Genomic DNA, 60,948 nt, shown 5'->3' on the forward strand with positions numbered 1-60,948 from the left:
ATTTGAGAAACCCCGCAAGCCTGTAATTGCTGGGGAAAAGGCCGGACAAGCTGCCAAGCCAAACACTTGAGAGGGAATTGGAAATATTGTAAACAGTAGAGTAACCCACTCACTGTCGAGACGGGAGGAGGAGGAGGAGGAGATGTGGGGGTGTTGAAGGGCTGGAGGTTGCAGATGAAACATAAAGTGTGTGAAAAAGAAATGCTTACTAATGATGAGCGTTTCTTTGAAGCTCCACCAGATGAGGTTCCTCTTTCAGGCAGATGAGGAATTCTTCTTCTACAAACTCGAGATGAAGATATTTGAGGATGCCATCGTCTCCAAAGCTGCCACAACTTCAAAAACTTTTTACCCCTTCGAACAGTAGTTTATGTCCAGTAACCTATTTTATGTGTCGACACAGTATTTTTCTTGTGCTGTCAAATAAAAGCAGAGATTATTTTTCTTGCACGACCCCATTTTCCTGTCTTAATGACCCGAGCGTTGCTCTCCTGGAGTAGCAGCCATTAAAAAAACCCAGTTTGGGTTCAGTGCAACTCTGCATTTCTGTGGGCTGATTTTCCCCCTCTCTGCTTCCCTCACTCCACCTTCCCCTTTTAAAAACCAAAATCCCCCGACACCAATTAGAAGGCAAAAACGGAAATCTTCGACCAAACATGACATTTACAGGCAAGAACTCAAGACTTTTAACAGCTTCCCCCCACCCCTCTCGTGCGCTCAGACACAAACACTTGGGATTTATTATAATAGTTGATCAAAATGCTGAATCACTGCATTTCCACGAGTTATAACCTCACGTTGCGCCTTCTTGTTTGATGTTGAGGAAGATGTTGGTGACCTACAAGTAGAGTTTGAACCCTAATGAACCCAACGTAACACCTCGTGTTTCATTTCTCCACAGCTCTGCACATTAATTCTTCCTCATGTCAGACTGCCACCCTTCGCGTCGATGTGTGTCAGTCTCCACAAAATTACACCTACATTTGTGTGTATGCCTGCGCTTTAACTAGACTGGACCACAGCATTAAATAAGATGGAAACACATCATTAACTCAGACCCCCCCCTCTTCTCTGATCTCCTCCCCAAACCAGGCCTACAGAGCGTACACAAAAACAGTCGGGTAATTACTGATAATTAAATCAATTACAGGCAGTCTGTGCCGTGCCAGCTCTGCATGGCGGCAGCCGTGTCAGGGCGCTCCAAATATTTGAACAGCACAATCCAAATACTCTCTGTGAGCTGTTTTCACTCCGGAGCAAATCATCCGTCGGCCTCGCTCTGACAGCAGCAGTCAGCGCGGCCGCGTGGGCAGTGCCAGCAGGCGGCAGAGGCCCCCATGTGAGCTCCTGCATTAATGACGAGGCGATTAGTCAGCTTTTCCTTCCTGCGGAAGAGGCTCTGCAATTTCATCCCAATCATAGTTCGCTTTGAAAGGTTTTTGGATGACTGTAAAAAAAAATTGCAGGGGCAATTAAATTGTTTTTACTCTTTTTTCTTTAACCTCCCAGATTACTATCTGGTGCTCTTGCAGTCATGGTTGACAGAAAAGAGATAAAACGGACCATTTAGTGGCTCCTTTGGGGGTCGAGCTCAGGCAGGGAGAGGCCTGGCTGCAGGCCGGGAGAACAGGATGCTGCTTCTTCTTTTCAGAGCTGTGAGGGTCAAAATGTAACCTTTGACATTGTTTTGAGTATAAGGATTTTTCTCTTGCATTTTTATCTGCAATCAAAGAATGCCAGTTGGAGAGAAACTATAGGATAAAGCACAAACTGTCTCAGAGGTACCAGGAATGATGGCACCACCTTTCCAAGGTGTTGCCTTTAATTGCTTTTCAGATTAATAAAGCACAACGACACACTGATTTATGTTCATGACATGAGTTGCAACAAGTCATAAAATGTCAAATCATTTTCTGCGGTGCAGGTGTCAGCAGCATTTACTCTCCTACCAGGATTTGTGTGGCGTTATTAGCTGCGTCTGATGTGGTGCGGCAGGGTAAGGAGGGAGTTTATCAGATGCAGATTTGGTGGGTAATCGCTGCCACAGTGGGGAGTGGCCACCAATGTCTCTGTGTGGTTTTGATAAAGATAGAGATTTATGCTCTCCCAACGTTTATGGGTCTGGGCCTTTGTGGCGATGCCGACTCAGACCTGCCGCCACCTCCGTCTCGACAAGCTGGGAGGGAGGCGGATATTGTAAACGGCTCCCTTTCCTCATACCCCACCTCTTCACCCCCAGCATGCCGACTGAGTGATGGACTGTAGGCTCAGTGGCTGGTCACATGCATACAGTGAGCTGACTGATAAAGCATTAACATGAATAGGTGACGGCTGCAGAGAGGATTTCCCCGGGGAGCCTCTGTCAGACGACTGTTTTAGGTCAGATTAAACACAAACGTTAATATCAGAGTTTATCCTGAAGGCCTCATTCACAGTCAGAGGTCAGTGGGAGGGTTGAATGGGAAAATGAAACCTCACAATCTTGCTGAGCTCATCTTTTTAGTTTAAAGACACAATGTCAGATGAATAAACCTGTTTTTCCTGCACATGATTTCCAGAATCATAAGAAATTAAATTATTGAAATTTGTACACACATGACTGCACAGGGATACCAACAAAATGTTACCAGAAAATCAGAATAAAGCATTTCTGTGAAGCGGATCTTTCCTCCTCCACAGGCTGACATTTGTTGCAGATAGCCCTCAGAGGCTTCAGTCGGAAGAGCGAGGGCGCAGAGGGCAGGAGGGGGAAGCAGTGCGCCGCTGCGCCTGTCCCCCCTGGCTTATTGAATTACCTAAATGAGCAGAGGAGACCAGGCTGGGGCTCTCAGTCGTTTGAAGTTTACAAATCATCCTGACTGCTCTGGGGCTCTGGGGGGACGTCGCGAGGGAGGGAGCGGGTGGGGGGTGTCTTTTGATGCCTTAAATAAAAACATGAGGGAAACAAACAAACAAGGCAGAGAAAGGGGGATATAGAAGAAGACGGTGAAGAAATGGTAAGGAAACGCCATGATACCCATGGCAGCATGGGAATGGTGACGGTTGAGAAACCACTTCCTGTGTATGATGGGAAAAGTTTGCTGTTTGTTGTCTGGACAGACTGAGGAGGACTGTGAGTGAAAATACCAGGGTAAATTAGTACACGATGAAGATGGGTTTGTCTTAAAGGAAAAGTTAGACAATGTGGGAATCATGTGTTTTTTATTTTAAATGAGAAGATTGACACCACGCTCATGTGTGTACACTGAAGCTATATCCATTAGCCAGGAGAGCATAAAGAATGGAAATCGTTGTTTCTATTATTAGTTCTCTCTTCTACAAACCGCTGACCCAAACAGCTGTTGTGATACCGTGCGCTGCATGTGTAGGTGTACAGGGCCTTTGTGCGGAGTGAGACACAGTGCCGAGGGGAAGGGCTGTCTGGCGTCAATGTGAAGCGATGACAAAAAAAATAATATAGAGCGCACACTTAAACTGAAATGTTTGTTTATATGTAGGACTCTTTAAAGTATGTGTTTCTTTTGACCCCGTCTGCAGCGGTGCTTAGCTTAGCTTCTGTGCAGGAACTCCGTCCAGCTTCTACTGACTGTTAAAGTAGTACACTTACTTACTGTAAGTACCTCATACAACCCCACTCAGAATACCCAAACTATCCCTTTAAGACCGCTGTCTAACTAGTCTGCTCAGTCCTAACCAAAACTTTAAGTGAAAAAAAGCACAACATGGCGTTTCAATGAAATATGTTCAGTAGGCGCAACTCATCTTTTGTGTTTCCATGTGTTACAGAAAACGTCACAGCGACGACACTGACATGTTGGCATATTTAACCAGGCTAGCTGTTTTCCCATGATATCTGTCTTTCTTTATGCTAGGCTAAGCTAATTAGCTGCTGGCAGTAGCTTCATATTTACAGTACTCACATGACAGGCATCAATCTGATCATGTCAACTCTGTGAGAATGTTTTTATTTTGACCTAGAGTCTAGGAAACAGGAATAGATTAAGTGGGGTTTGGTTGTTATTGTTTTTTCTCTGAATAAACGTTAGTCCACCGTTAAGAATATGTTTTTTCTGAGTATTATTAGCCTGTTGCAGCGACCTTTGCTCTGAAATATATTTAGCTATTTGTATAAAACAGATGGGAATAAACTTTGTGCTTCATTCGACTCTGTTTGGATCCAGTCAGAAAAGGCACTGTAAAAAAGAACAGCAAAATCAGCTCACGTCAGTTTTTTGCTCAAAATTAAATTGAAAAAACATGTTTAAAATAATTTGTCTTTCAAATAACAGATTAAACATTTTCAAATAAAACTGTAAGCTAACTCTGAGGGGGATTTTTGTCTTCCTAACGACTCAGACCACTGTGTTCTTCTGCAAAGACCAATCGATGATTGATTGTGCCTGGACATGATGAAGAAAGGACAGCATGTTGTTAGTACAATCAGGGGCCTTTTCCAAACTATTAAGTGGAACTAATTAATTATGGCATGAAAATGCGTTAAAATGTCTCTCTCCCTCTGAAGACAACATCCATTTTCAGAATGGAAAAGCCTGAAATGTAATTAGTTACATAATCATGGAAAAATAAGGTTGACGTGATTCAAACCATATTGTTCACATTGCATGTCCCCATTTCTCATTTCCATTCCTCAAAGCAGCCGTAACACAGTATTCTGTTTTCAAAAGATATTTACCGATCTCTCTGTCTTTCCCATTTGCAGCTGATTTTTTGGGATTCATGAGGCCGACTCATTTATGTAAAACACATGCAGACACGCTCAAGACCAAAGAATGACAAAGGGAAAGAGTGATTTCAGCATGCAGATTACCAGGAACTCAATCAACAGCTGTCTGGGGACGTCAGGAATCCATTTCAACTTTGTGACCTGTTGGCTCTGCGTCTCAGTAACCACGCGACTCGGCTCTAATGAGACTACACAAAGTCTGCGAGGTCTGAGGCAGGACAGAACTCACGGCAAATTACCGCTCACTTCCTGCTCAATCTGAGCGGGCACTGCAGCCGTCGAGGGAGCTGTTGGACTTTGAAAAGTGTTTGCTTAGCTTGGCATCTCCGGTAACCGTGACCCTGTTGTAGCGAAGAATCATTTACAATTTTGGAAAGTTCGTTTTTTTGTGCATGCCTTATTTACAACAGCAACACACAAACTGTGCATGGAAAAGCTCCAGTAATGACAGCGGGGAACTGAACTGGCACCTATGAGATTTATCTTCAAATGATTTTGTTGCTTCAGCAGAAATTAATGTCTAATGTTCTCCATTAACATCAAAGATGTACTAGAGTTTGCAGTTTTGTAAGCACAATTAAGAATATTTTTTTATTATACATTTTCATTTATTTATTTGTCTTGAAACAAGGACACAACAGATCATCTATGAGGAAAATTACACAGCTTGAAACAACCAAACAGATATACACATGTGTGACTACTAATCTTATGTGTGTGTATATTGTTCACTTCTATCTTAGATGTGTAAAAGTGTATACCTACCATATGCTTCTCCGTTTAGGTAAAGCATGTGTGTAAGTGTCTTTTACTGTAAAATTATATATTGGAACAAAGGTTACAATAGAGAGTCTTTTATTGTGAAATAATACAAAGGTGCAAAGGTACAATAGAGTATCTTTTTTTTTAAGTTTCGGCAGTTTGCCTTCATTAGATACGACCATGAAGATGGACAGGAAATGTGGGGAGGAGAGAGAGGGGTTAGACGGGCATCAAAGGGTCACGAGTCAGAGTCGAACCCGCGACCAATGAGGCGAGAACTCTGCCTCCGTACACGAGTTGTCTGCTCTATCAACCGAGCAAAACCAGCGCCCCGCAATATAGTGTCTTTCAGTCTTTTATTGTGAATTGACACATAGTTACAAAGCTTACAATATAGAGTAGGTGCATACAGTAGGTTACAATACAGTGTGTTTAATTGTGAAATGATACATAGTTACAAAGGTTATGGTCGTGTCTTTTATTGTGAATTTTATTGTGAATAATATTAAGGTACAGAGCAAACGATACAGTGACTTTTATTATGAAATGATACATAGGTACAAAGGTGATACAGTCTCTTTTATTGTGAAATGACACATAGGTACCAAGGTTTCAATACAGTGTGTTTTATTGTGAAAGGATCCAAAGGTACTAAAGTTATGGAACAGTGACTTTTATTGTGAAATGATACATAGGTACAAAGCTTATGGTACAGTGTCTTTTATTGTGAAATGATAGATAGGTGCTGCGGTTACAATTCACTGTGTTTTACTTTGAAAGGATACATTGTTACAAAAATTACATACAGTGTATTTTATTGTGAAATAACACATTGATACAGAGGTTTATGATTTTATTGTGAAATAATACAAAGGTGCAAAGGTTAAGACACAGTGTCTTTTATTGTGAAATGATACACTGGTACATAGGTAATAAACACGTGTAAAATGTGCAAATCTCAGTCTTATTTTTTCGCTGTGTGTCCGTGTCACCGCGTCGGCTCCAGCAGGCTGCGTGTCTCCGCGCTGCGGCTGCCTGGTGAAAGCAGCGACCAGTGGAGGAGGATTGGTACTGACATCTGGCAGTTTGATAAAGTGGATTTGGTTTCTTAGGGGCAATTCCCGGCTGCTCTCCCCGGGCGCCAGGCCTACTCTGGTTAGTATATGACTTACATGTGTAGGCTGCTGAGCGAGATGTGTGTTTGTGTGTGTGTGAGCGAGAGGGAGTGTCTGTATGTACAGTATATGTAGGCAGGTAGTGTGTGTATGCATGTGTGTGTGTATGTGTGGTTTGGTTGTATCAAGCAGAGGGGAAGCGGTTTGTTCAAATGGAAACCAGCAGTCACTCCACCACGTACATTAATGCAAGCCTTTCATCACCAGCTCCCCTAAAGCACGGCCTCTCCCCTTCTAATTTACTTTAAACACACACATTAGTCTCATCACTAAACGCTAATGGCTCTTTATGAAGCAGAGGTCTTTTTCTAATGATGGCCCTATTTCCCCGCAGAGCCTCCGAGTTCGCTCTAGTCCATCCCTGAGATGGCTGATCCGTCGCTCCATAACTTCCTCCGCCACCACCGCAAAGTGAAGACAACAAACAACACGTAGGTCTGTCTAAACACGGAGGCCGGCGCTCGCTAACATGTAGCCGTTACTCCCTCAGAGCACATGGTACGTATCGACATTGACTTTAGATTTCCTCTCCAGGCAAGATCCTCTGACATAACATTGGAAGTTTTTTTTGCTTTTTTTTAATGGACTTTTAAAGACTTCATTCAATATTTTCCATAACGTTCCCATCGCACTAAACTTCTGCTTTTAATATGAAACATAAACAAACGTCTGAAGTACATTTATACCTGCTGACATGAGGCTGATTTGTGACTGCATTTGTCTAAATGAGCTTTTGTAACAGAGCCAAAGAGCGAGACAGATACCTCGGAAGATGAAAGCCCTTTTTAAAATGATATTTCAATGCAGAATTCAATATAACATTATTTACAGAGAGGACTCTGCAGACTCCGAGAGTACTGGCCTTAATATAGCAGTTCATAGAACAACTGATTTAAATTGCAAAACATCCCCAGAAACGTCTTTTTTATGCCATGTTTTCTTCTTTATGTGGCTTCAGAACTGGCTGATTACCCATGCATCTGTCCCAAGCCACTGATTTATGAACATGTTGCGGGTTCGGGGTTTGCTTTAGGATCGACCACATGAAAGCCGAGGTGAAGGTCAACAGCCCGGGACTGCCGCGGCTATGAAAACACAGGGGTGTTTTCCCGCCGGCGCTCACACGAACACGCCGTGCTCAAGGACAGTTCATACATTCTGTATTTCCACCATCAAAAGGAGTGTTTTTATAACCGGGCCGTTTCACATGCACCTGAGAGCAGGAGTCCTCGATCTGACTGTGTGCTGAAGAGTTCAGCTCAGAGCTGCTGATGTGTCGGACCATCTTAAAGCATCTATTGGTTCTTTACCTGAAAGTTCAACAGTATTCATAAACTATTACATTTCAGGAAAAGATATAAAGTTTTACTTTAGTAAAATTACAAAACAGCAAATGTGCTTAAGAGAAAAAGAACGTATCGTCAACCTAATTTTGCAACTGTATAATAATAATGACACTTTTTTTGTCATGGAGCATTTTTAAATTGAAGTTGTCAAGTAAGTAATTTTACCAGTAGCGATACAAATTTAAATCTGCAAAGTAAAAAGTAACTTTAGCCGTTAGATAAATAAAAGACAGTCCAGAAATAATTCAATCATTCATAGTTATGGCAGCAATTCAGGCCTGAATTTGAACTCTTACTTAAAGTATTGTCAGCTACTTTAGTAAAAGTACTCAATGCAAAAAATGTCCCCTTTGAGTAACAAATAATTGTTATATAAAAACTGAATGATTACTGATGCATTGTTGTTCAACAGCTATTTACTGGTGTAACTGGTTGGAGCTGAAAAGCCCTGCTGGGTAGTTTCATGTATCGCATCATTAGAAGCAAAGTAACAGCTGTTACATGTACATATTTCCACTGAAATGTATTACAGCAGAAGTATGAAGAAGCACCTAACAATTATTCTTAAATACTGTAAATTAAGTTACTGTTGTAATACATATGTGTATGTAATGGAACATAGATTTTATCATGAATCTTTCTCATCTTACATGGCAGAGGATCAATAGTCAGTCTGTGAACGCATAACGTATTATTAGTATGACAACATGGTTACTTCAATATCTTTCAGGAAATTAATCCCAGCTGAAATGTTTCGACTACTTTAGGTAAAAATAATCAAGGAGCTTAGAGTCTGTTTCTTTCCTCCCCATTTTCATTGTCTGATCTTATCTCAGGAAGCCCTGAGATATTAAACTGACCGGCGATACATCTCGTCCATCAAACGCCTTCTCAAAATGTCCTTACATAACACAAATCCTTTGTGAAAAGACTATGCAGAAGTGAAAAAAAAATAAGAAAGTTAAAACACTTTAAAAGATATCTCTTGTCTATACCCGTCTCTCTCTCCATCTCTCTGTCTGAGCGCTCCGGAGGAAAGGGATCTCCAGTCGGGCCTTACCTCACCCGTGGCATTGCAGGGGGAATTACAGGGCTTAGTTCTCTCAACTTGACCCCGCTCCTAATTACTTGTCGGCTAAGTCTTTTGGCTCCTAGCGGAGTGTTGTCCTAACCTCCGCTTGTCTGCTGTGTGTCCAAACATGGAGAAAGGAAAACACGTTCCAGTGGAGCAGGGGGCTTAGCCTCCACGCCGCGTTCTCACAGAGTCAAACGGCCCACCGCAGGCTTCATGGGACCCTGCACAGGTTAGGCCGAGGACTCCTGCTCACCTCTGTTTCTCTGAGGATGAATGAGCGGTGGGAACGCTGTGTCCCGGGACTTTTATTTTGAAATGCGTTCATGTCGCTTAATGTAAGAAACTCCCTTTTAATTCACCAAAAAAACTAGTCCCTCTTTGAAGTAGAATGAAGCTGTGACAGATAAGCTATGAAATGCTCGCTGGAAGCATCTGGACGGCCTGTCTTATTTTGAAGCTTTGTTTTTCATGACAGGCGCTCGTGAGTGGAGGCAACCTGCAGCAGATTTGTCTTCGTCAGACCATATTGTCTCAGACGTTTCAAAACCTTTTTCTGGCAACCTCCCCTGTAATTATGGCCCCTTCAAAGACGATGATCAGTGCAACAACTTAGTGTGTAATAGACGCTAATGATGGATAATAACACCGGTGTACACAGAGGGGGAGAGGACTCGTCATAATCGGCCCTTTTTTCTGATGTGACTTCACACTCTGCAGGAATGCGTTGTGCTTTTGTTCGCTCTTTAAAGGAGATTAATACCAGTGATGGTCGACTTCCTTCTCACACACACATCAACTTGAATGAGCACACGAACATGCCGCAATCCTGATTAAATAAAGCCGATAAGAGGAATTTTTACCAAGAGAGAAAATTAAAACTTTAAAGTCCGTCATACTTTTCTTTAGTGATCGTATCTCCAAACTCTTCCCTCCCCCTCCTGCTCTTACCCTGGGAAAGAGCTTACCACACTTCAAATCATAACTCCAAACAGGGATTAGCAGGCTCAGAGATTAGCTTTCTAAATGAGACCTTTAGAGGTATGTCATCAATTCTGTTGAAAAATACCGAGCGATAAGGAACCTCAGTGGGAAAGGACAATCCTCAGGGGACTGGATAAGTTAAAGGAGGCGAGTTTATTCCATTATTGTCTAATAGCTTCCACAACCATCACCCTTTACCCCCAATAAAGACTCATTGGCCCGAGGATTGAGTCTGGATTACATGGTAGCTCTGCTAATAATGTCAAACACATGAAGAGACCTGACCCCGAAACTCAGCCGCCACCACAGCGAGCAGAAGGTTACCTTTTAACCGGGGTGTAACACACTAACGTAAAAGGAACGTAACCTGCATAAAGATGGAGTTTAAAAGTAATGTGCGTCCTAAATGTTGTGAACAGCATGTGAAGCATGTTTTTACAGCTTCTACATCACTGTGTAATGAAAGGATCAGTGCTGAAACAGACAAGTATAAAGAGGGAACAACCTGTAAAGCCACAGCCTTTGCTTGTACTCGTGTGTGTGTGTGTGTGTGTGTGTGCATACCTCAGTGTGTAGGCAGCAGCACTGTACGGCTCCCCCCCGGGGCTGCTCTGAGAGGCTGGTGCCAGAGAGTCTCACCTTGTCAGGTTAGCCTGGGAACAAACTCATGCTACAGGCATTTCTTCCACTCACACACACACACACACACACACACACACACACACACACACACACACACACGCATGCTGACACAATGCTTCCCACATCATAAGTTAATGAGCCATTATATTGTCATTAGTGTTTTATTTGCACCACCCTGTCTCTCAGTGATCTGTCACACCGCTCACATGGAGGTAACTCACAAACTAAACACTTGGATTTGAGCGTGCACACACTTTTGCTTCTCTGCAGGTCTGCGTCCTGCACGTGCATTCCCCTACTTCTGTCTTCATGCATGCTCTTTACATGTAATCCATTTCCATTTGTCAAAAACAAACACACAGTGAATCCATCACGGCCTCCGCTCCTGATGATGTTTCCCGCAGGGCCTCAGAAACTTTACATGATTTAAGCAGACTTGAAATTTGTTTGGGGAACGTCTACTGTATGTGAAGCATGTGTTTATGTACATTGCACGTCATTATCTCCGCATCTTGATTAGATTTTCCAACGTATCTCATGTTTGTGCACCTAAAGAAGAGAATAAGTTGGCAGGACCACCCAAACAGAGCAATCACACGTGTAAAATAAGGAAAGGGATGCTCGTTATGCCGCAGACTGTTTGGCGCTCTTTCTTTGCGTGGTCTCTGTATGTTTAGAAGGAGAATTTATAACTGTAAATACATTAAAGATTGAAGGGGAACGTTTTGCAATAACTTCAGGCATCACGTTTGTCTCATAAGGTGTGTTAAGTGATTCATCTTTCACCGACAAGAGTTCACAATGAGGCGACAGATTTCTGTCAACATCACCTCCTGAAGGCTGCACTAATTTCTCATGATGCCGCCCGTGTTTGTTTCCAGCTGATCCCGCAATTTTTAAGGTGCCACTTAGTAAGTTAATAATCTTGTCAAAACAAACAGATGAAACCGCAGCATTGAGCAATCACTCTTTCTGGCTCCTGCAGGGGGAGGAGGGAGGGCTGCAGGGAGCCGAGCTCACGCCGAGCGGACGGGCTCTCCCCTGTGTTCACTCTCAGGAATGCAGCCTTCCTGCACGCTGTTTAAAATATCACTCGGTGTAACCTCTTTGCACGTCAAAACACGCATGCACACACTTGCAGTGGAGTGCTAATAGCTGTTGAAACTGATCTGATCGGCGCAAACCTTTTAGGTGTTTAATCTGCTTCCTCGTGTGATGAGAGCAGCCGCACCGACGTGCAGTGATGGTTTATAAAGAGCTGGTAATAACTTGCAGAAGAGGTTGCTCAACATTGTGGAGCACGCCTCATCAAAACTGCAGCAAGTGTGAGTTCCCATCACCTTTGGCACGGAAACCTTAAAGGCTTTTCTCTTTCGGCTCGGATCACATTTCAACATTCACGCTCAGCTGCATTTAGCACAAAGAAAAACCTCAAAATAGATCTTTTTTTTGTGCATTTTAAACTGCTTTTTATGATTACTCCAATAAACATTTGTTGGCGATAACTTTCGCAAGCTCTGAGACACATCCTGCAGTGATTCTCATACATATGACTAATCATCCCAAGTTGTCAGGGAGTGACTCAGCATGAAGCAACAAGGTAATGATGCTCCTTTCGTGCCAACAACCCACTTTCTCTGCTCAGTTTTTCCCAACCCTTTGTCCTGCCCTCTGCCAGCGAGGCCGATTTCCCCCCGTTTAGTCAGACTCCACATAAGATATCGCTCAGTGCTTCTTTTGTGACAATACTAAAGCAATAATTATGAGACCAACACAGCATTTTCATCATTAAAGTGCAGCTGTGATGGATGCGGCTGTTTCGGAGTTTGACTTTAGCCTTTAATTACCTTTGAGTGATTGCTCTCCTCCAACAAAGCACAATGAGGAGGGGTGTCATTAAATAGCAATTCTAATCACGAAAAAGTTGCACACGTGATTCTGCCGTGCCCTCTTTGAAAGGTTCAGCGGGTAGAGTCAGCTTGTCTAACAAATCCCAGGAAGCTTTTATGAATATAGTATATATTTAGCTCCATTCACAGCCGGCTCCCTGTGAGTTTACCTGAAGAAAACTTGGCACGGCGACGCGGCGAGCGATGGAAAATTAAAAAGCCCATTTATTGCCTTTGGGTGAGAAACAATTATGGGTTTGTGTTCATTACAATGGTGCACAAAGGGAATGAAAATTCCTAAGCTAAGGGTTTTACCATCAAAATACCAGGAGTTAAATGAATGTAATTAAGCCCACAAATACCTCCGGCTTTTCTAACAAAGCTGTTTTACTGCCTTTAGCAGCATGTGAGCACTCTGCTGAACACTAAGTGGTCGATACGAGAGCTTCGGCCGGGACTCGCCCATGCATAACACAACATGTCATTGTATCATGTTGCATGTTTGTTTACCAGCGCAGAGATGTTGCCAATTTAGATACCATAATGAATTTCAGGCTTTATAAACAGCAGATCTGTCCTCACGCCGTCTTTCTCTCTTTAAGCAGCTTATTACAACAAAACGTTATTATTAGGCTAAGTGTTGTAATGAAGGTTAATACCCTTCATTTATTTCCCTTTATAAATTAAAAACAAAAACATAAAAGCAAAGATGCAGAAAATAAGTGAATCAGTGAGGTAGAAAAGGGGATTTTGAAGTGATTAAAAGCTTAAACGCGGTTCACTCTGCATCACATCTACAACATCAGTACAACTTCATCTACGAAAACACAGCACAGACTGGGCCTGCAATCAGTTGTGTCAGGGTCGAAGCACATTTACTTTTAAAGTATACAGGGGAGAATAAATGTGAGTTAATATAAGTATGAAGAGAAGTTATTTTATTATAAGAGCAGAATAATCTTTGTTTGTGAATAAGTAAAAGTAGTAATTATACAAAAGGCCCCGAATAATCTATGAATGAAAAAGATAGTAATTATAAAATGATATACAAGCTGAGCGACTGCAATAACAGATCACTGATTTACCGTCACTTCATTCAGTAAATTTCCCTACACTGAATTTTTTTTAAATGATGGAAGATGCAAAAAAAAAAACATAGAGATTTTCCAGTCGACTGAAGAATGAACGTCATCAACTGACCTAAAAGAGGACAATGATTAGAGTTCATCAAACTTGATGGAGCAGATGTTTTAATTCCATGCATTCTTCTTCCCTGGCAAAACCCTGTGCCAACATTACCCACAATGCAACTTGAACTCTGACTATTCAGTGGAGATTCAGATATTTTTTCCTAGTTGGAGCAAAGTTAGCTTGAAGCATATTTGAACCAGAAGTCTGGTAGGCTTACTTTCCTTTCTTACGCCGCATGTGTTTTTATCTTCAAATTTGTTGTCTCGTCTCCAGACGAAAGTGACTCAAGTGACATCACTTGAGGCAAATTATCACCGATAGAAGAAGAAAAATCAACACTTTCTAAATATGTACTGGTGGATAAATACCCTAAATATTAACCCTAAAAAACTCAAAGCAAAAAAAAAAGGAAAAAAGGAAACATATCAGGAATCATAGATACTGGTTGTTGTAGTACAAACACCATGTTTTTTTTACTGAGCATGTAACACACAGTTTGTTGTGCCTGCTAAATATCAGAGGGTTATACTAAATATAAAGTGCTAGTGTATTCATATCAGCCTCAGGATATTTGGACACAGTTTAGACTTTCCTGTTTAGGCCTCGGCACTCGTGTGAAAACAGTTACTCAGCTGAATTTATAAAACAATGAATGAAAAGGTCAAGTAGGTGCGTGCGTGGTGGGGTGTTTAGGCGTGTGCTTTCATGTGAAAATGAGTATCTCTCTGAGAATAAATAATCAGATGTCAGAGCGGCTTTAACTGTGAATAAAACAATTAGTGAGTTTAAGAAGAACAGAGATCTCTAAAGGCTCCGAGCCTGTAAGACTCAGCATGTTTGATGTCATGTGGCCCTTGTTATTCTTTAAACCCTACACTCCAGCGTGCTCTCATATCTGAGCTCTACATTTCCCCCAATGGAAAACATCTTCAGTGAGATACATAAACACATTAAAACTCCTATTTCGCTCTGCATTTGTGTCCTGCCTGAGATCTGATTTCCCTTTTCTTTGATGTTAACATTCATATTCTTCCTCATCCCCGCCAACATATGTCCCTCGTTACATCACGTCATGCCAACGAACAATCAGTTTGTCAAAACACATCCCCGGGCTCCCAGAGACGGGACGACATCGCCACGTGAGGGGGCAGCGTGGCTGGAGACAGAAGGGACTGTCAGGAGTATTATTAAAGCAGTAACAGATAGCTGCTCTCAGCATCGCACGGCCGGCGGCTCCAGGGCCTCGCCTGTAGCACCTTCGCCTTGATGTTAGCACCGGGGCCGCTCTGGGACCGGATCATTGAGTGACAGCTTCAATAAGGCTAATTACAGTGGGCTGCAGGGCTCAGTTATGTTGTCTGGCGACTCCACCCACTGTGGAGCCAGAGCGACTGTGCTAACTACGGTGTTAGAGCAAGGTAAGCATCAGTCAGCCACCGCCGGACCTCACAGCAGTAAACACACACACACACACACGTTCAAGCACAGAGGGGTACACACCGGGTTGTTCATCAGCACACTCACAAGATGAACACACACTTTTATTAAATGGGACAAGAGATGACCTTTAGATGACCTTTAGGAACATTTCAATCATTCTATAAAATGTGCAATAAATAAACAAAAATTACACTTATAATGCGTCAGGAAAAAACATTGTAATGATACAGTGTATTATGGTAGAACACATTTTTATGCACCATGAGTACTTTTGACATTTCCAATCCAGGACTTTAACTTGAAATTTAGTATTTTCATATTACAGAATTGCTATTTTTACTTTAGTTAAGGATCAAAATATTTCCTCCTCAGGAAATTGTTTTGCAGAGCCAGAGAGATTGTGATGCATTTTATCTCGACTTATCTTGTTGTGCAGATCTGCACTTCTTCTCTTTCCCTCATAATATGAAGGTTGTATCTCTCAGAGATCTGGTTGAGGTGTAGTTTTTTCTCTGCAATCAAACAATAAAGTCCTGGATTCAGTTCAGCATTGCACTGCAGCACTGAGGAAGAGTCAAACAGTTGGAGCTTGATGCTGGGTGTAGCAGTCATATTGTATCATCTCTGTGTGCGTGTGTATGTTAGGCATGCCAAACTACAGACTAAAGAGTATCACAGTGTTTAGACACAGTATCTGAATGTCTCTGGTTTGGCATGTTTACAGGAAGATGATGCTGCATGCTCATCTCTGCTCCCCTCAAACAGATCCCGTTGCTACAGTCTTAACGTTTTCTCAAATACGCTGTGACATTTTAAATTACGACCTTTTAAAGAGACATAAAACCTCTGTTTGCTCTCCCAGTCATAAAGCCAGAAGCCAAACTGCTTTGCTTCCCATTAATCTTAAATCAGGTGCAGTCTTCCCTGTTTATACACAAACTTGAAATTATGCTTAATTAGGTTTCAGCTTAATGTCTGTCATTAAGTCATATTGTAATTCATTACGGTAATTATCGGTTGCTCATCACAAAACCACACGGGCATGTTGTTTCATTCATCATTACAGAAAGTTATAGTTGAATCAAGAAGCTGATGTTTTCCTGGTGCCGCGGTCGGACCACCTGAGCTTCTCTCTCGCTGTAAATATGACTTTAAACTAAAGACATCACTGTTTTGACTTCCCCAATTCATTCATCACGCTGACCTCGGATGCTACATGATCATAAGTGGTCAGAAGAAGAAGAAGAAGAAGAAGAAGAAGAAGGGTGGTGATGTTTGTGGAGCGGGCACTCCAGTGTGGGAGGCCCCATTCCTCAGTGGAGCCAGGCCTGTTTAGAGGCCTGTTGTGTCTGGAGCCTCTCGGGTCACTTTAATATCAGCCCAAGGCCTGAAGTCGGCCCTCATGTCGCTCCGGCGATTACAGGACGATCCCCCTCGTGCTTCTTCCTCCTCCGCTCTCTCCCTCTGCTGCTCTTCCTCGCCCTGTTGCTGCCGCCGGCCACTTTGTTGTGTCTAAACTGCTTTTCTTTTTGTTTCACTTTTTTAATCAAACATATGACATAATATTCTGCTCAAATCCTCCAAACTTTGCGATCCAAGAGGAGATTTAAGTGACAACTGTTACCCCGAGTCCATCATCAACCTTTTCAACCATCCCTCTTTAACTCTGTTTATTCTATCATTGATCTCCCAGTAAACCCAGTTCCTGTGTGTGTATTTGTGTTTAAGTGAACACAAGCCATCCCCGTGAGCTTGCGTGTATACAATAATGCTTTTAGGGGATTGGGCCCTGTGTTGGGCCTTTTAACTTCAGTCAGCGCTGCATCCTGATATCCCGGTGTGACTGGTTTGAGGGGGTAATTCACTCCACCAGAAACATAGGCTTTTAGAGGTTCCACATGTGCCTTGGCACCAGACGGAGGAGAGGCCGGTAGGTTTCATTAATTGTGGCAACATTCCTGTAGCGTTGTCAGGCACTTTTATTAGTATTAGCTTTGCCTGCAGGCTGTCATTATGCCTCATTTGGAGCCCCAACCCTTCCCAGGGCTGTCGGGTCGTAACTGTTTGAGATTATTGTAAACCACTAACAACTTAATCATCGAATCAATAAAGTAAGTTTAATATTAGGAACTAATTGATCCAATCAGGTGAACTTAAAACAAACCACTGAATATGTTAGAGTGAAAACATTTTAGTCTGTAGCCTATACCTATCTTTCTTTTATTTTCCAATACAGGAAAGAATTTGAAATCATCTCACGGCCTCAGCAATTTTCTTTACGTAAAAACGTACCACAAAAATGCGTAGCTAATGTGCTCTTTCACAGAGATGGAGTTTCAAAACCGTTTGCAGGCTTCTCGTGTCAAACATCCCAGAAGAAACGTCAAACGCTCCTTTAATCCCGGCAGCTCACTGGGCAGATTCATAGCAGCAATCATCCTAATAACAGTAAATCCTCAATAATTGACGTGTCAAAATTACCTGCAAAAATTGACTTTTTTTTTTTTTTTCTTGACAGAGACCTTTAAAGAGGCCGAGAGGATCCAGCAGGTAGAAAATGAAAAGCAGGCTGATTGCTGCAGCAGGCATTAACCCCACCTCTGGTTTGATCTCTTCGGGTCAGGCCCGACTACCGAAAAAACAGCCACCGACTGATTTGATCTGAGCCTGCTGACAGGGTCAGCTGTAACCGGCTGTGAGGTTGTCATGACTGACTGCAAAGCGTTCCTGACTCATCTGTGCGATCATTTGTCAGCATGTCAAGTTGCTCAAATGTGAAGTTTAGCTGAAAAAAGGCCAAAAAAGATCGAAAATGTTATTGGATAGTATTTTTGTTGGCAGACTTTCATGGCATTTTAATAATCCTCAACAAATTGGTTTTAACATGTTGAAAATTCTCCCATTTTTAAGCATTTTAATGTGTTTAATTTTAACAAAAATACTTTATTACAACTATTTATTTACTTTTTATTTTCTCATTTCTTGTATGGACTTCTAACCAACACCATGTGACTTATTCAAGCAGAGAAATGTGGCTAGTTAGCGGTGCTTATTGTGCTCGTCTGGACATGATTTGTTTGCACCAATAAAAGCGAGAAGAATTGTTTGTTTTTAATGACCATGTTATCCACCGTGGAAGCATGAAATTTTATGTCTTTTTTCCGCTGAGACTTCCAAAATCACCCCAGGATGAGATAATGAAACTAAATTACACTTTATTAGAAATATATTCAGTTGTTTCAGTGTACGAGTAAATATTTGACTTTGATCAAGAGTGTTTATTTGCTTATTGCATGCGAGCACATGCGTGAACTGTTTGTTTGTGGAACTTTTCAGATTTTATTTCAGAGGAAAGAAATCCTGACATCATTGTGACTGGGTCAGAGGCCGATTACAGAAAAACTGAATGTACAAAATGTGCAGTAAGTGGCTGCTAATTCACATTTTACCACTGTGTGTGCTTGTGTGTGTTAGGCCGGGCTCCCTGCTCTCTCCGGTGGTTTGCTGTCTCTCTGCGTGGTTTTAAAGATGTGAGGAGTGAACGAGGAGCACTGCTGCCATCCCACTGCAGATCAAATACACATCGGGCGGCAGGAGGACGACAAACAGTCAAAACAGAACCTGATCTCCAGGGCAATTACCCGTGTTTGCTTAATCTTTGGAACGTGCTGTCGAAAACCAGGGTCAATGACGCTGTCTGACTCTCCCTTTTTAGGTGGGGCGAGAATGGGGATTATTACTCATTAGGACTTCACAGTTTGGTGTTTGGAGATGTGGGGGCACAGGGGGAGTTTTTGTGAAGAGGGCCCCATCAAACACACCAGAAAATAGGGTGGGTTTACTGGGCGCTGTGTGTGTGTGTGAAGAGAAAAAAGAGAAAGGAAAAGAGGATTTAAAATGACACTATAACATACTGTAAACATTAAATCCTAAATTTGTCCATTTAAATCACATACTAAAGTTTTTATTTTTCCTAGGTTTCCTTATTTTTGTGAACTAAGTCCTGACACTGACACTCTCTCACCAGTTTCCATCGTTAACCCGCTGGCACTTCTCCCTCAACGATTCTGTTACCTGTTTGTTACCTCAGCATCAATTAAAGCTATTTGAAACCTCAACCACCCACAGGCTCCTGCAGCATACAATTAAGGTGGCGTGAGACCTGGGTTTGCTTCACACTAATTCCACACTACACTTAAATGACAGCACTGAGGCCCCTTTAGGGTTGTGTGAATGGCTTTATTGGAAAGCTAAGGATTTATTATTACCTGGAAAAGTAATTGCAACTAATTCCACCCTGCCCTCAGGACATTAGAGGTGTATTTAGCTGAGCGCTGAGGTGTTCAGTCTCTAATTGCCTGTAGTTTTGTATATGGGAAAGTTTCAATATGTCCTTGAATTTAAGTTTAAAATATTGACAAAGTTGTGTGAATGTGACCCCATGTGAACCCATTAGCTGCTGTTAAAAAACAGCTAACACTAGCATTAAACCACTTCCTATCGCTAACGTTACCATTAGCCAGAACTTCCTTTTGTAACATGTGACACTAACAAGCAGTTATAAGCCTTTGCTATGGATGCAGTTCCAATCATATACAGGCCATATTTTTTTTAACGTTTAACATCCTATTTTTATACCCTCTAGGTACCAACAGCAAAGCCACAACAGCTAAGTTAGCATTCAACAAATCCCACATTACTAATAGCTAGCTAACATTACTGTTAACTAGCTAACAGTTAACAGTTACTACTAGCTAGAATTTACACCATTCTTTAGCATCATGAATAACTATCAAGCTGTAATGTTAGCTAGTAAGTGCCTGAATGCTAACATTAGATGTTTAGCTTTCTAACGGTAGCTAATAGGTAATCAAATAGGCTCTTTTAACGTGAAATACGTCCTGTTTTCCTTCTGTATTTTAACTGTCCGTTGTCCTCTCGCGGTGTGAATATGGTGAATTGAATCTGTTGTTTCTAATAGCCTATGTTTGAATGTGCCTTGCTAAGGATACTCTTAGCGCTCTTGGACTTTCCCTTCTGTTTAGCTAGTAAAGTATAACATATGTTGGCCTGACTTCAGATCGGTTTTTTTCATCTTATTTTACATTGTTACAACAATGTACAACATATGGAGTGAACCACACTTGTAGTGTGGTTCACTCCATACTGATGAGAAGGTTTCTGTTTGTAGTGATTTGCAATACAAATTTAAATTAGATTTTGAATGAGGTTTTCTTATTTACAACAGATCACAGTCCGGTTTTAACTTCAGCTTTCTATAAACCAGAAACATTTTATACCTGATTTACTAAATTGAGGAAATGTGTAAGCTTTTCCTTCCCCCCCTTTCAGTCCTCCACTCTCACACACACACACATGCACACACAAACATCTTGTGGTCATGTAGTGACTAACCCGAGGGATGAGAAGAGGTTTCATGCTGACAGGATGTCACTGCTCAGTGGGAGACGGCTAACTAGTGGGAGCATCAAAGAGCGGCTAAATCAGCTCCCTTCCACCGCGGCACAGTCGCCGCATTCCTCCAAGGTGCAGATATGAAAGTGTGTGCTTTGGAGTCCCTGCATAAAGAAAAACAGTATTATCTAAGATCAGAACTGAGTGTCTTAAACAGAACAAGGCTACATCCTGAAAGTTTCTCCTCAAACTTCTAATTCTGGGCCCTCAATATATTTTGCACCACGTATCTCTACGTTACACTGCTGCCCCTAACACTCCAGCTGCCTCCACTTTGTAGTTTATTGTTGGCTCTTTACATTACTCTAACAGCAATAACACAGTAACCACCATCCTTAAGAAAATCTCATATACCACTCAGCACACACACTCGGGGGCCCTGTGTGTGCGTGTGTACTTCCTGCAGCGTGGAGCGGTAAAAGTTGTTGCAGAGAGGAAAGGGAATATAATGAGACATTTACTTGGTGACAGCTTCACTCCCAGTTTCACACTCGTATAAAGGGATGCTATAAACGCGGCATGGACAGTGCTGTAGTTATAGAGGAAATAACTCAGATGGAGCTCTCTGTGGGGTGCATATATTAAAGTAAATGGATAAATGACTTATTCATGTTTGTTTGCATAAGTTCATTCATAAACATAGTGGCCATTTTTACAACCCTCCCTCCCTTTTTTGACACAGACGAACTGTAGGAGAGTAAACATTGACTCTATTCCATCCAAAGTGGGTTTTTCCCCTCTGCGCTTCATAGCCTCACTATTGTGTTCAGTCTATTCTCATTCATCCCCTCCTCGACCCCAAACTCTCCCCCGCCAAGCGTCACACAGCCACACAGGACCTGCTTTGACTGCCACTTAATTACACACCGTTTTACTCCACAGTTTACCAGTCAAAAGGAGGGGCCGGCTGGGGGTATGTGGACGGGTGAAGTAGGGGGGGGGTGGTACCCGGGCCCCCAGTGTCCGCTCCATCAATGTCGGCGGCCTCCACAAAGGACCTCATGACTGAGGATGAGTAGTTATAATGCTGTGGCAGGGCCTGCCGCTCAAAGTCACCCCATTCCTAATTGCTCTCAGAGATGGCAGATAATGGAGGGGCTTTGAAGTGAAAATGGCCCCTAATGAGCGAGAGAGAGGGAGAGAGAGAGAGCGAGGAAGAAAAGAATAGAAGGGAGGGGAAAGCAAGGGTGCGAGGAGTGCATGATAACCTGTTTATTTAAAGAAAGTGAAGAAACGTAAGAAAGAGAGAGGTGATGTACTCCTCCGTCTCTCCCACTGTGCTCACAGGAGCGCAGAGGAGTCCGAGACGAGAGTCTGAGACGGACGCTCAGCAGGGGTCTCCTCCATCCATCTTCCCGGCTCGCCTCCTCCTCCTCCTCACCCCTCTGTCTCCAGCGTAGCCTCCAGGCACCTGTCTCCCCCCCCCCCCAATGGTTCGCTCCTCTCTCCATCTTTTCTCCTCTTACATCATTCTCTCCTCCCTTTCATCCTTTTTTAAACCTCTGTCTGTCTGCCCATCCCTCCTTTTGTTCCCATCCCTCCCTCTCTTCTCTCTGTGTTTCTGACGGACAAATTGACAAAGGCACCGCCGCTCGGTCTGGCGTCAGGGCCTTCTCATTCCAGCGACATGCCTGGGATTCTTTGCACTGTCCTGCATACTTTCACATGACGCCAAGGAAACTCTGATGATTTACATACAAAGCATTTTTCTCTTAACTGCATGCTGCTTTTGTTATGCTCTTTGCTGCTACTGTCTCTTTATTACCTTTCTTTGTTATTGAGATGAAACCCTCTTATCCTTCACCTCTGACTTTGTCGGCCAGGTTTAAAGTAATGTAACACCCCTTTCCCACTTAAAGCGCGTTGACTCAGGTTTTTCAGACCTGGGAAGACCCACTTATAAATGCAGATTGTCTCCGTTCCCATTGTCAGTGAAGTATCCTGCTTTTGGTCTCTTTCTGCTGCGTCACCATCTGACGACACAAACGCTCCGGAAACAGGGTTAGTAAACAGTGAAGATGTTACGTGGTCAGGTCTTTATTGTGTCTATTACTCATCCAGTCTGTTTATCAAACTCGGCACGTACAAATTTGGAACAATGTTCGAGCGCTGCTCGGACGGAGATGGGCGGAATTGTAGCTGAGATGACAAGGAGTCACAGAAGTTACCAATGGAGCATAGCATGGCACTGGAAAGGGGGCGGAGATTAACGTGTCGACAAGGGTTTTGTGTTCCCATCAATGCCGATCGGAGCCGAGGCGATAATTACTCGGGTCTGAATGCCAATTGTAACCTTTCCCAGAAAGGCTGTTAGCGGGTTTTTCCACCAGTGGGAAAATGGCTTAAGACACAGTACATTTAATATAGATATAAAATAGTGCTGTCTGAGTATTGGTTAGCACCAGTTTGTGCCTCTCATGTACCGTTACATACTGTATAGTTACACAGCTATGCATCAGATTTTGGGGAAGATTAGAGGTTGTTTAACAATTTTTCTGAAGGTATTTGCAGCTTCTTCAATGACTCTTCTAATCACTTTGGATTAATATAATATATTTTAATATATATAGATACATGCATCGTGCATCTTTTTCCCATTCCTAACATGATCAGAATTAGTAGTCAGAAAGGGCAAAGCGACTTCCTCAGCTTCTACAATCTGAATCAAACTTTCTGTCTATTATATGAGGTTTATGTTCCTCTCCGATGTTGACATTTTCATGCAGATAAATTGTTGATATTTTACTTATATTTTGCACAACAAGGAGACAATTTCAGAATACCATACGTGGATCGGAAATACAGCTATTGAGAAACAGTTTTCTTCCTGCTCAAATTGTTTGTAATACATCCGAGGCAACTTTTCTCACTGTTTTAATCATGTCACTCTCTTTGTTCTTGCTGCCTTCTTGAATCACCATTAGCTCTGTTGTTTACTTTCTATTGTTGCTCTAATTTAGATCCTGTTGCTACTCGTCAAAGCAGAAAAACAACTTTCCCCACTTTGAAGTCTTCAGCTGTTGCACCTTAACTAAATTCATGTAAACCTGAACTGATTTTGATGAATATCTTCTCAGTATTTGCAATTAAAAGAGCCTCCTTAAAAGTCAGAACAGCAGTCTTTGCAACCTTTGCAACGACCCGTCCTTGTTGAACAATAAAACAAACCCCCCCCTCCGCCGATGAAACGGCCAGTTAACTCTGATCTGCCTTTATCAGGCCCCATCAGCCATTGTGATACTCCCTTTCGCCTTTGTCTCCCTCTCAAACAACCAGTGTTTTCGGTCTGGCCTGCCATTTCAAAGGAGACCCTCAGCTCCTGACAAAGAGCAGAGCCAGCAGGGCCCTCATGAATGACAGTCGGTCCATGTCAGTTGGTATTTACTGCTGAAGAGGTGGAGTGCATTAAGCCAAGAGACTGATTGTTGTTGTGTTTGCCTTTACTAATTGGCTGGAAGGCAGTAAGCTGCTGATAGGAAAACAGTGATCAGAGGAGGAGGAGGAGGAGGAGGAGGAGGAGTGGAAACTGCAGATTAAAAAAATGCACGCTCGGTTGACTTTCTGAGGGCTGATCAGAGCATTTAGATTATAAGGACATGCCAGACATGCGGTCAAATCTTGTTTATTCAAAACTAAATTATACCGTGTGTATTCCCACATGCTGAACGAGGTCATGACCCACTTTATCTCCAACTTTGTGTACAATTATATTGTCGACATAACACATATTAATCAGCGGAGTAGTGACTGATTAAACGCAGGTTTATTTTGGGAGCATCCACAATTCAACGGGGTCCCTCGTCCTTCACGGAAACCTCAGAGACCGTCACTCCGACATATGAAGTAGGGAAACGAGGCCCAGAGAGAGCTGGTTCGGTCTAACCATGGGTACTTGTCTACTTAGTAATCAGGACAAGCTGTGGGGAGACTTGGCCTAAACGCTCGACCACAATTTCTTCCTCCGCGGTGGAAGAAGACGAGGGGGAATAACAGAGGGGGGAAAACGGTGAGTGAACGATTTTGCTGGAGGAGCAGAAAAGTCGCCATCCCTGTGATGTGTCGGAGGCAAGCCGCAGGCCTTAAAGGGATGTACTGTATGTACAGTATGTGTGTGTGTGTGTGTGTGTGTGTCACAAATGGACCAAAGGCATGCATCAGTTCACTTTTTGCTGACAAGAGCTGCCCTGAAAACAGAGACGCTACTCATCAACTTTTAGGTCAGAGGGAGCCCAAATTGAGTGTGTGACATACAGCCGAGAGCGAGACAGGAGGAGGGAGGAGGAGGGAGGGGGGTGAAAATCAATGGGAAAGCCAAAAAGTTGTGCTCTCGAATGGTCATGCTTGAAACCAGTATTCACAGTGAATTTCCGGCCGCAGTGCCATGCCTAAGTCCCCGTGATTATTTTCTGGTTCAGGGGGTTGCCGCATTTCAAAGGCCGCTCTCTGCCCACGTCTGTGATTCGGTCTTGTTAAGAGGCCTATATTTCAGCAGACGAAACACACACAACCTTCAGCTAAATTAAAAGTGACGATCAATCACACAGAGTTCTCAGTCTTACGTTCCGGGTGCGGACCTGGACGTTGCGGCAGTGTAACCGTGCGACACTGAGTGGGCTGATGTTTGAGTGTTTTTTTGGAATAAGAGGTTAAATTTACAGAGTGACAGGGAAATGTTAAACTCCTTTAATGTAGTGAAGCTTGGGAAGTCGGGTGCTTCAGCTGTGTGTAGGTCTTTGTGCTCTGTAAAGATGCTTCAGTGAGAGTGCACAATCATCCTCTGTTGGATGAAAATCATACAAATCAAATGAACATGATGTGAGTCAGAGCTTTTACATGGAAGAAGATGCTTTGTGATTTAAATCCAGATTCACTATGCAACAGGCGAACTTTGCATTCAGTCTGAAATGTTTTTTTTAATTGTATACACTAGAAGGTGTTTTCTTTTATTAATCCATGCAAAGTTTTCAGAAAGTCATCCATCCAGGATCTCATGTATGAACACTGCCATTGTTAGCATGCACAAAACATTTGGGATTTTCTTTTAGATTTCAAAGGGACGACCTCAACCTCCAATTTTGCACGACAGATTCCGTTAACTCATGACTATTAGACAGACGGTGTAAATAATATCTTATCTGTCTCTTGAAGGAGCTTTTGTCTAAACACCTTGCAGCCGATAATGACGTCATCAGGGTTATCTCGGCTTGGCATGAGACTTCCAGCAGAATTTTTTAACAGGAAGCTTGCTTTATAAAGTCAGGGTGTGTGGTGATAAAGAAGACCTCGAAGGCAGAGAGTCAAATGAAAAGTGACAAGAGTTGTTTTATGAGAGGATGTAGCATCCAGATTCAAACTCGTAATGCTACCTCAGCCTTAGACTCTGCTGCTGCTTATTTTAATTCTGTCATTTGTCCCCTGACAAAATCAAAGTGCAATACTAAAACGCTGAAATGCCCCTTTAAATTAGCATCAAACCCTTTTTAGGCCTGAAACTATTACTTATTTTGTTGTTGTTCCCTAAAGCTATATAAAAGCGATAATAGCCATTATTACACGGCTGTGTTAAATATTTCACTCTGATTGGTGAATCACGGCATTTCGAAGTCTGTTATTTCTCAATAACACACTGTTGTTATGAAGAACTGACCGTTACTAGGGATGCGGCTCTAATCACACAATAAGGACGGCTAACTGTAATCATATCAATCTGCCAAAAAACGTCTGCACATGAAGTAAACACTAAACTGAAGACAGCATAGGATATTGCTTTGTTTAAAGACGTGAATGGAAAAGAAAATGTCAACAGACTCTGACAGTGACGAGACAGAAAACCTCTATCAGGTGCTGCGCTGATTCCTGCGGTCCCGTTCATCGTGTCTTACTTCACCATCAGACGAAATGTTTCCATTTAATGTTAGTAACAACAGCTACATTAGCTCATTTTAAGAAGGCTATACAGAGTTAACCGTTGCTATGGACGCAGCTCTCACTGTGAGGTTAACAGATCATTTTTAAACAAAAAACAGAAATATAATCATTTTTAATTGAATAAAATCATTTCTAATCAATAATTTGTGTTTAATTATTGATTTCGTAAGTAAATAGCCGCATAATAAGCATAATATTGTATGGTGAGCAGGTTGTTATCCCGAAAGAACCTCTTCAGGGAGATACAAGACCCCTTTGCTTCATGTCTGAGTCCTCCTCACTCTGTCGGGGTTCCATTCCACGATAACAACCTGCTCACTATACCTTATCCCTTACATGTAACAGCTCAGAATCACTTGTTTTGTCCAACCAACAGTCAAAAACTTAAATATATCTTAATTACAAAGATATAAACAACAAAAAGCAACAAATGCTCACAAATGAAAAGTTGGACATTACAAATATTTGGCATTTTTGCTTGATAAATAACAGAACCAATGAATCCCCGAACTGTTTTCACACTAATCTCTGAGCACTGAATAGTATCCATTGAAAATATTTGGTACTCAGCCTTCTGTGGTCTGTATGTTTGTAGTAGATAAAGGTCATGACAGGAAAGTGGCACTTAATTTACATGAAGAATGACCTATACAATATTGAGAAAATAATTGTCTGTGGGCTAAACTCCTGCAGGACATAAAAGGAAAAATGAAGCATTCAGATGAGGTTCACATGGTCCCTGTCGCTCTTCACAACACTCCCCCCTCCTCCTACCCCTCCTTCTCTCCATCATAAGACATGAAAGGGCAAAGCCTCATAATAAAATGGAATAAACCATCCTCCAAGGCTGAATTATTGTAATTACGTGTAATTGAGTGTTTGGCGGCAAAACCATTTCCTCCTCAGATCCTGCGTGTACTTTTTGAAAATCACGATGACTTTGTTCTTGGCCCCAGCCACCGATTGACCTTCTCCGATTGCAGACTTTCCTGAACGCCTGTGACATGAGACAGAGAGGGACTTTAGGGGGGCGGTTAGGTAGGGAGGGCTGCGTGCTATGTTGTCACAGGATGAGTTACTCTCCACCAGTTCCATATGGTTTCAGTCATCTGTTCTTTTCTCTGCCTATTTATAAATATGTGAGGCTGCTTTTTCATGGCCTCGTCCAGAGCCCCGGGGTTACGAGTGGGAGAAACCACCGAGACACAAATTAGTTCATGTTTCGTTTCACAGTCTCTGAGGAGGTTGGTTTCTTCTGGGGCAGAAGTGCGGGCCTGTACAGTAGACATGTCTGAGGATGCATAAGAGAGACCATTGTTTTAGTGTTTAGCCAGCCAACAGTCTCTCAGCAGAGGAGCGCAAGTTTAATTGACCTCAACTGGCCAATCATCAGCGTCAAAGAGATTTCTCAACAAATATTATAAAAAAGTTGCAGACTGTAACAGAGGAGAAAATTTAGGCAAACTGTTTGTAACCTTCACTACCAAAGAAAAATGTTCTCACTATATATGTGTTTTTTCACTGAACCTCCTGACTTCAGCTAACGCCCATAATTCATTTCAGACTCAACATCCCATTTGCAACATGACAGCTGTCCAGTGAGGATGAGGCAACGGGGCGACCGCTGACCTTCTCCCTAAAAGCATCCATGCGGCTTTATACCGCTCAAAGACCATCATGTCAGTGTGAGTGTACACGTCTGTGTCACTCCTGTCATGTTGTCATCGAGTGACTGAGTAGAAGTTGCACGAAACTATTAAGTGAATCCCCAACAAATGTGTTCAGATGTAGCTCATCGGGCGATGCACTGTAACTGTCCATTACAAAGGTTGACAAAGCAACGTGATCAAACCGGACAGGCTGACTTAATAATTCACCAAGCAAACATATTATATTTCTACAGTAACAGGATGTGACTTTTTTTAGTCCAGACAGTGTATTTTTATTGGTGTACAGGATAAAAAATCAAAAGTTTTTGGTTTACAAAGAGTTCCAATTGGAATTTATTGAAAAATATGTTTGCATTAATTATAAACGGGTTAAGCTCTCTGCCGGTGATGCTGCCGTTACATACCGTGAACTGTGTGCCCAACTGTTCAAGAAAGGATCCAAACACTTTGGTTGTTAATTGTTAAACATAATGTTAAAACTGGCTGTTCACATCACAGCCTTACTCAGGGTTATCACTTTTACCAATATTAAGGGGTCATAACTTTGACTTCTGGGTACAGAAAAAAGCCACAGGAAAATGAAATATATCATGAGTTACAATATAGAAGTTGTAATTCTAGTACTCACAGTCGATTTGTCAGTGGGTCTCTGCTCCCCCTTGATTACATGGACTCCAGCTCAAACCTAAGTTGCTATTGGGAATGTCAGGTTGCCATTTTCATATGATTGGCTGATGAAAGGTATAATTTGGGACTGCCAAGACAGCAACTTCAAAAGCTTCCAGTGCCATATTAGGCAGGAATGTGAAAGCTGTCCAGGCAAGAAATGATCCAATTTTCTACTGGCTTTAATTACAAAGAGGATCCCCTTTCATTGGTGGGGCAATTGCTGTCCATTTCTGAGGACCATTGTGGAAAATGATCAAGTCAAGCATAGCCAGGACGCTTAAATCTGGACTGTCATAGTGTGGCAGTGGTATGGGTGTATTATATTTGAAACTCGCATATCCACATGTCTCTGAAAAATGAGCTCCAAACTGATGTCACCAAAGAACCAAGAGACTTTGCTGTGCCAATCAAGACACAATGATAACATTGATGGCCATCATCCAATCACTCAATGTCCAAAAAGTAGTTTCTTTAAAAACCGTTGTTTGTGTTGTGGTGACGGTGAGACAAAATAAAATAAGTGGATAAAGGGTAATAAGCCCTGTGCCTGCTTGGAAAGTTTCCTTTCCTTGGCTTCCACCTCGCCAACAAAATAAAAGCATAAATTGTGTTTAATCCCTGGAGCAGAGTCATTGTGCCTGAAGCCTGCTGGTAATGGGCTATGCCCTTTCTAATCTAAATAAAGCTAAGCGTTTGTAACAGCAACTGAATTATGGAAAATCCAATTTGTGATTGCAACATGTGTACTTACCCATGGGTAGCTCTTTGTCGGTCCAAGCAGCTAAGCTGCATGTCTTTTCCATCATTACCTTTCCAGGAAACTTACATGCACATGACCCTGCATGCAATTATAATGAATCATATGCAAAAACTGTCTCTTGGTTATTATGGGGGAAAAAAGGAATTAGCATTAAGATATTTTCAGACATGCAAACTCATGCATGCATGCATACAGAGCCCAGAAATACTGTATAACACAGAGGCACACGTGCAAACAGTCATACATATACAAAGTATACAATACAGTGACTACATTAAATTCCCAATGATAAAGAAAGATGTTATCGTCCGTATTTGACTCTTCATGACCTTTAAACACAAGCCAGGCCATAAGCAACCAGATTGACTCGATATATATTCAACATACTCTTAAACCCTGTCACTATTGTTGCTCAAGCAGCTGATATGCCTATTTTGTTTATTTGTTGACATACTGTGCCAGACATGGTTGTGTACATCGCAGGTCAAGGTGAACATTCCTGTAAACCACCGGATTTAAACCTAACATATGCATGTTGGTATTGATATGTGCCCTTTTGCTGTTTGTTTATTATCAAGACATAACAACACAGGGAAATGTTGATATCTTTAGCTTTTCTTAACAGAAGAGGAAGAAGAAGAAGAAAGCACAGATTATTGGGATTCAAGTCAGAATTCTGTTCAGGCACCAACTCCAAATACATTTTCTTCTGGCCTCTGAAAAGACTTTTGACTCTGAAAAGCCAACTAGACTAGATGAGTAATTCACCATTTGGGCCAACGCCTCCGACTGCACCCCCACCTGTCAAATCCTGTCAGAGCATCTGTCAGGTGGAGAAGGACACGAAGAAAAGGGACCATTCTCACACGTTTGGGACGTGTCCAGAGGCTCATTTGTTAGCCTGCAGGGTGTGGCAGGTAAACCTCCACCTCAAAGGCAGCAGCCCCCTCCCATGTAATTGGCTCCATCAGATCAAGCTGCATGCCATTCCTTCAGACTGTTTTAAGTGACGACTGCCAAGAGACAGAGCTAACTGCCATCAAAGAGGGGGGGCTATCTCCATCCGATCAGTGGTGGCTGATGGGATATCATTGTGTCATTAGCTCAGGTTTCAGGCTACGCCCCGCTAATAAACTATGCTAACAGTAACAGCAGAATGAAGGACTCAAACCAGTGAAATACAACAGGAAAACGTAAGGCTTATAGGCCACAACATGCATAAAAAAGCCCTTACACAGAGCAGGGAGTTACTCACCCCAATAAGATCCTCTTATCAAAGCTGGGGCTGCTCTAGCGAGTCGAAGGAAGGATGCATCCTCAGGCAAAGCAGAGATAAGGGCCTTTGATAGAATTAAGCCAACGTCAAACAGCCAGTAGATGAGTTCTGTGAAGATAAAGCAGCCAGGACTGACAGGTCTGATAATGGTCCAAACAAAGAGAAAGTGGAGATTAAGGGGTTCCTTTTCAGGCAGTTAAGTGGACTGCCCAGAGGACACTCCAAAACATGGCTCATCTGTCACGGACAGGAGGAATGGATACCATCACCGACGCTTCATCCAGGGGACAGATAGGATCTAGGAATGCATGTAAAGAATGCTTAGTCTGCTGTAGCGTACTGAAGTCTTTAAGAAATCACCAGAGGTCTACTTTATCAGAATGTTTTCTTTTTACATAATTTAACATTTAATTTATATTACATTTAATAGTTTAACATATAACTAATATTCTCATACCTCCACCTTTGTGTTAAAGAGGAAAATAAACAGTCAAGTAGTATTACAAATTGTTTAACCAGTAAGCTACTTGTCAACCGGAACATATAAAAACCATGTGTTGCAATTAAGAGTGAAGCAAGGAGGCAGATAAATAGAAATAGTTTCATGATTCATGATTAATTAATAAAAACAGTTAAAGTAATGGATAAATGGTTTAAAAAGTTAAAGGATAAAAAGTTTAAAAATTTAGCTTAAAGTAACAGTTTTAAATTAAGGATAGAAAAACCTAAAATTAATGGATATACAGTTGAAGTAGGCTTAGCAAAAAGTTATGGATAAACAGTTTAAATAGTTAGCTTAAAGTTATGGATTAACAGTTTAAATACTTAGCCTAACGTTATGGATAAACAGATTAAATACTTAGCATAACGTTACGGATAAACAGTTTAAATAGTTAGCCTAAAGTTATGGATAAACAGTTTAAATACTTAGCATAACGTTATGGATAAATAGTTTAAATAGTTAGCCTAACGTTATGGATAAACATTTTAAATAGTTAACTTAAAGTTATGGATAAACAGTTTAAATAGTTAGCCTAACGTTATGGATAAATAGTTAAAATGGTTAGCTTAAAGTTATGGATAAATAGTTGAAATGGTTAGCTTAAAGTAAAGGCTAACCTGTTGAAATAGCTAGCTTAAAGTAGTAGTGGCTATACAGTTGAAAACAGTAGGCTACCATAAAGTCATAGGTTGAAGTTCGCTAACAGTCAAAATAAGACATAGCTAACACAAATGGATAAACTGAATCCATAAACATTGTTAGCTAAAAGTAATTAAAAAGGATTTCATCACAATATATTTGCCAGTTTCTTTTACCTAATATTGTTAATAACATCCAGTAAAAAATCTCTTCATAAGGCCAGAGGAGCAGCTAAAGTAACTAACTCTAAAAGGGCATTGGTTTTTGCCCCAGACAAATACAATTGGAAACCACTGTACTGGGATTAATCATGATCTAAGACTGGCTCTCCAGCATGAGAACTGAAGGATGACACTGTGACTCTATAAAATATCTTTAAATAACATCAGTTGGTAAAGTAGCAGCCTGTCAATCTTATTTTTTCCATTTGAGCACTGTACAGCACAAGACACGCTCGCAGCAGGCTCAATTAGTGTGTTTAATCCTGTGGCAGGATAAAAGTTAGGAAACTTAAACGCTCTGTTACACTCCTCAAATCAACACATTAATTAAATCTGCAGTCGTGCCTTTTTGTTCCCAGACCCCTGGTCCTTGAAAAGCTTCACAGTCAAAGCCTAAAGAGGGAGTGAAAAAATGATGAGGAGTTAATGCTGAGGAGGCAGAAAGGAGAGACAGTCACAGCACTCAGCTGTAACACGGTCTGGCACAACACTAACAAAGGAAATGAGCAAACCACACAGCAAATAACAGACTTTTATTCAACACTGTGGGCCCCACAGCTTACATCTGGGTGCCAACCCCAGTCACTTACAAATAAACGGATTTATGAGAAATATTACACACAAATTACTGAATTTGTCTAGACAGGACATAATTGTAGCTTTACTTACTCTGGCATGACCAAGTTCAACTTTCAGAAATATGTACAGTATATTGGTTTATGTCAAACATTTATAGCTTCCAAATTCGCACTTAAGGGTAAATGGCATGAATCAGCAAATAAACATTTCTCACAGTGTAAAACTATACACACGAGTTAGATTCCCCTGCCTTATAAACTTAACTAAATTACACTTCCCACAAAGAATACATTTGATTTCATGATTTAAAATGTGTATGTTATAATTCCACATGGCCTGTGGGAAAATATCTCACCTGGTAACATGAACGTAAAAATATAACGGAAAATATCTCACCTGGTAACATGTACGTCACAAGGTAACAATGTCACAAGGTAACGTGAGCTTCTTTTGAAGTGTCATTTTCCTCAAAATGTACTGGTAAGGATTACCTTTTTTCATTCTGTACATAAAAAGCTATGACTCTAGCTATTACCAATTCTAATCACTGTTTTCAGTCCCTTAAATTTGCTCAAATCAACAGTATTTATTCTTTTGAAGACCAAATTTTCATCCCAGATTTGGTTTAAAAAACTGATTGGAAACAAATGAAATATGTTTCATTACAGTTCGTATAGTTTTGCCATGATTTTTATGTCTTTTGGTCTGAGAGTCTGAAGTGTAAATAAGGCATCGTGAGGCTCCTAACATGATGACTTCCTTCATTTAAATTCTAAAATTATCCTATTCATTATAATGTGGTTAAGTGTTTAAGAACAAACTCGACTGTCTAGCTGTCTGTTTAATTGCAGTACACTTCAAACATTTCAAAAGACATCTGTAAGGACTATAATCATCCACAACATAATTTTTGGCATTATTAACAAACTTTTACGGTTTCATCAGGTTTTCCTGTCTGATGATCAGCATCTGTGATAATTCACAATTGTAATATTTTAAAATTTAGTGCTTTCTTTGCAACAATCCCTTGGCACAGACAAAATTACTGTTGGGCCACAACCCAAAAATCAGATATAAGTATATAAAAAATAAATTACTTTCTCCTAAAGAGAACACTGAAAACTTAGGTAGAGCACATGTACATTTCCTCATTCAAACACGAGTACAGGCTCGGTGCTCTGCAGACAAACAGAGGGACTACAGATTGTGCATTACAGACAATCACAGAACTGTAAGTACTTGTAAATACCTTGCTCAATGCTATACATGCTCAGCCTGTTTTTCAAATGTTGGTTGCACATTTGTAAGAAAGTTATTTTTATAGTGAGTTTAACAGGCTGAATTCTGAGTTGCAGTTGATAAATTTCTGCATGTTCAAACTACATCACAGAGAACACAGTATGTAGTGACCTTGACCCTGCTAAAGTACTTCCAGTATGGTCAAACTTTTAACTGAAAGGATAAGAGCAGTAGACCTAAATATTTCATTACATTTGAACTTATAAAAATACTACAGGTTCAGATTGAACAAAAACAAATCCTAACAATACTGCAATAATGCAACAGGCCGTTGTCTAAAACAGCTTCATTCCTTTGAAAGTTGCTCTTCCATTTGCTTCTTCATGAGCTTTATTTTTAGTGTGTAATATTCCTCTTGCAGCCTGAGGACTGTCTCTTGTCTTCTAAGCACACACATTTCCAAATCCATTCGCTCCTGCAAAGTTGTGCAGTGTGCAGCAGGTGTAGAGGTAGAGCATGGAGCATCTAGCTGTTCTGCAGAAGCAGTAAAGCCTGCAGCATGAGGGCTGAACTGCACTGAGAGTGTTTTGGGGATGTTGGTAAAAATATTAATTTTTTGTTCTACAGGAGAGGTGGATGGATCAGGATGCGTAGCGAGCTGGAGTTCTGTCAGTTGATGTTTGGCTGTGAATTGTTCATCGACTGAGTGGTCATTTACATCTTCATCACTGCAGGAAATACAAGAAGAGTACATATTTACAATAAATCATTTTATACAATTATGTTCTACTTTGAGATTATGCAAGTGACAAATTAAACATGTATTACCTGTTTTGTTGAGTTTGCATCATCTCTAAAACTGAGTCCTCTCTACCTTGTTGCAGCGTGTTTGAGAGGTTCATCACAGAAATCACAACTTGAGTCACAGTGCTTAACTGTTCAAGGGACAGGCCTTCTGTGAATGAAAAAAAACATGTCATGCTTTAATAGATGATAATACAATACATTAACCATTAACCACATTAACATCTAACATTTACTGAAGGATTAAAAAGTCTGATGGCTGTGGGTACAAAAGATCTTCTATATCTCTCCGTCCTGCAGCGAAGAGAGAGGAGCCGTCCACCACCGTTGTTTCTTTGGTCCATCAAGGTGTTATGACGTGGATGATCCGTGTTGTTTAGAATGGCCTCAACCTTCTTCACATGGTTGAAGTCTCCTGATATTATTAAAAGTGCCTCAGGATGTTTAGTCTGTATCCTGGCAACTATTTAATGGAGAACTTCACATGGAACTTCAGCAGTTGACTTGGGTGGGATGTACACCAGTACTGTTATGATGTGACTGAATTATCTTGGTACATAGTATGGTCGCATACCAACTGCCAATAATTCAATATCTGGACAACACATCTTCTCCTTGACAGCAACATGAGCAGGATTACACCATCTCTGGTTCACAAATAAAGCCAGACCCCCTCCTTCTCTCTTGCCACTAGCTTTAGCATCTCACCAGGCATATATTGTTGATGTAACACCACAAATTATAAGACTTCTTATTTCTGACAAGCAGCAAACTATCCTCCCATGTACCTGCTTGTTTTTTCTGTCGTTTGATCTCCTCCCTTGCCTTTGCCAGCAGATTTTCCCACTTTTTGTTACAGTCAGAAACAGTGCGCTGAATCTGTGGAAAGGCATTATTGATGGCTTGGGCAATTTCCTCCCAGGCTTGTTTTTTATCCTGTATTGTAACTCCAGTGCTGCACTTCCCTCTGATTATTCCTTTCCTCTCCTGCATTAACTGAGCAAGAAGAAGACACTCTTGGTCAGTCCAGTTAGGTCTTCGCTTTCGGGTGGACATCCCTTCAATAAGTTGTTGGGGCATTCTGAGAAAGAGACACAGATGGATCAGCTAACTTATTATCTGTAAGTACATTTGGTCCTTACTACATCATAGCAAATGCATACAGTGCAGAAAATTTAACATGCCTAACTTTAACAACATTATAAGGTATGATCATCTAACTGCCAGGTAAAGCATTCAACTTAAGTGTTTTTAACTTAAGTAATTATATTTAAGAGATTATTGAAATATTGAGATTTTCGGTTACCTGTAACACAGTTGAAGGTAAGAATAACTTGATACCAGGTCAGACACGTCCAGGATGTAAATACTATGAGGTACAGTAGACGCTGTAGTAAATAATAACTGATACAACCTTAAGGTAAAATGTAAGGCTTTTCTGCTCCGTCTCAGGGAAAATCCTCAGCGTCGCAGGACGATGGCGTCATCGCCTGGTGACGTGTCAGTTTGTTTACAGCGGTCCCTGAGCTGCAGTTGCACAGACATGGCTGTGGATATAACTTTACTTTTCAAAGCCAGCGTTAAGACCGTGAAAACGAGGAACAAGGCGATAGGAATAGGCTTTGACTCTACTAAAGATGAAATTTTCAAGAGGAGCAGACCGAAGAGCGGCTTCTCTCCGAAGGCGAAAGAAGTGGTGAGTGTTTGCTCAAGCTAACTTTGGCCAACTGAGCTAGCATCGACACAAACTGACTTTACATGTGATGACAGCCAAATACTGGACTGCGTTATTCAAATTGTTACCCCTGCTGTATTGTAAATGCTTCAGTAGGCAAAGAAATATATAGAGCAAGTAAGGCAATTATTCTAAGCTTTGTGTTGCCAAACAGAAACTCAATACGTAGTATGGTACAGTGTGTACCAGCTGTGCACAGTTAGCAAGGCCTCTTTCAACGTAAATGCTATATGAATTAAACGAGACTTATGCAATATTAATAAAATCCTCTATCACATTATTTAATATTGAGGAAGTAAATTGTATGCTTAATAGATGGATACAATGTTTGATAATTGATTAAAAAAATGATTGATACAATCACAAGCTACGTCTCAGGTTTGTGCAAATCAACTTTACTTTACCAAAGATCTGTCAATTAAAGCATTTCCATACTTTGACTCTTAGATCGTATAAATATCCAGTACGCTATAATTATATCGGAAAATGTATATAATCCTATAGTAAAAATAATCAAATTTGCTTTATGTTAAGTTGGAGGTAATCCATGTCTTTCTTCAACTGCATTTAATTTTACTCTTCTGATGGTTGTGCTGGTCTTAAAAAGCCTCCCATTTAGATCCTGTTACAAAATATTATTACAGTTTACCCTGGAGAGGACAAAATTCCTGCATCTGTTGTCATGTGTAAGGATCCAATACTTATTCAGTAAGAATGTATTGTATTTAATTTGGTTCAGTTTATTTAGGCTAAAGAGGCTGTCAAAATGAGTTTTAATAATTAATTTCCATTTTTTACAGCCTTTTAAAGACAACATTTATGATTTAGCTGATTTTATTTGTTTTCAGAAACAGTTTCACAACTTTATACAGGAGAAATATTCCCCTTATTGTCTTGATTTTTCATGTGTGCATAATTTTCTTTCAGTCAGACATCATGATCCTGTTACTCAGCATGTCAGAGCTTTCATTTATCCCTGTGAATACGTTAGTTATGTACTACTCTCAAATGGGAAACTACTTTTCCGCAAACCCCAATTGTTGTGTATTATGCTGCTTGACACTCACAGTGCTAGGAGGATTGGATGATGCTACACAGTTCAAACTAAATTATCTGTCTCAGACATGGTGGCGACGTCTTCTTCAGCCCTGCTAGCCTGTTTTGATTCACATCTTCTCCACCAACGTATTACAGCAGAATGTGAGCAGATCATGGCCAGCTACTATTATGAATCAGGGATTTTTTTTGTACAAATCAATATATTGACTTAAAGTTACAACAACTTAAAACTGGCATGTTAAGGACAAAACAGTAACTGTACAAACGGAGAGAATTCAAGACAACTGAAATAACAGCAATCATAAAAATGCATCAATTTTTACTTGAACCTAGGTCAGACGAAATAAATTGTCAAGCCCTGCCCATTGTGGGCAGAATGCATGAGTGCGCTGCTTGAGAGACAAAAGCTAAGTTGTGTGAAAATGAAAGCAGTCACATCGGGCCAACTGGCCACGCTCAGTAGTTTTGAGCCCAGAATATTTTGTGCCAACTGTCAGGTCTGAATGCCACTTTTCCTGTAACACTGACAGGCCTGGATTCTGGGCTTTGAACTGACCTGGAAAATTACCTGATGTGATCAAGAGTTAAGGCTGCCGAACTAATAAAAACAGACGTTCAATCAACTATAAATTGTAATTACGTTGTCAGCGAGGAAATTTTGATTTCAGGACCTCTGTTGAAAGACTTAACCTAGTTTTAGGAACTTTGACATAGCCCTAAATGTATTTGCAAAAACGGCTGTTTTGAACATTTTGTTATGGGACACTGGCCTCAATTAGTCCCGGATACTTCACTGAACATCTCAATTTTTTCCCTCCCATTGATGCATGGAAGCATCATCAATGGTTGGCAGTGGGAGAAGGCTCATTTGCAACTGAAAGGCTTTGCTGCAAGTCATACGTGTTGCTTCTACAGCCAGAAGTCCTTGGCCTGACATGAATATCATGAACACAACTTCTTCAAAGGCACCTTGAAGAGCCACTTAACGTTTCCCAAGGGGAGTCGGGACTTTAAGTCGTACCTGATGTCTCCAACCATCCGTCTGAGCCCGGTCACAGCAGCGCTGCACAACCAGGGTTTTGTTTTGTTCAGTTACATTGATATTAGAAATGGTGGTTTAATAAAAGCAGTGGTGCTGATTCAAAGAAACCCAAACCTATCCTGTGGTGCCTGCCCTCTGCTCTCCTCCCCCCCTACCGCTGTCTCCCTCGCGCTGCAGATATAATCTCAAAGCATCTCGGTGAAGCAGCTTTTGTAGAAATTGAAATTGCGAGTTTGGAATGTCCTGACTGCTTACAGTTATGTCGCGGTTTTCACCCACAACTCAGCTCTCCATTCTTCTCCGTGCAGCCTGACACAGGCGGCTTCTTTTTTTTTATACAAGAGCCCTCTTCACATGTATGATTCCATAAACATGCTGCAATAACATTTTCTTTCGGCTCTCGAACAATTTCTTGGGGAAAGCCGATCCTCCCAAGAGCCAGTGATTAAAGGTGGAAGATCAAAACAGAGAAAATATTAAATTAGGTCCCCAGTAACAATGTTGACGGCCGGCGCATAATGCACAACAGATGTGGGTTCCCTTCAAGACATGCAGAACTCTTCGCGTTCCCACTGAAGCTTCACAAAAATAGAAAGGAAACATCAAAGTTGACAAATACACAGTGGTCCTATGAGGCCTTTTCCCTCTCAGAAAGCTGCTCGATGAGAAAGGAAATGTTGCTTCTTTCAAGGCAATGCAAAAAAAAAAAAGTGGCTTGATTGACTAATAAGAGGGCCAGTGTTTACAGGGTGGGGCTCGGTCAGGGGAAACTTCTGCCTCACGGTTTGGGGTCGGTTTGGGGCACTGTGATCTCCATTTCACCGCTCACCTCGTCCCTCTCCGCAGCACGCTGCCCTTCTCCAGTTTAAATGGAGGAGGTCACTTTAAAATTGGTAAATTGTGTGTAGAAAATAGTGCTCGGCTCCCCACTGTGCCTTTAGTATTGGTATTCCAAAATTGGCTCCTTCTCGCTGTGTTTTCTTAGAAACCCTGAAAAGTGTGGCCGTCAGCCAGCACTTAGAAGTATGTTGTGCTTTTAGGGTGAGGGGTCTTCTCTTTGATAACTTTCACATTGAAATAGTATCCTCATATAAACTCAAATATATTTTTCAAAGCCAAAAATGTTTTTTTAAACATTTGAAATCCATAAAAGTTATGAATAAATATATCAGCCAAAGAAAGTCAGATGTTTTCCCGGTGAAACACACTTGGAAATATTAAATCAGTTATTGCAAATTTCGAACATTTAAAGGGGTTTGAAGTATAATTTTATGATACTTTTGATGGTGTCATTAAAGTGAAACTGTCATATTTTTTGCAGATTTGTTGCATACCACTTGTGCACAGCCACTGCAGCAGATGGTGTACAGCAGTGACATTTATGAGTTGGCATTAATGTCAACCATGCAGGGAATAAAAAGTGTGGGAATTTCCCCTTTTTATTATAATGCCTAAACGTTGATGGTAGAAGCACAAAGTAATGTGGTGCAGCAGCTTCATTAATATTCACAGAATAACCTTCACAGATCCTATAAATACTTCAGAGACTTAAAAAGCATCTTGAATTGTTCAGAAGTTTGCAATCTGTAATTTTATGCACAGTTAAAACTAAACTCTTTAATACCGTCTCTCATCAGGTCCCCGTGTTGGCACACAGGTAAAACCATGCTGGCATACAGCTGTCAAAGCCGAGGCTGTGCTCAGTCAGTGCCTCGGCCATGGGGAAGTGATTTGCAGGGATCACTCCGAGATGAACATGCTGCTAAATGGTCTCTTTACCAGTTGGCCTAATCTCTGCCATGTTTTCCCACAAAAGCCGGGCAAATTGAATTTTGAGGCATCTGCTGTCAGGCCCCGAGCACAGGCTCGATTTTGTTTCTCTGCGTGCAGCAAAATGTCTTTGTACGATTCGGGAAAATAAAAGAGGAAACTGTGGTGAAATGCAGATTCACAGATGAATGTCAAACTGTAAATCATGAGACAGATATTCTGCAGCATTTAAGCAGAACAATAGTTACGTTCAGCTCAGTAGACAACGCTTGACTTTTAAACCTTTTAAAAATGTAAATCTGTAGCTCGACTGAAGCAGCAGCTGTTGACACTTTTTGAAGAATGCTGTCAGGGTTTGTCATTAGACAGTTGTAGTTATTGTGATTTACAATCACTGAAATACTTCTAATACAGAAGACAGCAGGCTGCATACTTGACCCTGACGCTGAAGAACACAAAGTCTGAAGCATGAAACTGCAACAGATGTGTTCCTGTGCTCGGAGACAGCGCTGAAAGAGAGCTCTGTTCTTTTTGTTCTACATTAAGATGTTAGTCCAATGAGACACGGGGTATTTATTATGCGTCGTCATTTCACATTGAGAGCGCATGCATCAAGTGAAACTAAAGCAGCTAGTGTTGTTTAGCTAACAGTAAACATGTTTATTTTTCAGTTGTGGTCAGCGTTCGTGTACAGCAGATGAAGGGGATTGTTTAAGACGCAGGTCAACAGAGGAGGATTGTTTTCAGAGTGGAGCTCAGATAGTCTGTGTGCTGCCTCCGAGGTGCAGACCTTACAAGTCGTGTTTGCATGTCAAGTCGGAGTATTTTTAAGATTTGTCATCTACACAGCACAGCTGAAATGTCATTTGTTTCCAGGCGTACAGACTTTGTGATAGCTGTTTTCTCCATACGTCAAGTTGTATGACTTTATTCCATTCATACGTAATGTACAAAACCCTGAAGCTTTTTTATGTGCACGAATCTTCTGTTTTTTTCCTGGTTGTGCTACCTTTTAAATTTCAATCCACAGAGGAAAAGTGTATTCCTGCTCAGCTGTGAGCTTAAAATTAAGCAACTGACCCTCAGCATCTTCTGCTGTTTACTTGTAATTGTCCACATCTGATGTATTTTATCACATTTTATCATCTAGCAAAATACTAAGGGATCATCACTCACCCTGTCTTCATTTTTTTCACAAGCAGATCACAAGTCTTGACAAAAAAATGATTGGTTTTTAATACAAGTGACGTTTTCAGTTTTCACATCTAGCATCCGTTGTTCTGCCCTTTACCGTGATTTTTTTTTCTTAAGGGGTAGAGGGAAAAGTCGAAATTGACAGAACAGACATTTTTTTAATAATAGGTACTAAAAAAATAGATAATAGGTTAAACAAAGCTGAAACCAGAAACAACTTCCTCATGTGTATGCACACAGTCCAAACTACCGGGCAATGACAGAGCAACAGCCTTCCTGTTGGAAAGGTGTGTGCAATGGGAAGTGATATGAGTAACACTTTTAAGGGCTAGTCAGTTACTTTGGCATGAATACAACGAGCATGCTGATCAATCAAACTCGTCAGTTAGATGGAAAGATTGAATAGGAGGACGGGAGGGAACCTTTTGTGAAGTACCTGATAAACCAGAAAACAGGACACGATATAGCAGGATTCCAAGAAACTATGACATCATCAAACTCCTTCTTAAGATCCTTCTGTTTTAGAGACTGCAGCACGTCTGTGTTTGTTTGCTCTCTTGTCTATGTGATTGTGACCTGTCTTCCACAACATTGTCTCTGTTTTGATCAATTTATTTTCTTGTCCAAGTTTCCCCAGTTAGCTCCAGCCGATACATGTGTTTCCAGTGAAATTGATTGTTTAAACACGATTTAGTGGCTTTAAAATGCGGCCGTTTCCTTTCCAATGAATCACACCGCAGGGCCTGTCTCGGCGATGATCTAAGTTTCATGTTGTCATTGACAAAGATGCCCTTTTTAATGCCTTTAATTTGTTGTTAAGTGGGAGAAGACATAGAGATGCTACACAGTGTTAGAGCTCAATGGCACCTATGTTGTTGTCTCAGCTTCTTTACAACATACAGTATCTGCACTGATGGGCCTTAGTGTCTGTTTCTTTACGTCTTGTATCCTGTATGATCAAAAATGAACAAACACAAGACTGCGTTCATTAACGGCTTATTACGTCTTTGTATGTAAATAATCAAAACACATTAATACAACCGTAGCACATATAAAAAAAGGTCAAAGATCTCATTCATAAATAGTCTTTAAAAGTTTCTTTAATGGTGCTTTTTGTTTGTTTATAGATCTTAAGACTAAACTGAACCCTTTAAAGAGTCTGAAATAAACATGATAATAAAATCAACATGCAGCAGAGTCTCCTCGCTGAAGCATCCTCTCTGTATCAGGGCCTCATACCTAAACACAACCTCGCATGGCGTCAGTGAGGATCGCCCGGGGTCAGGACACACAGTCAGGGACTTAAACCAAAGCGGGCCAGTCATCATCAAACTCCGTCAGTTACCTGGATTTAACAAAACAAAGAGCCATCCAAGCTCTTTGGAAATCTGCTGGCTAAGCCTTTTCTCTTTTCTTCCTCATAATAATCCCCCCTGATGGTTTGTTTGGGCTCGACCGGGGCTGGAGGGAAGCAGGGGGAAGGAGAAAGTGAGGAGGTAAAGTGGGGGTCTTTGATGATGACGAGATTAGATGTAGCCCGGCAGACTGTCTCCTTCTGCCTTTCGCTGCGAGCTCTGCCTCACACACACCTATGGCTGCTACACACACACACACACACACTCAGTCATATAGCTACATACACATGTATACGGTGGGCTGCATGCACAAGGCCACCCCCTTCCTCATTGTTGAGGAATTACTTGCTCTTTAGGGTCTTAAGTTACAAGAGCAATTGATCCCCCTGACCCCCTGCAAACCCTTGAGGTTGTGCTGGGAATCTGAGCTCCAATGTATACACACAGGAGACAGCTCAACCCCCAGAGCAGCACTCTTGACACTCCCCGGCACCCCCAACACACACACACACACACACACACACACACACACAAATACACACCTCCTTCATTTGTTGTCTGACTCGGCATGTTCAACGCTGTGGCTTTAGCACTGCCTGCTGGTGAAGAGGGCGCGGCACCATGGACAGAGCTCTGCAGGCAAATGTGGGTAGCTGCAGCCATGCGCTCATTACTGCTGAAAATATAATTTAACCTAAAAGATAAATTAGTCAGGCCCTTCGAGAGGATATATTTTCCACTTTGTGGCATAGTCACACAAACTGAGCACTGCCACATCTCATAAATGTGCTTCCACAGCGGTCTATTTAACTATAAATAAACATTTTACCACCAGATCTGAGATAGAGGAGTCAAAGGCTTAATAAGATCACTTCGTTACAATTGACACATCTTAAGCACCCAAAGGCCCGGATATATTCCTCCTCCACAAAAATATATTGAGAGGAGTTTTACAAGATGAGATCAGAGCAGCAGTTAACAGACTAAAGATTATTGTCTCGTTAAATACGCTCATTGTTTATAGAGTCCAAGGTTACGTCATAAAATTCTTAATCATCACAGAAGACGATAAAAACAGAGAATATTAACTCTTGAAAAGCTGGAGCGTGTCAGGAGGAAGAGTGTATCACATAAAAAGAACATGCATTGCAAAGCTACCTTTCCATCTCCACATGTTGGAGGACGTTCCATACAAAGGTTAAAACCAGAGATCACACGACTGACCATGTTTTGAAGTTATAATCTCGTTCTCTTTGGCCGCATCTACGTCGATAAATGGTAATTGCGGGAGCACACTTTCCAGATATCCAGACAGTGTCTCATGTGTGACGTCCACAGTTGCCTCCGGTTGTAACTTACTTACAGATGTTTCCTTTTTAGACTGTTTTCCTTCAACTGAGCGTCCAATTTGTTTCTTTTTCTTTGGATTTTCACATATTTTTGAAGTTGTATCTGTAGTCATCGATCTTTTCTTTGTTTGTTCAGCCATAGTAGATTACTGTTTACTCACAACACTTGCAGAGACCGGGAAAAGTGCGAAAGTCGCCACAGACACCCAGTCCATAATAATACAGCAAATGCAAAGGCTTCCATCAGTGGGCCATAGCCTCATTGTGTCACCTCATTCGGCGATAGATAGTGACTTAACAGACATTTACAATCTTTGAGATTATTACTTTAAGTTTTGTTTTAACAATACTGAAGCTGGTGCAATCTCTGATATGGAGTTGAGCTCCACCTTCTTGTCGCTCTTACTGGAAAGGCTGATTGTCCAAAGTCAGTTTTGTTAAATTTATCTCAACAGTCATCTCTCGCCTCTTGCTGATGCTCTGGTCTCCCCAGCATTGTTCCTGCAGAATGACACACGTTGTTTAAGTGGTGGTGGTTTTGATGAGTCTTTTCCTCATGTCTACAAACCAAAGAAAGCTGTCGAGGGTCAATACATTGTACAGTCAAATATAAAACACCAATCGGAAAGAACAGAGAAGACAACAAACTAGATGCCACAACTAAAAACCAGCTGCTGCTTTGGATTACAAAAAAAACAATGTGTCATTGTCTCTACTGAAGATAAATATTATAGTGTCTGAAAGCATCCTTTAATTGCTGTAAAAAGTAGTAACTTTCCGTCCAACAGGAAACGCAGAACATAAAATGAAGCAGCTCATTCATCAGAACTTTAATGGCTGTAAAAAAAAAATCCTTATAATCTCTCAGGAGCTGTTTTCAAAGCTTCTTTAGTGACTGAGACGCGACAATATTTTGAAAGACTTTGAACCATAAAGAAAGGTTCTCTTCTCACATGAACCCCCTCTAAGCTCTGAACAACAATTAACTCTTGACCTCTAATAATTGTATTATTACAGGGGTTGAGTTTGGGCCCCACAGCATGTGTGTCATACGTCACTGTATCGCCGTCTAAACCAAAGAAGGGCTTCTTAGTTTCTCACAAATTGCTCTGCTCTGTTTGCCTTGACACCTTCTTTCTCTGTTGAAAGATGCCATTTTTTTCAGATGTCAGCTCGAATGAAACACCGCTCCGGGTCACCGTGACACTCGGACTGAATGTTGAGAGAGACATTATTAGACGGCCGGTGCCAGGTTACCCCTCACAGCCAAGGCAATTTGATAATTGAGGCTGTTAGAGCGAGAAGGCCGAAGGCCGAAGACAGCGTCGTTATGCTATCAAAATAATCTCCCACGCTCTGAGGTCGCTGTCACAGTCACACTCATTGTGTCATTTTTCAATCCTCAGCTTGTCTGACTTGTGTCTTCTCCTGCGTCTCACAGAGCTCGCTGTGTGTGCGTACTCACACCCACTCGCGCCCTGCCAGCACGGCTCTGTGGACAGGGAAGCAATTTGGTCTTTTTTTAATATTTGACCCAATTACAGGAGCAAATATTGGATGGAAGCAAGTTTCCTCTGGTTTCCCTGTGCGCACACACACACACACTCGGACATTTCTCAGTGATAAATAGCAACACATCATGAATTTAAAGCTTATTGGACATCACTCTGTCAGTGCTCTGTATGCAGCCGCTCATGGTTTTATTTATGCGCGCTGTTTGACGAGGAAATTGCAGGTTTGATTTTTGTATGTCCCAGACTTGATGAATTGTCAAAGCAAATATTGAGATTTCACAGAGATAGACGGACATTGGTCGCCTGTCACATCCAATAAATACAAGATTATGCATTTGCTCTGGCTCTGAGGAAAATAGTTTCCTGGTACACGTCTCCAAACTCTCATTTAAGCCGTGTTGACACGGCTGACATATTTAAAGGAGCGACTGAGGCGTAGCTTTTAAAGAGACTCATTGACATGAAGGTTGTGCAGCAGACTAATGCTTCTTCTCACTTTTTCTTGGCAGATCACAAACATCACCAAGCTCAAAGACTTTCTGCTACAACACAGGAAAGATTATGTGAGCGCCGGAAGGTAAGCCTCTCCAAACAGTCGCGGTAATCCTCCACAATCAACAGCAGCAGAGGTAAAACCCTCCGAGGCTGCAGGGGAGGGACGAGCACTTTGATTCTGACAACATTCATAGAAGGTCAGGAGTCAGGGCTCTGCTTTAACGTCCCCTCAGATATGTCTGCAGTGTGTGCTGCAGGGGCCGTCTGCTGGCACGGGGTCAGCAGCGAGTAGGGTGGTCCGCGGCGGCAGGCTCCAGTCTAATTGTGTGGAATAATTGAGCTGCAACCAAGTGAAGAACAAATCACGCCCTGGGACTAATCCAGGCCTTCCTCCCCTTCAAGGCCCACTCTGTGTTTGGTAGGTGTGGGTGTGTGGAGCAGCCCCGTGTTTTGTTAGGTTTGTTGATAAAGTCTCAACAGAGCACATTAACTAAACATTAGAGATGTAGATGGGTGGAGTGCAGCCGTATTTAGCGCTGGGAAAATCCATCAAGAAGCCATCAGAGGGCCGTGTGCAAGTCTTTCGTGGTTCCGGTCTTCAGATTTTCTTATCGACTTCCTTTTTCTGCCAAGGACTGAATTATTCTGAAATCACTGTAAAATCTTTGTGGAAGTAGTTAAGATGGTTATCATTGCAGAGCAACTGTGTCAAAGAGTATTATATGTTACATCATGTAACCACTGAATATTAAACAAAGGTCATTCTCTGGGTGTGGTAAGCACTGCAATTCACCTTTGTGTTTGTTTTACTTTCAGGCTGCTGCTAATTATTATTTCCGCCATCTATTCATCTGTTAATTCTTTTTTTCAATAATGTAATATAAAGAAATTATTTTTTTCATTTTAGCTTTAGGTAGATTATCAAAATAGTTGCTGATTAATTTTCCACTGGTCATTTCAGCTTCAGGTTTATTATGTTTGCATGTAAAAATATACACGCATACTAGAAATTACAATTGATTAAACCATCCATCCATTATCTATACTGCTTATCCTGTCCAGGGTCATGGGGGGCTGGAGCCAATCCCAGCTGTCATTGGGTGGACTGATCAGCAGTCAATCACAGGGCTGACACATAGAGACAGACAACGCTCGCACTCACACCTACGAGCAATTTAGACACCTAACGAGCATCTCTTTGGACTGTGGGAGGAAGCCGGAGTACCCGGAGGGAACCAATGCATGCACGGGGAAAACATGCAAACTCCACACAGAAAGGCCCCCTACGTCCAGACTGGGATTTGAACCAGGAACCTTCTAGCTGTGTGACAGTGCTGACCACTGCACCACCGTGCAGTCCTGATTAAACCAGTCATCAAAAAATCCACTATTATGACAGAATCATCAGCAGCCGTCTGTGTTCTCAGCTGAGACGCGTTATGTCTTAGTTGTCCACCAGAGGGAGACATTGAGCCTCAACCCTTATAATGTGCAGTTAGAAGGTCCTGTTGTATGTTCCAGCAACTATCGTGGTTATATCTGTGTGGCGTTTGCGTGCTCTCCTCATGTTTGTGCAGGTTTTCTCACATTTATTCAGTTTCCTCAAAGTAATAAAAAGGAGCTCAGACGAAATGGAAACTCTAAATTCAATCATATGTATTGAAGCTTGACTGTATGCTATACATCTCTGCCTCATGTAATCCTGAATAGAAATATGTATGTTGCGCAGAAACATGAATATTAAGGAGCAAAAATACATCTGTCTTATTTAATCTAGTCTAATACTAGTGTAGTATTTAGGCAGCTTGTATTAAAGATGTACTTTGTCTAAATGTTCAGCTCTTTAAAAATGTCCACAAAGTATATAAACTGTGATTGTTTTTGTGTTTTGCAGCCTCATCTCATCAGATCTGACCCGTATGACGGACAATGAGCGCGACCAGATTGACCAGGATGCTCAGATCTTCATGAGGACCTGCTCGGAGGCCATCAAGCAGCTACGCAATGAAGGTGTTTGCCCGTTTCACTGTTATTACAAACGTAAAACAATGCCTGTATGTGCTAGCTTTGTTCTCATTGTGCAGCATAGTGCGAAGATACACCTCTTAGATTTTAATTTTCAAACTCGGCTTTGAACAGTGTTGACTTTCAAAACATCGGTGGGGAGCTCAGAGGAAATGAGATTTGTCTGTACTTCTTGGCAGTGTAAGAAAAGCCGAGAGTTTATCTTTAATAAGTGAATGTTTTACAGCGGAGAAGCAAGTGACATCAACCCAGATAAAGGAGCACAGGGGGGCGGTGCTGGACCTCATTGAAATGTATCTGAGAGGTGAGTTCATGCGAGTCATCACAACTCAGACAGCACAAGCTTTATACCTTATCGTCTATGAGCTGATTTATATGCAGCTAACAGATTGCCTTAAGGACTTACACTGTCTCAGGGAGAAGTGTGAATGCACTCATAGGGCACCCCTCAAATCACTGAGCAAACATTGTGTCACACAGGACTGCATGGTGACATCATGTGTGTTTTTTAGGAGTATGTAAGCTGTACTCTGAGCAGAGAGCGATCAGAGTCAAGAGGATGGTGGACAAAAAGAGGCTGTGAGTGTTTTATATCTCCTGCTATGTACTTCAAAAATCACTCACATTGTTTATGCAACTTTAAACACCACTGATTCAAATGGCTCTGGTTTCAGATCGAGACTGGCACCAGAGCACCACAGTCGGGTGGTGAAAGCACCAGAGGTTGAACCCACGGAGGAGAAAACTGTCAAGGAGGAAAGTTCTGGTGAGTTAGTGAGTCCCCCGATACACTCAACTCGTATTCTGTTGCACACAAAGACATCCCTGTTTTTACTTGTTCTTGTGTATTTAGTTATTCTGTGCCCTGTAAAGTTCATGTTTCCTGTGCGGCTCAAGAATGGGAACAGTGACAGGGTTAAACATTCTGAAACTAACATACGTTTGCTCAGAAATACCTTTACCTTTGTGCTACCTACAACTGACAAAAGTGCTTCCCTTCTGCAGCCGTCTAAAGGCAGCAGAACCGAAGCCTCTTATTTTAAAAGCTCCTTGCCACAGTGCAGCACTATTATGATTTATTGACAGTACTTAGATTACATCACTTTACATTGTAATTTTGCATTATGCAATCCAAACCCTCAGGTGTGGGGAATTGTTCATATCTACGGAAACATTTCACACTTCACAATGACGGATCTTCCCAGATATCTTAAGATAAAAGTTCCTTGTCCTTTCTGCTTTGCTTAACTTTCTCAGGTCCATCGTTCACATATAAATGTCACTATGTTGTGTTACCCATTAATGATGAACATAAAGCTTAGAGTTAAGTTTGATAGAAGTGAGGCAAACTTTAAATTGTCTTCATTATCATAACCGCTTTAAGAGGTTTATTATGCAAAACAATTTAAACTACTTAAAGGGATAGTTCAGTTTCTTTGAAGGGGGGTTGTATGACGGACAATGATCAATAGTAATTGTACTAGTACAGTAGAGAACAGTCAGCACGGCCCTGTTAGGAAAAGCTGGCCGCAGTTCGTACACAGAAGCTAAGCTAATCACTGCTGCAGACGGGGTCACAAGTACCACATACTTTAGCCACTTAAAAGAGTCCTACATATAAACAAACATGTCAGTTTAAGTGTACGCTGTCATTTAGTTTTTTTATCCCCGGTTCAGCTTGACGCCAGACAGCTCTTTCCCTCGGCACTATGTCTCACACAGCACATCGGCCCTGTAAACGTACGCATGCAGCCCACGATATCGGATCAGCTGTTTGGGTCAGCAGTGTGTGCCGTTCACGGTGGGGACTAGAGGATGTTGTTTTCCTATGCATGCCATAGGAGGATAAAAAATCTGAACTATCCCTTTAAAGACACTGCTTCATCAACCTTATTATTTCTTATTATAAACAAATGTAGAACTTCTTTAATGATCGTCTTGGAGACTTTTGCTTTTATTTGACCAGAAGTAAAGACTGATTTCCAAAAACTTTTGTTGTATTGCTTTCAGTTCAGAATTACACATTATTCATATAATGTTATATAATACCATCTCTGTGCTTCGCACTTAACACACCTCATTATGTGTGAGGGAAACATGGTAACTGGACTTTATAGTATCTCCACAATCTCACCTCGCTGCTGAGCCTCTCAGACAACAATAATATTTCAGTACCTGAAGACGTCCCTCGTCACTCTTATCTCCGTTTAATGAGTCTTTTCCTCGAGCACCGCTGAGAGTGCTCAGCCATGATTGGAGATGAGTAACATCTCGTGAAAATGATTATCCCCACACACTCCTGCAGTTTATATTACATCTGTTTTCAACACTTGGGTCCAATATGGTGAAATGCAAAGTGATTTCAGAGGAATCCCCACTACATAATCACACTGGGTTATAATTGCCCTTTTTATAGAGGGAATCAGCAGCTAAATGAGCGATTCAGATGAACAAAGTGAATGACTGAACTGTTTTGGAGACACATGAAGACTGTCTGTTTTCTCTCCTGTAGAGAAAAGTGTGGCTGAGGTCCCGGAGAACCCGGTCAACCTGTGGGAGGAGGGCCGAGTGGAGGACGAGCTCTCTCCTGAGGAGATCCAGATGGTGCGGCACCTCAGACATCATCATTCAGTTTTCATGTCATACAGTTTATGTTGATTTTAAATGTGCATGTGTGTTTCATGAATGTACAGCTACACTTAGACAAGGGTTAAGAACACGAACATTGCCTTTCTGAGGGGGGTTTAGGGAGGAGAATTAGTTTGTAGAGGTCATAATAACTCTAATTTGAGTTAATCAGTCGAGGTTAATCACACAAAACAACACAATTAATCCACTTTTTGTTTGGTTTGGCTTTGTGGTTCAGATTATCCAGCATATCCAAACTTCTAGTTACACTGAACAAAGATCTGACATCTACAAGCTTTTATTGATGAGGATGTTTTATGATTGTGTGTCTCTGTGTAGTTTGAGCAGGAGAACCAGAGGCTGGTGAGTGAGATGAACAGCCTGGTGGATGAAGTCAGGTGAGTCTCTTTCTTTTTTATTAAGTCTGCTCTGTTCCCTGTTATCACACACATGAGTTATGTGGATCAGTGACAATAACAATACAATTATTAACAAAGGAGCTGTTTCCCTTCCCTTCCCCTCCCTGCCACTAAATTACATCATCATAGTAACTGAAACACCAGGTGAGGGAGACAACAATTATATAATATACCAGGATGAAAGAACAATGATTTTAAGATGATAGCATAGCAGAGAAAATGACGGTTTTTTGTATTGATTTTAAAATGACCAACCAGCTGCCCCCTCCCCTGTCGTGCTAGTGATTTATAGGAGGGCTTAAAGATCTTAGACACAACCTTTTTTATGGGGTATTTCATGCGTTCTTTTTGTGCTCGACAGGCAAATCGAGGGGAAGGTGGTGGAGATCTCTCGACTGCAGGAGATCTTCGCAGAGAAAGTCTTGCAACAGGTTCGTTCATCTGGTTGTTTAAAAGTAGTAGTTTAAAAAGAAGTTGAACATTAAGTGATTGTTCGTCGCTATTTCCTTGACAGGAAACTGAGATAGACAGTATTCATCAGCTGGTGGTGGGTGCTACAGAAAACGTCAAAGAGGGCAACGAGGATATACGAGAGGTAACACACCTGAAGGGAACAGCCCATTTCATACTTCCTTTCGTCGATGTCGATTAATCTGATCAGTAAAATATGCGTCTGTTTACTTCTATCACCAGGCAATCAAAAACAACGCCGGCTTCCGGGTTTGGATCCTGTTCTTCCTGGTCATGTGCTCGTTCTCTCTGCTCTTCCTGGACTGGTATGACAGCTAACACAACTAGCCAGTATGGACTCTGTACGACAGGAAGACGTCCGGCTCCGGCACATAAGGAAGTGATGTACAACACTGAGACTGAATGTACAGTTTACCACGCTGGACCTGGTGTACAAAGTAACAGATTAACTCCTCATGAAGAGCCAGTGTCCAAGTGAAGGCGCCAGTTTGTTCTATCTATCTATCTTTAATGTTTAAAGCACTTCTGTGGAGGCAAGCTTTGTATGGATCACTGAGTCAACTGTGTGTGTTTGGACTCCCCGTCTACGTCTACACCTAAAAGCAGCTATATTGGCAGCAACTTTTATTGTTTGACTGGCTTAAAAAAATAGCTTTCATTTGATCCCCAGACAGGCAGAACACCGACTTTCTAATGTACACTATTTAATTAGATTATACACCTGTGTCCTTTAATGACATTAATTAAACCTCGCTGTTAAATGCTGAGAATATTTTGCTTTTTTGCAGCAGAACTAATTATTTGATATCAATCACAGCACAACTGTACTGACTGTCTAGTAAAACTACGCAATTCTCTTAATTAAATTCTGTCTCTTCTTTCTTTATCGTCGGCACATTGGTTCAGCGGGTAGCACTGCTGCCTCCGAGCAAGAACATTCAGGGTTCAATCCTGCCGTCCAGCTTCATCATCATCCCCCCTGTTTGTCTGACAGTTAGTGATGTTGCACAAAAGGGGTGTTAGTATACAGGGCCTCTTAAACCCTAAAAAAAATCTAAAATACTCCAATGAATGAGGAGGGGCACAGAATTTTGTGCCTACAGCATAATCGGTACAGCTAATGGATGGGTCGATGTTTCTCCATTCCTTCAGGCTATCAATTTATAATGTTTAATACATTTCATATTTATGTCAACCTTTCAGATAACACCAAGAGCAGCAAAACCAGGCCGCCTTGGTTCATGTCAGTTTAGGAAAAGAGGCTGCCAACAGGATGTTTTATTCTCACAGTCTCCAGAGATTTCTGATAATCATCTTTTGTTCTTATTTAAGCTTTCGTCTTTCATCCGAACACAGGAAATCTGCAGCTGTGTATTATTTCTTCTGGGTGCTGGTTTTGCTCAGTTAGTAGAGCAGACACTCCATGCACAGAGACTACAGTCCTCGACGCACTGATCGCAAGTTTGACTCCCAGTCTGCCGATCATTTGGTGCATGTCACCCCCCCACTCTCTACTCCCAACATTTCCTGTCTGTCCTCAACTGTCCTATCAAATAAAGGCAAAAGCATTTAATGTTTAAGAAATCCACTGGGACGTTGAGTGAAATGTGGGCACTTTTATTTCAGTTTTTCATTTGACATTTTTATGTAGCAAATGCACTTCAATGGTAATCGTTACATTGTTTGAAAAAGGTACATAATTTGTGACGGTTTAAGTTAAAAGACGAACACAGAAAAAAGCAACAGGACAAGCGACTACTGTCAGATTGTTTCACTACATCAACCTAAGTCTAGTTTCTGTGATGGCTACAAGCAGCCATCTTTAATGGTGACATTTATCAATGCGAAGCATTGCACAATACAGTGTCTTCACTAGAAATGCAAAAACATTCAGTACAGAAGCATAAGATGTATGCTATGAAAAGTAACCATCAATTCAGTCTGGTATAGCTGGTAAAGAAAGGTACATGGTTTTCACAAAGAGTTCAAATGAATGAAGACAATCATGAATGCTGGTTGAAAAGATTTGATGCATAAAATACTAAAAAGTCAGTAACAGCACATACGATGCAGAGAGCAGTCTGGGCTGTAAGGTTGTTCTTTTATCGCTGGTTAAAAGGGTTTATCAGGTCGAACCTGACGTATCCACAATGTCATGACGGTAAAATACTTCAGTGGTATATATGCTGCAAACTGTGTCGCTTCATGTGACCTTTCCCTCCTACTGGACCCGGCATGCACTAACAGCTCTAGATGTGTTGAAAAAAGGAGTTCCAAAGCAAACTGATTGTATAGATCCCTGCGTGCATGTGCGTTAAAACAAGCGACGCAGACAAGAGATGGTTCACAGTCATTACAAGATGTGAGTACTAAAGTGAGTTCTGTTACGTGTGTGTATGTACAAAGACAGTGAGTGTGTGTCTGTGTTTGTGTGGCTTTGTCTACACGTTGGCCACTCTGTTTTTAGGTGTAAATAAATAACAACATATGCTATTCAAACAAACCATGAATCCACCAAACTGTAAGGCTTGTTCAAAATTTCCACAGACTTCCTGCTACAGAACACATCAGCAGACCAAACTACATCGACAAGGCAGCGGAGCACCTCAGGCAACGAGAAAAGTAGATTTTTCAGCCACAGAAAGCCACGGGACTCTCTGAGGTTTGCTTGAATGGCACAACCACATTATTTATTTATTTATCTCTGCAGCAGGTGAGACCGCCTCCTCATCACAGGTGGGTTAAGCCAGTTTCTGGGCAGTTTCTGTCTCCTGCTGTGTGACCTTCTCTTCAGACATGATAGTCATCCACGGTGATACTGACCGGGTGATGGTCTGCTTGGCTATGTTGTAGTGGTTGATGAGGGTGAAGAGGCGTCCGCGGCCCCCAGGGCCCTGAGGGGGGTAACCGCCATACATCCCTGCCGGCATGCAGCGACCTTGCTGCTCCAAAGAGAGAGGGGACAGGATTAATATTACCAAGGAGTGACGATGTGGTAAGTTTGAAAAAAAACAAAACGCACAAGGTGACAAAATTATTACCCTGAAAACTATTATGGGATCCTCAAGTCTAACTGTGATTCACGGTTCAGTTAAGTGAGAAGAAAGGTGAGGTGTCAGTAACAAAGCAGATCTGAACTGTTAAGCACCGAAGCAAAAAGGTCTCACTAAAATAAAAAAAAAGTTAAACTTAATTCTAACCCATGTAAACCTGTGAAAAAAGCATAAGGCTCATGCAGAACACTGTGTACGCTTTGCTAAAAACTTGCACATGTGACTGCTGTGGGGTGCTGCTTACTGCTACTGTTAATTGTTTAGCTAAAATTGCTAAGCTTGTGAAAGAGTCGGAAAATCAGCAAACTCTATTATCACCACTACAAAACAAAATGTAGCAAATGTTTGCGTATAGTAGCCAATATACTGGTCATACCAGGCCAAGTAATGCTGTATCAGCAAAACCTCTGAGTGTATTGATGAGGGTAATGGTGTGTTTTATTGATTGTTACTTAAACTGACAATCTGGAAGATTTCAATTTTGTTCTCTTGGGCGCCATCTAATGGCCTTTGTCACGGTTGTAACTCTTGATTGTCATCACTGACGGTCGCTTTCCATTTTAGACTGCTTGCCTTCATCTGAGCGTCGAATTTGTTTCTTTTTCTTTGGATTTTCACTTATTTTTGAAGTTGTATCTGTAGCCATCGACCTTTTCTTCCTGTTTGTTCATCCATAGTAGATTACTTACTCAGCCTACCCTCTCTGGCAGACCAACCACTGCTGGGTGATGGAAAACGCGTCAATAACTAGGTGCCTGCTTGTGATTTTTTTTTCCGTGAATGTCGCCACGAACACCCAGTCTGTAACAATACTATATACTGCAAATGCAAAGGCTTTCACCATTGGGTTACCTCATTCGGCGATAGATAGTGACTTAACAGACATTTATTTACATGAAAATCTTGGAGATTATTGCTTTAACCCTTTCATTTGCAAAAGGAACTTGGTGTTATTTTTTGTATTGAAATTTACGTAATGTTCCTTTCAGTTCATTTTAAGGAAATGAACAAAGAAACTAACGGCTGATTGTGTGTTCAAGCAGTGAACTAGCTAAAGGCATTCATATTCAAGTGCTGCTTTCAAATACAAAGTTACTCTATTAAGAATCTTGCCCACAATCAGAAAACTATTAAATTGTTCCAAAGCATCAAAAGATATTTGAATGGTGGATCTGAGGTTCATTAAAGGGTAAATCTCACTCAAATTTGTTTCATTATGGAACAGAATATTGGTTAATTTAGAAAAACATGGGCCTGCAAAAGCTTCACTTCAACACATTGTAATAGAAACACCACAGCTGTCTACATGCTTATATATGCCTTGAAATGCTGAAAACACTTTGCATAGTTAAGAACAAAAGTTACAGTCAAATGAATTGATAATTGTATCAAATATTTCACTTCCAGGTGGAGTCACTAACAATGATGCTCATGAGTGTTTACCATGTAAACAAAGCTGTCGGGGCAGGGCTGCTCGTACTGGTACACCTTGTAGACGACCAGGAACACCACACACACCAGGAAGGCCAGCGCGCAGATCACCAGCAAGGTCACCTAAAGGAGACACAACAGCCATGATTGTATTTTAATGACAGAAAACAAGTGGGCATATTTTGGGATTATTTTCTCTTCTCTTTATATTATAGGTAAAACAGCAGCAGTGCAAAGCTGCAGTTGGTTATGTATACAGTAAGAGTAACTTTCAGCCAATCAGGGATGTTCTCCATACAGTTTCTCTAAAGGAATACAGCTTGTGTGACCATCTGTAGAGCCCAGCTCTCAGGGGAGTTATGTAACAGTTTCTGGTGTTTCTGGGAGGTGGGAGGGGGAGACGACAAGGTGTGGGAGAAATCTCCTCATTATTGCCGAGATGTTGAGCCGCGGGGTGTTTGCGAGTTGACGAATATGTTACTTGATGAGATATGGATTTTTTTCAAGATAAATTTCTGTGATAAACAGTTGCAACTAAGAAACTGTGACATCCTGATACAAATGTAGATTTTCATGGCATGCTGTGCCGACTGAATACTCCTGTGAATTTCTTGGATTGTGAACAAGCTGCCATGAATCCAAGTACATTTTGTTCTGTTCCCCTGTATGTCTGTCACGGGTTTGATAAGACTTAAACACTGTGTATTAGTCTGAATAAAAGGATATTCTTTTATCCGTCTGTTTGAACCCTGCAGTCACAGAGCAGACAGAGGGAACACGTTCAGAGGAAAGCAACAGGAGATTATGAAAGAGACTATCTGCGATGAAAGGGCCGCCTGCAGCATTTCAAAGCAGCAGTGTGAGGATGCGAGCTGTGTTCTCGGAGACAGTGATGGGCCTCCTTCCTGTTAGATGTATGAGAATTAAAGCACCATCATGAAAGGTAGCTTGACACACCGCACAGACGGATTCATCTGTTGATTCTGAATGTGGAAGAGAGATTACTGCAGAATCTGGAGGTTTAATTACAGCTATGATGTAGAGCCAGGATGTGTTTTGACCTTTTGACCAGAAATGTGTGTTATTGTATCATTCTATAAGATGTGGACAGCTAAACACATCTGCCGGCAAGGGGGGTGGTGGGAGAGATGCTGCCGTTTGGAGGCCATCGCCATGGCAGCAGCTGAATTAATGAGCGTTTCAGGGCGGGGTTAAGTGAATCATTGTGCATTATGTCTCCCGGTGTTGCCCGGCAGGATGACAAGGCTGCACAGGACACAGGAGACGGAGGTGTCCCGAGCTAAGAAGACACAGAGCATTACTAGAGAGGGAGTTTTATGGCGGTGTTGACAAATGTCTTAGCTGCAGGGAAACAGATGTCTCCTCTCTGGCTCATATGCCTGTGTAGGAGTGTGAAATGGGATGAAGTGTGACATTATTCTTACTTTGAGTCGCTCGGAGACGCCTTCGATGATGCTTATGGAGAACTCTGCGATTTTAGGGGATCGTAGCTTTCCCTTCTTGCTCTCACCGTCATAGTCTGCCTTTGTTTTCACCACCACCTAAGAGACAGAAACACATAACACACACATGTTCATGACCCAATCAGATCCAGCAGGAAAATTAGTGTCCACAGAAGCAGAAAGGGTCAAATTAATGTTATTGTTACACATAAAAATACTAGAATAATCAGTTGTGTTGTACAGTGATAATCCAAAATTAGAGCCCATCTTAATTGGACTAATTAGAGAGGTAGAAATTAAAGGTATAGGGGCCCTTAATTTGACTCCTCAAATCAATGAAAACAGTATCAAACAAAAGAGTCTTACCTTATCAGGAGGAGGAAACTGCAGCTGACTGGCGTCTAATGGTGTTATGAGAGGGATGGTGTCAAATCCGTCTTCACAAACCACCTTCCCGTTATTTTTCTCGCTGAAATTATTCCCCAGTTTAACCATTTTCCCTGCACGAAAAAACACCAACCTGGGGGGGACAAACACGGAGGTTATATTTCTCTGCTCCTGCGCGATTAGGCTTTATAAATCTTCATTTTTTTTCTTTACACATGCAAACAGCAGCACAAATCAGGCAGAGCGATGTGCACGGTGTGGAGCGCTTTGTGGGCCACGAGACAGCCTGTTATCCACAAAAGCGCAGAAGGGGACAGACGACGCTTCGACATTTAAGACCGATGCACCAACGCGAAAATAAAAAGTCTTTTATCGCATCCAAACACTCACCTGCTCAGACGTATATCGCGTTTTGAAACAGCGTATTCCTCCTGATGTGGGGGCTTTACGGCTCCAGCGCTGCTGTATGATGTTTTTGTAGGTGTGACGCAGACGATTTACCGCTGAGCTCGTGCACAATATGGCCAGCCGGGTTTGTGCGTCGCGTTACCTCCGAGCTGGATGCTGCTGCTGGCGTCTGGCTGCACTGCAAGTGATGTGACGTCCTCATCACATCCATACATACACATCTGAGCAGAGGCAGGGAGCTCAGGAGCTGGAGCTCATTACGAGCAAAGATTTACAGTATGAATGTACATTAAGTTTCATTGTGTGTTTAGGATTCTATATCTGGAACATTTCAATTTGTGGTCAGTATACAATCAGAGAGTGTCTCCTGCAAAATGTAGGCTACAGATCTTTACATTCATTGGGGTTTCTAAGGCAGGTTTTTGATCATTCTTACATGAACTGACGTAATATGGAGATAAGGTGTTTCAAAGTATCTTTTTAATACTGATTTAGTTTTAATTGGTGTTTGTTGCCTAATGATTATACTTCCACTTACTTATTTTTTAATCTAAAAGCAGCTGTAATTATATTTTAATAACAGTTTATGAAATAATCATGTAAAATAATGACAATGTGAATGAGGTTGCTGGTGGAGAGGAAGCTAATAAGAATCATCACCTTAATCTGCAGCTCCGCAGAGCTTTATAAAACATTACAGTTTATTGTTTAGCCTTCAGCTTTACAACTTCTCACTCTTACCTCCCTCATAACGTAATTTCAGTCCCAACAGGCAGATTTATGGTGCTGATGGTCTGGTTTGCTTTCGTAGGTCATATAGAGTTATCAGAATTAATTTCTGTCTGTTTCATAACCAGCAAAAAACTCCACACAGGAGCTTTAATTTTGATATGTCAATATTCAGAACTTGTTTCTGCTGCCTCCAAATGACCAAAAATATTTGTTATTACAGGTAAACAACCAGGAAAACTTCAAATCAAATAATTGTGTATAATGTTGAATATTCATGAGTCAATAAGCAAAGTTTTTCAGAAAACATCCTAAAGTATAATTAAATCACAATTTTACACACAAAAAATCATGTTATCCGCTACATCAGGATGGTGTGGGTGTGGTTTGATCAGATTTGATAGACAGTCATCAAGCAACCAAACAGCTGTCATCAGAATTCAGAATGTTAATACTGATCGTTGCACAGATGTATTTTTTACTAAGCCCATTTTTTTATTACAGGAAGTAACAAGAGTTAAGGTAATTGTTGGCATATAGTTTGATTGGATGTCAGATCTGTGATTCTCAACCAACTCAGTGAGCACATTTCCTCACAATGCATCCTCTCTCAGTGAATGCTTTATTCAGCCCCTGAAGGTCAGATCGTAATTCTTCCACCACTCCAACCCACCTGAAACCAGAGAGGAGAAGAGCTCAGAGGAAGAAGGCAAACAGTGATCTCAATAACTCTTCAACTCAAGGTAGAGAATAGTTTGTTCAGGGTCCATTCAACAAAGCAGAGTGAAAGCATGTGTTCTTTAACTGACCTCCATATTGATGTTTTTGTAATGACTTGCATCACACTGCAATGACTATACATATACATCTCCAACTGAATACATTCCCCATAGTTGTCCTTATCTAGTACCAATGCACAGGATTTAGACTGTAGCCTATGAAACATTTCCACTCAGCCCTTTATGTCTCTTTATCATGCACCTAGTCATGGTGACATGAAGCTGTATGTGTGCAAATGATCAAGTACCTTGTGCCAGGCTGCTGTGGAAATGAAAGGCTGTTAGTTGAGGATGCATACATGATCAAGTCCAGTCTGTTAATCCAGAGTGAAAAGGAAGGAGCTGAAGAGAAGAGGGCAGTGATCTCATCTCATATTGAGATAGTAAACACTTTATTGGGCTGTTAACTCTGCCTGGTGGCTCTGACTGCTGCAGTGCCTCATGTGACGCTGCCTGCTGTTGATATAAAGAGTACATTCAGTATAAAGTTAAAGAATTTAGTGCATCATAGACCCAGCAGTGAGGACACAATGAGCCAGTAGTCTATGCTTTGGTGAAGGAATCCACCATCAGAAGTGTCCTGGTGAAGCTTCTAAAAACTCACAACCTCTGCATACCGCGGAACCAAGAGAGCC

General features: G+C 41.4%; 2 protein-coding genes across 2 annotated transcripts; one reads left to right on the forward strand and one right to left on the reverse strand.

Moving 5' to 3' along the window:
* Positions 1-36,529: 36,529 nt before the first annotated feature.
* On the forward strand, positions 36,530-52,931 carry stx18 (syntaxin 18). The gene is made up of 11 exons (XM_069678407.1): positions 36,530-36,703; positions 46,535-46,602; positions 48,415-48,530; positions 48,772-48,849; positions 49,058-49,124; positions 49,220-49,311; positions 51,058-51,149; positions 51,513-51,571; positions 51,954-52,023; positions 52,107-52,187; positions 52,286-52,931. The coding sequence occupies exons 1-11, from the start codon at positions 36,551-36,553 to the stop codon at positions 52,379-52,381; spliced, it is 972 nt and encodes a 323-aa protein (XP_069534508.1). The 5' UTR covers positions 36,530-36,550; the 3' UTR covers positions 52,382-52,931.
* Positions 52,932-53,664: 733 nt separating this feature from the next.
* Positions 53,665-59,018, reverse strand: LOC138605815 (neuronal vesicle trafficking-associated protein 1-like). Its single transcript, XM_069678260.1, has 5 exons — positions 58,788-59,018; positions 58,377-58,530; positions 57,993-58,109; positions 56,560-56,670; positions 53,665-55,005 (listed from the first exon to the last, which is right to left on the reverse strand). Exons 2-5 carry the CDS (start codon positions 58,503-58,505, stop codon positions 54,805-54,807), a joined length of 558 nt encoding a protein of 185 aa, XP_069534361.1. The 5' UTR covers positions 58,506-58,530; positions 58,788-59,018; the 3' UTR covers positions 53,665-54,804.
* Between the last annotated feature and the right edge of the window lie 1,930 nt (positions 59,019-60,948).

The sequence above is a fragment of the Semicossyphus pulcher genome, unplaced genomic scaffold (assembly GCF_022749685.1).
Source record: "Semicossyphus pulcher isolate SPU_LCO1_2020_fin unplaced genomic scaffold, fSemPul1.0.p SCAF_3, whole genome shotgun sequence".
Taxonomy (NCBI): domain Eukaryota; kingdom Metazoa; phylum Chordata; class Actinopteri; order Labriformes; family Labridae; genus Semicossyphus; species Semicossyphus pulcher.

Excerpts from the sequence above, each read along its gene's own strand:
- LOC138605815 (XM_069678260.1), bottom strand. The coding sequence starts at position 58,505 with ATGGTTAAACTGGGGAATAATTTCAGCGAGAAAAATAACGGGAAGGTG. Across the intron at positions 58,110-58,376 it reads AGTTTCCTCCTCCTGATAAG|GTGGTGGTGAAAACAAAGGC; the intron begins GTAAGACTCTTT and ends TCTGTCTCTTAG. Across the intron at positions 55,006-56,559 it reads CCGACAGCTTTGTTTACATG|CAAGGTCGCTGCATGCCGGC; the intron begins GTAAACACTCAT and ends TCTTTGGAGCAG.
- stx18 (XM_069678407.1), top strand. The coding sequence starts at position 36,551 with ATGGCTGTGGATATAACTTTACTTTTCAAAGCCAGCGTTAAGACCGTG. Across the intron at positions 46,603-48,414 it reads GATTATGTGAGCGCCGGAAG|CCTCATCTCATCAGATCTGA; the intron begins GTAAGCCTCTCC and ends TGTGTTTTGCAG. Across the intron at positions 52,188-52,285 it reads GCAACGAGGATATACGAGAG|GCAATCAAAAACAACGCCGG; the intron begins GTAACACACCTG and ends TTCTATCACCAG.